Here is a 71,744-nt window from a genome sequence, read left to right as displayed (position 1 = left end):
CAACCATGGGATCGCTTGATCCCTCGGTACATCTTGTGCGCTTTGTGTGTTGATCAACTTGATTCACTCTTGACTTAGTCTTGATCAACCTTGACTCTTTCCAACTCTCTTCATTTGGATGATGTCTTGAAGGTAAACATGAATGATCACACAATCTTCTTCTTCAAGACATGCTTGCAATAAGCTCAACTCTCACATGACCAATCTTTGGATAATTCCTTAATAACACCTTGGTCACCACATAAACTCCTTGAAACCAACACATGGACTTCAAGAAATGCCTATGGACAAATCATTCAAATATAACTCAAGGCAACCATTAGTCCATAGAGATTGTCATCAATTACCAAAACCAAACATGGGGGCACCGCATGTTCTTTCAACTGGGCAATGCCAACATAGGATGATGAGTTCATTGATCAGGAACTGGAAGATGGGGAATTCATGGAGCTAGCAGATCTGTTTCAACCCCTAGATGAGCAGCATATGCAAGCAAATCTTCCTGAGATGGACCCACATAGTGATCCCACTCTTTATGTGGGGTCAAATGGTGTTGAAATAGCTATGCAAGAGGAAAATGCACAGCAGATTGAGGAGGGAAATACAGTTTTAAACTTCATGTGCCAGGCCCAAGATGCCATGCCTGCCCTCAACTTGGCCTTGGGGCCCATGCAAGCTCATCCTCAGGAGATTATTCATGCACCTGCTCCACCTGCTTTTGTTGCCCCAATTGACTTCTTCGACCTCATGCCACCAGATGAGCAAGTAAATAGGACAGGAATTGATCTCAGCCAGGATTTGCCCCAATCACCACCTCCATTTACTGCTTCCAGCAACCAAGCTCAACAAAACTCTCACTTGCTGGCTAATGAGAAGATTTTAGAGGAGGAAATTGTTGAGGAAGATGGATCTCTATTTAATTTGAATCTTGCTGAAGGAGTGGACCCTGTCATTCAGTTAGCTTCACCTTCTGGGTATTTGAATGCTATAAATAGAGAGGATGCTCAGAGCACCACTGTGGATGAGGAAATTGAGATTCTGGACTGCACTTCAGATGCATCTTCCAAGCCCTTTTCAGGCCCATAAAGTATTAATGACACCTGTAACTCATCCTCAAATAGCTCAGCTCACCAGGTTTTAATATCAAAGGAAAATATTTATCTAATCCTGCCCCTGCTGATTCTAATGTAGATTTAGTTAGTCATGGTTTGGCAAGCCACTCTTCCTGGGAGCAGCACTTCTCTCACAGCACAGAGGACACCATAGCAGTTAAGGTACCATTTGACTAGGTGGATTTCATTTGTATTGCTTTATTGACTCATGAGAAATTTGATTGGGCAAAGATGTTCTTGCAATCTCCTATGTGGCACATTATATGTGATAGATTCAAGCAGTCTCAGCAGTTAATATTCTTCATTCCTAGTTCCTGCCCTGTAACTGCAACACCTTCGTGTTCTCACTTGCAGGAAAACAGAGTGGAGGAGGTCCCACCTCCATCTGCTGCAGAGGAGATCAGCTTCTGCAGACCTACTGCTCCCAAAGGAAAAAAGGAAAGACAGAGTGCCAGTGGTTAAATATGAGGTAAGGAGAAGTGAAAGGTGTTGGGGAACGTAGTATTTCAAAAAAATTCCTATGATCACGCAAGATCTATCTAGGAGATGCATAGCAACGAGCGGGGAGAGTGTGTCCATGTACCCTCGTAGACCGAAAGCGGAAGCGTTAAGTAACGTGGTTGATGTAGTCGAACGTCTTTGCGATCCAACCAATCAAGTACCAAACGCCCGGCACCTCCGCGATCTGCACATGTTCAGCTTGGTGACGTCCCACGAACTCTAGATCCAGCTGAGGCCAAGGGAGATTTTTGTCAGCACGACGGCGTGGTGACGGTGATGATGAAGTTACCGACGCAGGGCTTCACCTAAGCACTACGACAATATGAACGAGGTGTGTTCTGTGGAGGGGGGCACCGCACACGGCTAAAAAGATTGTCAACTTGTGTGTTCTAGGGTGCCCCTGCCCCCGTATATAAAGGAGCAAGGGGGAGGCCAGCCGGACCTATAGGGCGCGCCCAAGGGGGGCAATCCTACTCCAAGTAGGAGTTGGACCCCCCTTTCCTAGTCCAGCTAGGAGAAGAAGGAAAGAGAGGGGAAAGAGAAGGAAGGAGGGGGCTCCGCCCCTCCCCCTAGTCCAATTCGGACTAGGCCCATGGGGGGCACGCGGCCAGCCAGCCCTTGCCTGCCCCTCTCTCTCTCCCCTAGGCCCAATAAGGCCCATTACTTCTCCGGTGGTTTCGATAACCCTTCTGGCACTCCGATATTTATCCGGTGACACCCCAAACTCATCCGGTGTTCGAATAACATCGTCCAATATATCGTTATTTATGTCTCGACCATTTCGAGACTCCTCGTCATGTCCGTGATCACATCCGGGACTCCGAACAACCTTCGGTACATCAAATCACAAAACTCATAATACATATATATCGTCATCAAACGTTAAGCGTGCGGACCCTACGGGTTCGAGAACTATGTAGACATGACCGAGACTCATCTCCGGTCAATAACAAATAGCGGAACCTGGATGCTCATATTGGTTCCTACATATTCTACAAGATCTTTATCGGTCAAACCGCACAACAACATACGTTGTTCCCTTTGTCATCGGTATGTTACTTGCCTGAGATTCGATCATCGGTATCATCGTACCTAGTTCAATCTCGTTACCGACAAGTCTCTTTACTCATTCCGTAGTGCATCATCCCGCAACTAACTCATTAGTTACAATGCTTGCAAGGCTTATAGTGATGTGCATTACCGAGAGGGCCTAGAGATACCTCTCCGACAATCGGAGTGACAAATCCTAATCTCGATCTATGCCAACTCAACAAACACCATTGGAGACACATGTAGAGCATCTTTATAATCACCCAGTTACGTTGTGACGTTTGATAGCACACTAAGTGTTCCTCGGTATTCAGGAGTTGCATAATCTCATATCATAGGAACATGTATAAGTCATGAAGAAAGCAATAGCAACAAACTAAACGATCATAGTGCTAAGCTAACGGATGGATCTTGTCAATCACATCATTCTCTAATGATGTGATCCGGTTCATCAAATGACAACTCATGTCTATGGCTAGGAAACTTAACCATCTTTGATTAATGGGCAAGTCAAGTAGAGGCGTACTAGTGACACTCTGTTTGCCTATGTATTCACACATGTACTAAGTTTCCGGTTAATACAATTCTAGCATGAATAATAAACATTTATCATGATATAAGGAAATATAAATAACAACTTTATTATTGCCTCTAGGGCAAATTTCCTTCAGTCTCCCACTTGCACTAGTGTCAATAATCTAGATTACATAGTAATGATTCTAACACCCATGGAGTCTTGGTGTGGATCATGTTTTGCTCGTGAGAGAGGCTTAGTCAACGGGTCTGCAACATTCAGATCCGTATGTATTTCGGATGGAATTGAAGCGTCTCTTGATGTGCTTGGTTCACTTGTGAAATCTGGATTCCTTTGCCAAGGCAATTGCACCAGTATTGTCACAAAAGATTTTCATTGGACCCGATGCACTAGGTATGACACCTAGATCGGATATGAACTCCTTCATTCAGACTCCTTCATTTGCTGCTTCCAAAGCAGCTATGTGCTCTGCTTCACACGTAGATCCCGCCACGACGCTTTGCTTAGAACTGCACCAACTGACAGCTCCACCATTCAATATAAATACGTACCCGGTTTGTGACTTAGAGTCATCCGGATCGGTGTCAAAGCTTGCATCGACGTAACCATTTACAACGAGCTCTTTGTCACCTCCATAAACGAGAAACATATCCTTAGTCCTCTTCAGGTATTTCAGGATGTTCTTGACCGCTGTCCAGTGATCCACTCCTGAATTACTTTGGTACCTCCCTACTAAACTGATTCCAAGGCACACATCAGGTCTGGTACACAGCATTGCATACATGATAGAACCTATGGCTGAAGCATAGGGAATGACTCTCATTTTCTCTCTATCTTCTGAAGTGGTCGGGCATTGAGTCTAACTCAACTTCACACCTTGTAACATAGGCAAGAACCCTTTCTTTGCTTGATCCATTGAACTTCTTCAAAACTTTATCAAGGTATGTGCTTTGTGGAAGTCCAATTAAGCGTCTTGATCTATCTCTATATATCTTGATGCCCAATATATAAGCAGCTTCATCGAGGTCTTTCATTGAAAAACTCTTATTCAAGTATCCTTTTATGCTATCCAGAAATTCTATATCATTTCCAATCAACAATATGTCATCCACATATAATATTAGAAATGCTACAGAGCTCCCACTCACTTTCTTGTAAATACAGGCTTCTCCAAAAGTCTGTATAAAACCATATGCTTTGATCACACTATCAAAACATCTATTCCAACTCCGAGATGCTTGCACCAGTCCATAAATGGATCGCTGGAGCTTGCACACTTTGTTAGCATCCTTTGGATCGACAAAACCTTCTGGTTGCATCATATACAACTCTTCTTCCAGAAATCCATTCAGGAATGCAGTTTTGACATCCATTAGCCAAATTTCATAATCATAAAATGCGGCAATTGCTAACATGATTCGGACGGACTTAAGCATCGCTACGGGTGAGAAGGTCTCATCATAGTCAACTCCTTGAACTTGTCGAAAACCTTTCGCAACAAGTCGAGCTTTGTAGACAGTAACATTACCGTCAGTGTCAGTCTTCTTCTTCAAGATCCATTTATTCTCTATGGCTTGCTGATCATCGGGCAAGTCAACCAAAGTCCATACTTTGTTCTCATACATGGATCCCATCTCAGATTTCATGGCCTCAAGCCATTTCGCGGAAGCTGGGCTCATCATCGCTTCCTCATAGTTTGTAGGTTCGTCATGGTCAAGTAACATGACCTCCAGAAAAGGATTACCATACCAGTCTGGTGCGGATCTTACTCTGGTTGACCTACGAGGTTCAGTAGTAACTTGATCGGAAGTTTCGTGATCAACATCATTAGCTTCCTCACTAATTGGTGTAGGAATCACTGGAACTGACTTCTGTGATGTACTACTTTCCAATTCGGGAGAAGGTACAATTACCTCATCAAGTTCTACTTTCCTCCCACTCACTTCTTTCGAGAGAAACTCCTTCTCTAGAAAGGATCCATTCTTAGCAACAAATATCTTGCCTTCATATCTGTGATAGAAGGTGTACCCAACAGTCTCCTTTGGGTATCCTATGAAGACACATTTCTCCGATTTGTGTTCGAGCTTATCAGGTTGAAGATTTTTCACATAAGCATCGCAGCCCCAAACTTTAAGAAACGACAACTTGGGTTTATTGCCAAACCACAGTTCATATGGTGTCGTCTCAACGGATTTAGATGGTGCCCTATTTAACGTGAATGCAGCCGTCTCTAAAGCATAACCCCAAAATGATAGTGGTAAATCAGTAAGAGACATCATAGATCGCACCATATCTAATAAAGTACGATTATGACGTTCGGACACACCATTACGCTGTGGCGTTCCGGGTGGCGTGAGTTGCGAAACTATTCCGCATTGTTTCAAATGAAGACCAAACTCGTAACTCAAATATTCTCCTCCGCGATTAGATCGTAGAAACTTTATTTTCTTGTTACGATGATTTCCACTTCACTCTAAAATTCTTTGAACTTTTCAAATGTTTCAGACTTATGTTTCATCAAGTAGATATACCCATTTTTGCTTAAATCATCTGTGAAGGTCAGAAAATAACGATACCCGTCGCGAGCATCAACACTCATCGGACCGCATACATCAATATGTATTATTTCCAACAAGTCTGTTGCTCGCTCCATTGTTCTAGAGAACAGAGTCTTAGTCATCTTGCCCATGAGGCATGGTTCGCAAGCATCAAGTGATTCATAATCAAGTGATTCCAAAAGCCCATCAGCATGGAGTTTCTTCATGTGTTTTACACCAATATGACCCAAACGGCAGTGCCACAAATAACTTGCACTATCATTATTGAACTTATATCTTTTGGCTTCAATACTATGAATATGTGTATCACTACTATCGAGATTTAGTAAAAATAAACCACTCATCAAGGGTGCATGACCATAAAATATATTACTCATATAAATAGAACAACCATTATTTTCTGATTTAAATGAATAACTGTCTCGCATCAAACAAGATCCAGATATAATGTTCGTGCTTAACGCTGGCACCAAATAACAATTATTCAGGTCTAAAACTAATCCCAAAGGTAGATGTAGAGGTAGCGTGCCGACGGCGATCGCATCGACTTTGGAACCATTTCCCACGCGCATCGTCACCTCGTCCTTAGCCAATATTCGCTTCATCCGTAGCCCCTGTTTCGAGTTGCAAATATGAGCAACAGAACCAGTATCAAATACCCAGGCGCTACTACGAGCATTAGTTAAGTACACATCAATAACATGTATATCAAATATACCTTTCACTTTGCCATCCTTCTTATCCGCCAAATACTTGGGGAAGTTCTGCTTCCAGTGACCAGTCCCTTTGCAGTAGAAGCACTCAGTCTCAGGCTTTGGTCCAGACTTGGGCTTCTTCACTTGAGCAGCAACTTGTTTGCTGTTCTTCTTGAAGTTCCCCTTCTTCCCTTTGCCCTTCTTCTTGAAACTGGTGGTCTTGTTGACCATCAACACTTGATGCTCCTTCTTGATTTCTACCTCCGCGGCCTTTAGCATTGCGAAGAGCTCGGGAATTGTCTTATCCATCCCTTGCATATTATAGTTCATCATGAAGCTTTTTAGCTTGGTGGTAGTGATTGAAGAACTCTATCAATGACACTATCATTAGGAAGATTAACTCCCAGTTGAGTCAAGTGGTTGTGGTACCCAGACATTCTAAGTATATGTTCACTGACAGAACTATTCTCCTCCATTTTGCAGCTATAGAACTTATTGGAGACTTCATATCTCTCAATCCGGGCATTTTCTTGAAATATTAACTTCAACTCCTGGAACATCTCATATGCTCCATGACGTTCAAAACATCGTTGAAGTCCCGGTTCTAAGTCGTAAAGCATGGCACATTGAACTATCGAGTAGTCATCAGCTTTACTCTGCCAGAAGTTCTTAACGTCATTAGCAGCACCTGCAGCAGGCCTGGCACCTAGCGGTGCTTCCAGGACGTAATTCTTCTGTGCAGCAATGAGGATAATCCTCAAGTTAAGGACCCAGTCCGTGTAGTTGCTACCATCATCTTTCAACTTAACTTTCTCTAGGAACGCATTAAAATTCAAAGGAACAGTAGCATGGGCCATTGATCTACAACAACATAGACATGCAAAATACTATCAGGTACTAAGTTCATGATAAATTAGAGTTCAATTAATCATATTACTTAAAAACTCCCACTTAGATAGACATCCCTCTAATCATCTAAGTGATCACGTGATCCAAATCAACTAAACCATGTCCGATCATCACGTGAGATGGAGTAGTTTTCAATGGTGAACATCACTATGTTGATCATATCTACTATATGATTCACGCTTGACCTTTCGGTCTCAGTGTTCCGAGGTCATATCTGCATATGCTAGGCTCGTCAAGTTTAACCCGAGTATTCTGCGTGTGCAAAACTGGCTTGCACCCGTTGTATGTGAACGTAGAGCTTATCACACCCGATCATCACGTGGTGTCTCGGCACGACGAACTATCGCAACAGTGCATACTCAGGGAGAACACTTATATCTGGAAATTTACTGAGAGATCATCTTATAATGCTACCGCCGAACTAAGCAAAATAAGATGCATAAAGGATAAACATCACATGCAATCAATATAAGTGATATGATATGGCCATCATCATCTTGTGCCTTTGATCTCCATCTCCAAAGCATCGTCATGATCACTGATACGTCTCTAACGTATCTATAATTTATGAAGTATTCATGCTATTATATTATCCATCTGAGATGTTTTATATGCATTTATATGCTATTTTATATGATTTTTGGGACTAACCTATTAACCTAGAGCCTAGTGCCAGTTTCTATTTTTCCCTTGTTGTTGAGTTTTACAGAAAAGGAATACCAAACGGAGTTCAATTGACGTGCCAATTTTTGACGATTTTTATGGACCAGAAGAAGCCCACGGAGCATCAGAGATGGACCAGAAGAGTCCCGAGCCGTCCACAAGGGTGGAGGGCGCGCCTTACCCCCTGGTCGCGCCCCCTATCTCGTGGACAACTCGGAGACCCCCCTGACGTGAAACCGACGCCAAAAATTCCGATAAATACAGAAACCCTCAGAAAATAACCTAGATTGGAAGTTCCGCCGTAGCAAGCCTCTGTAGCCACGAGAAATCAATCTAGGCCCTCTCTAGCACCCTGCCGGAGAGGGCTATCATCACCGGAGGCCATGGAGGAGGATCCCGGAGGGGCCATCATCGCCATGAAGGCCAAGGACCAGAGGGAGAACCTCTCCCCATCTAGGGGGAGGCCATGGAGGAGGAAGCACAAGGGGGAGAACCTCTCCTCCTCTCTCTCGGTGGCGCCGGAGTGCCATCGGGAGGGGAATCATCGCCGCGGTGATCGTCTTCATCAACATCACCATCATCATCACCATCCTCATCTTTTTACACGGTCCACTCTCCCGCACCCCGCTGTAATCCCTACTTGAACATGGTGCTTTATGCCACATATTATGATCCAATGATGTGTTTCCATCCTATGATGTTTTGAGTAGATATCCTTTGTGTTTGGGTTGATTGATGATCTAGATTGATATGAGTTGTATGTTTTATTTTGGTGCTGTCCTATTGTGCCCTCCGTGTCGCGCAAGCATGAGGGATTCTCGCTGTAGGGTGTTGCAATACGTTCATGATTCGCTTATAGTGGGTTGCTTGAGTGACAGAAGCATAAACCCGAGTAAGGGGGTTGTTGCGTATGGGATAAAGGGGACTTGATATGTTAATGCTATGGTTGGGTTTTACCTTAATGATCTTTAGTAGTTGCGGATGCTTGCTAGAGTTCCAATCATAAGTGCATATGATCCAAGAAGAGAAAGTATGTTAGCTTATGCCTCTCCCTCATATGAAATTGCAATGACGACTACCGGTCTTGTTAACAATTGCCTAGGATAATTCCACAGACCGATCCATCATTATTCCACACTCGCTATTTATAATATTTAGTAATATATTCTAACTTTATGATAACAACACCTACTATTATGTTTTAGCTCTCCGATATCATGCAAAGTTATCCTCTTCATACCCACAACGTAGTTTTATTTCTCGTTTCTAGTTGGAAGCAAACGTTCGGTGTACGTAGAGTCGTATCAGTGGCAGATAGGACTTGAGAGAATATTGATCTTACCTTTAGCTCCTTGTGTGTTCGACACTCCATACTTATCACTTCCACCATTGGGAATTGCTACGATGATTCCCTGCACTTGGGGATTATCAAGCTCTTTTCTGGCGCCGTTGCCGGGGAGCAATAGCGTGGGGTTGATATTCTTGTGTGTGCTTGTTTGCTTTCTTCACTAAGTAGATTTTGTTTTTCCTTTTTGTTTCTGTTTCGTTGTGGGTGAAACATACAAAAAAAATTAAAAGAATGAAAATACAAAAAAAATTTACTTGCCTTTCATGCCTAAAAAGTTTTTCAATAAGACAAGTGATTGGAAGATTATGCATTGAAGAAGTGAGGGTCGACCTTGAGCACTTGTGTTCATGCTCATGGAAACAATGTAAATTTTTTCATGGAAGCTTCTCTGAAAATAATTATCTCCTTGTATATATCCATTGTATTATAAAAATAATGTGCCAAGCTTTGGTTTTAGGATGATTAGATTGCTTGTTTACTATGTGCAGTACAAAAACAGAAACTTTGGCTGTAGTGCGTGAATTTACATTTTTTTACTGGAAAGTCAAATGGGTCTGAAACTTTTTGCACATTACTTATGTACAAATTTTTTAAATTTTCATATTTTGTTAGAATTTTTTTGGAGTTACAGAAGTTTACTAAACTTCCATATTACTACAGACTATCCTGTTTTTGACAGATTCTGTTTTCTATGTGTTGTTCGCTTATTTTAATGAATCTATGGGTAGTATCGGGGGGTATGAACCATGGTGAAGTTGGAATACAGTATATAAAGTGCTAATATGAAATTGGAATGAGTTTGCAACAGTACCTAAAGGTAGTGATTTGCTTTAGTATACTAACGGATCTCACAAAGTTTTTGTTAAGTTTTTGTGGATGAAGTGTTCGAAGAACGAGGAGTTACCGATGTGAGAAGAATAAACAGAGGCAAGAGTTCAAGCTTGAGGATGCCCAAGGCACCCCAAGTAAATATTCCAATGATACTCAAGCATCTAAGCTTGGGGATGCCCCGGTTGGCATCCCATCTTTTTCCTTCAACAATTATCGGTATACCTCAGTTTTTGTTTTGTTCACATGATTTGTGTCCTTTGTGTTTTTCTTTTTCTTTAAGAACCATGCTAGTATGAGATGTCACTTCATCAATATATAGAATGATTCATGTGCTTCACTTATATCTTTTGAGTATGACCTTATAGAATGCTCTTTGTGCTTCACTTAAATCTTTTGAGTATGGTTTTATAGAATGCTTCGTGTGCTTCACTTATATATTTTGAGCTTGGATATTGGTTAGTCTATATTAATTGTAGAATGCTCCATGAACTTCACTTATATCTTTTGGAGTATGAATAATACTATCATCTAAAGCGGTTTTGGAAGAGTGTCAACTTTAGGAATTAGTGATCCCACTATTCCGAATGAGAAGAATTTTGCTTATGTGGAGAGTAGAAAAGTTTCTATGCTTGTAGATCATGAAAAGAATGCTTTATGTGATGGTTATATTGTTGAATTCATTCATGATGCTACTGAAAGTTATTATGAGGGAGGAATATATGCTTGTAGGAGTTGCAATAATATCAAGTTTCCTCTCTACGTGCTTAAAGTTTTGAAGTTATACTTGTTTTGCCTTCCTATGCTAGTTGTTTCTTGTTCCTATAAACTATGTGTTCACAAAATCCCTAGGCATAGGAAGTGTGCTAGTCATATTCTTCATGATGCTCTCTTTATGTTTCAATTCTTTTCTTTTATGTGAGCATCATTGAAATCATCATGCCTAGCTAAAAGGCATTAAAGAAAAGCGCTTGTTGGGAGACAACCCAATATTTACCCTTACTGTTTTTGTGTGTTTACATGATTAAGCTACTGTAGTAATAATGTTTTATAGCTTTTTGTTTCAATAAAGTTCCAAGTAAGACCTTTGGGAAGACTTGGGTGAGAGTTAATGTGATCTTGCTGTAAAAAACAGAAACTTTACGCTCACGGGATTAGCTACCATTTTTTACAGAAGAGTGCTTTTGAGTTGATTATTTTTGCAGAAGATTAATAGACAAATTCCTCACGTCCAAAAATTTATTTCATAATTCTTGGAGTATCAGAAGTATCGTCGTTGTTCAAATCATTACAGACTGTTCTGTTTCTGACAGATTCTGTTTTCGTTGCATAGTTTGCTTGTTTTCTAGTTTCTATGGATTATATTTCTAAATATAAATTGTAGAAATGATATGGTACAGTAAGCATTGCGTGAGAACAATTATGAATCTTGTCTTTGACAGTACCAAAGTGAATGGTTTACTCTTTATCATACTAACCTATCTCACGAAGTTTCGTTAAGTTTTGTGTGATTGAAGTTTTCAAGCTTTGGGTGAGATATCGATATGAGCAGAATAAGAAGTGGAAAGACCCTAAGCTTGGGGATGCCCAAGGCACCCCAAGGTAATATTCAAGAAAGACTCAAGCGCCTAAGCTTGGGGATGCCCCGGAAGGCATCCCCTCTTTCGTCTTCAAAACTATCGGTATACCTTACTCGGAGCTATATTTTTATTCGTCACATGGTATGTGTTTTGCTTGGAGCATATTTTCAATTGTACTTGCTGTTTGAATAAAATCATTGGATCTGAAATCTTGAATGAGAAAGAATCCTCCCATGGCTAGTTAATTATTTGACTACTTAGTGTTTTTCACTTATATATTTTTGGAGTAGTTTGTCATTTACTCACGTGCTTCACGTATATCCTATGAGTAAATGGTTGAATGAATTGAATATCATAAATCTGAATTTATATACGTTTCATATGCTTATAACATGGGGAGTAATGACTTCACACATAATAAGTATAGGTAGTAAACTTGTTGAAAGTTAGCAAATGCAGAATTGGTCACTTGAACAATTCATGAAAGAATATTAAAGGAAGAGAGATTTCACATGTAAATACACTATCTTGGACATCTTTTATAATTGTGAGCACTCATTAAAAATTAAAATATGACATGCTAAAAGGTTGATGTTGGACAAGGAAGACAACTTAATGGGTTATGTTTTCCTATATCCGAAACGTTATATTGTCTTGGATCATCCAACATGTTGAGCTTGCCTTTCCCTCTCATGCTAGCCAAATTCTTTGCACCAAGTAGAAATACTACTTGTGCTTCCCAACATCCCTTAAACCAGTTTTGCCATGAGAGTCCACCATACCTACCTATGGATTGAGTAAGATCCTTCAAGTAAGTTGTCATCGGTGCATGCAACAAAAATTGCTCTCTAAATATGTATGATCTATTAGTGCGAAGAAAATAAGCTTTATACGAACTTGTGATAGGGAAGAAATAAAAGCAACGGACTGCATAATAAAGGTCTTTATCACAAGCGGCAATATAAAGTGACGTTCTTTTGCATTAAGATTTTGTGCATCCAACCATAAAAGCGCATGACAACCTCTGCTTCCCTCTGCGAAGGGCCTATCTTTTACTTTTATCTTCTACCCTTATACAAGAGTCATGGTGATCATCACCTTTCCTTTTTACACTTTTTCCTTTGGCAAGCACTTTGTGTTGGAGCGATCCGGATATATATATCCACTTGGATGTAGGTTTTCATAAATTATTATTGTTGACATTACCCTTGAGGTAAAAGGTTGGGAGGCGAAACTATAAGCCCCTATCTTTCTCTGTGTCCGATTAAAACTTTGAACCCATAAATCTCACATGAGTGTTAGCAATTGTGAAAGATTAAATGATAGTTGAGTATGTGGAGTTTGCTGAATCAAAGCTCTTACATAGACCCTTCCCGAAAATAAGATGAATTGCAATTGTTTGATGACTAAGGGCACGGTTTGTTAGTTTTCAAGAAAGTTTATGATCTATACTTTAATATGTGAATAGCTTGTTACTTGATCATGAGAAGTTTTATGAGTTGAGGAACTGTTATGATATATAATGATGCTAGAAAAAGTGATTGAAACAATCATTGATCAAATTTAGGCACTTTCTAGCATTCACACTTCATAAATTATTTCTTTTATCATTTACCTACTTGAGGACGAGCAGGAATTAAGCTTGGGGATGTTGATACGTCTCCAACGTATCTATAATTTATGAAGTATTCATGCTATTATATTATCAATCTTAGATGTTTTATATGCATTTATATGCTATTTTATATGATTTTTGGGACTAACCTATTAACCTAGAGCCCAGTGCAAGTTTCTGTTTTTTCCTTGTTTTTGAGTTTTACAGAAAAGGAATACCAAACGGAGTCCAATTGACGTGCCAATTTTTGACGATTTTTTATGGACCAGAAGAAGCCCACGGAGCATCGGAGATGGACCAGAAGAGTCCCGAGCCGTCCATGAGGGTGGAGGGCACGCCCCCCTATCTCGTGGACGACTCAGAGACCCCCCTGACGTGAAACCAACGCCAAAAATTCCTATAAATACATAAACCCCCAGAAAATAACCTATATCGGAAGTTCCGCCGTCGCAAGCCTCTGTAGCCACGAGAAATCAATCTAGGCCCTCTCTGGCACCCTGCCGGAGAGGGCCATCATCACCGGAGGCCATGGAGGAGGATCCCGGAGGGGCCATCATCGCCATGAAGGCCAAGGACCAGAGGGAGAACCTCTCCCCATCTAGGGGGAGGCCATGGAGGAGGAAGCACAAGGGGGAGAACCTCTCCTCCTCTCTCTCGGTGGCGCCGGAGTGCCGTCGGGAGGGGAATCATCGCCGCGGTGATCGTCTTCATCAACATCACCATCCTCATCTTTTTTACACGGTCCACTCTCCCACACCCCGCTGTAATCCCTACTTGAACATGGTGATTTATGCCACATATTATGATCCAATGATGTGTTGCCATCCTATGATGTTTTGAGTAGATATCCTTTGCCTTTGGGTTGATTGATGATCTAGATTGGTATGAGTTGTATGTTTTATTTTGGTGCTGTCCTATTGTGCCCTCCGTGTCGCGTATGCGTGAGGGATTCCCGCTGTAGGGTGTTGCAATACGTTCATGATTCGCTTATAGTGGGTTGCTTGAGTGACAGAAGCATAAACCTGAGTAAGGGGGTTGTTGCGTATGGGATAAAGGGGACTTGATATGTTAATGCCATGGTTGGGTTTTACCTTAATGATCTTTAGTAGTTGCGGATGCTTGCTAGAGTTCCAATCATAAGTGCATATGATCCAAGAAGAGAAAGTATGTTAGCTTATGCCTCTCCCTCATATGAAATTGCAACGACGACTACCGGTCTTGTTAACAATTGCCTAGGATAATTCCGCACACCGACCCATCATTATTCCACACTCACTATTTATAATATTTAGTAATATATTCTAACTTTATGATAACAGCACCGGTAATTGCCTTTGGTCCCTAGGTGCATATGCACCCATTATCGAAATACACATTTTGAAAAGTTAAAAAATTCGAAACAAAAACCCTGCTTGTATATCCGGACATTTTATGTGCGTGCACAAGGTTTCGGTGAAAAATGACGTTTTTTTGGCTTGTGTAAAAAAGACAATTTCTGATGCTTCATTCTAACTATTCACGAGGCATTTTTTTTATCTTTTTTACACAAGCCACAAAAAACGTCGTTTTTCACCGAAACCTTGTGCACGCACATAAAATGTCCGGATATACACGCGGGATTTTTGTTCTAAATTTTTCAACTTTTCAAAATATGTATTTCGGTCTGATATCATGCAAAGTTACCCTCTTCATACCCACAACGTAGTTTTATTTCTCGTTTCTAGTTGGAAGCAAACGTTCGGTGTATGTAGAGTCGTATCAGTGGCATATATGACTTGAGAGAATATTGATCTTACCTTTAGCTCCTTGTGGGTTCGACACTCCATACTTATCACTTCCACCATTGGGAATTGCTACGATGATTCCCTGCACTTGGGGATTATCATTCACCATTGTCACCGGCTTGACACCTTGATCTCCATCGACGCATCGTTGTCGTCTCGCCAACTATTGCTTCTACGACTATCGCTACCGCTTAGTGATAAAGTAAAGCAATTACATGGTGTTTGCATTTCATATAATAAAATGACAACCATATGGCTCCTGCCAGTTGCCGATAACTGTTACAAAACATGATCATCTCATACAACAATTTATATATCATCACGTCTTGACCATATCACATCACAGGATGCCCTGCAAAAACAAGTTAGATGTCCTCTACTTTGTTGTTGCAAGTTTTACATGGCTGCTACGGGCTTAGCAAGAACTGTTCTTACCTACGCATCAAAACCACAACGATATTTCGTTAAGTGTGCTGTTTTAACCTTCAACAAGGACCGGGCGTAGTCACACTCGATTCAACTAAAGTTGGAGAAACAGACACCCACTAGCCACCTGTGTGCGAAGCACGGCGGTAGAATCAGTCTCATGAATGCGGTCATGTAATGTCGGTCTCGGCCGCTTCATCCAACAATACCGCCGAATCAAAGTATGACATGCTGGTAAGCAGTATGACTATTATCGCCCACAACTCTTTGTGTTCTACTTGTGCGTATAACATCTACGCATTGACCTTGCTCGGATGCCACTGTTGGGGAACGCAGTATTTCAAAAAAATTCCTACGATCACGCAAGATCTATCTAGGACATGCATAGCAACGAGCGGGGAGAGTGTGTCCACGTACCCTCGTAGACCGAAAGCGGAAGCATTAAGTTACACAGTCTTCGTTGTCCAACCGATCAAGTATCGAACGCACGTCACCTCCCCGATCTGCACACGTTCAGCTCGGTGACGTCCCATGAACTCTAGATCCAGCTGAGGCCGAGGGAGAGTTTCATCAGCATGACGGCGTGGTGACGGTGATGATGAAGTTACCGACGCAGGGCTTCGCCTAAGCACTATGACAATATAACCGAGGTGTGTTTCTGTGGAGGGGGGCACCGCACACGGCTAAAAAAATTGTCAACTTGTGTGTTCTAGGGTGCCCCCTGCCCCCGTATATAAAGGAGCAAGGGGGAGGCCGGCCGGCCCTATAGGGCGCGCCCAAGGGGGGCAATCCTACTCCAAGTAGGAGTTGGACCCCCCCTTTCCTAGTCCAACTAGGAGAAGAAGGAAGGAGAGGGGAAAGAGAAGGAAAGAGGGGGCGTCGCCCCTCCCCCTAGTCCAATTCGTACTAGGCCCATGGGGGCGCACGGCCAGCCCTTGGCTGCCCCTCTCTCTCTCCCCTAGGCCCAATAAGGCCCATTACTTCTCCGGTGGTTCTGATAACCCTTCCGGAAGTCCGATATTTATCCGGTGACCCCCGGAACTCATCCGGTGTCCGAATAACATTGTACAATATATCATTCTTTATGTCTCGACCATTTCGAGACTCCTCGTCATGTCCGTGATCACATCCGGGACTCCGAACAACCTTCGGTACATCAAATCACAAAACTCATAATACATATATATCATCATCAAACGTTAAGCGTGCGGACCCTACGGGTTCGAGAACTATGTAGACATGACCGAGAGTCATCTCCGGTCAATAACCAATAGTGGAACCTGGATGCTCATATTGGTTCCTACATATTCTATGAAGATCTTTATCGGTCAAACCGCACAACAACATACGTTGTTCCCTTCGTCATCGGTACGTTACTTGCTCGAGATTCGATCATCGGTATCATCATACCTAGTTCAATCTCGTTACCGGCAAGTCTCTTTACTCGTTCTGTAGTGCATCATCCCGCAACTAACTCATTAGTTACAATGCTTGCAAGGCTTATAGTGATGTGCATTACCGAGAGGGCCTAGAGATACCTCTCCGACAATCGGAGTGACAAATCCTAATCTCGATCTATGCTAACTCAACAAACACCATTGGAGACACCTCTAGAGCATCTTTATAATCACCCAATTACGTTGTGACGTTTGATAGCACACTAAGTGTTCCTCCGGTATTCGGGAGTTGCATAATCTCATAGTCATAGGAACATGTATAAGTCATGAAGAAAGCAATAGCAACAAACTAAACGATCATAGTGCTAAGCTAACGGATGGGTCTTGTCAATCACATCATTCTCTAATGATGTGATCCCGTTCATCAAATGACAACTTATGTCTATGGCTAGGAAACTTAACCATCTTTGATTAACGGGCTAGTCAAGTAGAGGCATACTAGTGACACTCTGTTTTTCTATGTATTCACACATGTACTAAGTTTCCGGTTAATACAATTCTAGCATGAATAATAAAAATTTATCATGATATAAGGAAATATAAATAACAACTTTATTAATGCCTCTAGGGCATATTTCCTTCAAAAGGTTGCAATATTTTCATAAAGGATATAAAAAGAAAGCTTGTCACGATAGCAACTATATGGCTTGTTCTGCTAAGCCCCCTGTCTGTAACACCAAAGTCATAAAAAATTTAAATTCCTCTTATTGCAAGGTGGATCCAAAGGTGTGCACAGAAGAGAACCTTCTACAGAAGAAAGCTAAGAGGGGAGGAAAGCAACCAGCATGGAAAGACTAAAGCTTGTGAGAGAGAGGGACTTAGACCTAGTAGGAGGTCTCATTTTGGGTGTTTTAAGCAGTTTATGTAATGGAGCTTTACATCAGTTCACTTTTGTAATTGGCACACTTTCTGCTTTTCTTGCATTCCAAAGACTTTGCTTGCTATGGGTTTGTAACAGTGGTGACTGTCTGATATACTTTAAGTGCAAGAGTGCTGTTATAAATCTCTGTTGCTTTGTTTGTTTGACTTACAATGAATAAATCCTGGAACATATTGAGTTGGAATGTTAGAGGTATAAATTCAAGTGATAAGTGGCTAGCTATTTCAAAGAAAATTGATGAAGCCCAAAGCTTAGTTATCTGTTTGCAAGAAGCAAAAAGAGAATCTTTTGATAGCTCCTATATTAATAATTTTTGCCCCAAAAGGATCAATAAATTTGATTTCCTGCCTTCTGTGGGAGCTTCAGGTGGTTTGCTCATTGCCTGGAATGATAATATGTTTCAAGGAGAATGCCTATTCAAAAATTATTTTTCTATCTCTATGAGGTTCATCTCAGTTCACACTGGTGATTCTTGGGTTTTAACAAACATTTATGGGCCTTGTGATAATGATGGCCGACACAATTTTTTGTCCTGGTTCAAAAACATTCAGATGCCTTTAGAAACTGATTGGATAATCACTGGGGATTTCAACCACATAAGGTATCCTTCCAACAGGAACATAGGATCTGGAGACATAAATAATATGATGCAGTTCAATGTAGAAATCAGTCAACTTGCCCTAGTTGAAATTCCATTGAATGGTAGAAGTTACACTTGGAGCAATATGTAGCAAGCTCCTCTACTCGAAAAAATTGATTGGGTGTTCCCTTCTGAAAATTGGTCTTAAAATTATCCCAATACTATGGCAATTCCCCTTTCCAAACCTGTTTCAGATCATTTCCCTTATGTCATCTCAATTGGTACTAGCATACCAAAGGCTCAAGTTTTTAGATTTGAAAACTTTTGGCTTCAGCATCATGATTTTAAAGAGATAGTTCAAGCTAATTGGCAACAACCTCTGATGGCTAGTGATTGTGCTAAGTTAATCACTGCTAAGTTCAAAAGGCTCAGAAAATGTCTTAAAAATTTGGAGTAAGAGCATTTCAAATTTAGCTGGCAGCATGCAGGCTACCAATAATGTGATTTTGATGTGGGACTCTTTTGAGGAATATAGAGTGCTCACTGATAGTGAACACAATGGAAGGAAAATGCTCAAGGAACATTTGTTGAAGCTTCTATCTTTTCAGAGGATATATTGGAGACAAAGAGCAAGAATTAGATGGGTTAAATTTGGTGATGAAAACTCTAAGTTCTTTCAGGCAAAGGCCACTATTAAATATAGACACAACTTCATGCAATCTTTGCAAAATGATCAGGGGATTGAGCACTCAGAACATCATGCAAAGGTTGCTATTCTTTGGGCTTCTTTTAAAGAGAGACTGGGTCAGACTGGTAATATTGCAGATCCTCTAAATCTGATCAGCCTCATCACTAGAATGGAGGGTTTGCAGGATCTAGATGCTCAAAACAAGAGATTGATTCTGTCATTAAACACCTCCCTTCAGATAAAGCACCAGGACTAGATGGATTCAATGGAGATTTCATTAAAGCTTGTTGGAACATAATTGTTGAAGATTTTTACAAGCTGATTGATGACTTTTATCATGGAGCTATATCTCTTCAAAGTATTAATTCTTCCTTCATCACTTTAATACCAAAGAAGGACAATCCAGTCAGAGCATATGATTTCAGACCAATTTCTCTGCTCAACTGCACAATCAAGATTATAACTAAGCTTTTGGCAAACAAGCTACAGACAGTTATTCTAAATATTGTGCATACCAACCAATATGAGTTCATTAAGAGCAGAACAATTCATGATTGTCTTGGGTGGGCTTTTGAATACTTGCATCAATGCCAAAAAAGTCTAAGCAACGAATTGTTTTGCTAAAATTGGACTTTGAAAAGGCTTTTGATCTGCTCAATCATAAAGCAATTGTAGTAATATTGAGAGCAAGAGGTTTTGGAGATAGATGGTTAAATTGGATCACAATGCTGCTGTCCTCAGGAACATCTTCGGTTCTGCTAAATGGTGTACCAGGAAAGTTCTTTCATTGCAAAAAAGGAGTCAGGCAAGGAGACCCTGTGTCTCCTCTACTTTTTGTTCTTGTAGCTGATCTTCTTCAGTCAATTCTTAATGAGGCAATGCATCAGAATTTGATTCATGCACCTATTAACCGTCAAGCTTGCCCAGATTTTCCTGTTATCCAATATGCTGATGACACCATCTTAGTACTACCTGCTGATGCCAGACAAGTGTTTCAAGTGAAGAACCTCATTTTGCACTGTACTGCCTTTACTGGGCTCAAAGTTAACTATGAGAAATCCTTCATGGTGCCAATTAATGTGACTGAACCCTAGATCAACAACTTGCTCAATATCATGGGATGCCAACAAGGACATTTCCCCTTCACCTATTTGGGCCTCCCCCGGGCACAACAAAGCCAACAATTGAAGATTTCAACCCAATGATGCAAAGAATTGAGAGAAGGCTAACTGGTTGCTCTACCATGCTATCTTATGATGGAAGATTTTTTCTTATCAAATCTGTATTTGCAGCTTTACCAATCTTCTTTATGTGTACTTTGGCACTTCCCATGGGAGTTATTGAGCAAATCAACAAATACTTGAGGAACTTTCTATGGAGGAAATTTGGCATGGAGGACAGAGGGACAACTCTGATTGCTTGGTCCAAAGTATGTCAACCAAAAAAGCAGGGAGTTCTTGGTATACTAAATATTGCTCTTCACAATAAGGCCCTACTTATGAAAAATCTCATCAAGTTCCTCAACAAAGAAGATATACCTTGGATCAATCTTGTCTGGGAGAAATATTATCATACAGAAGCACCAAGAGGAAAAGTTGAAGAGTCATTCTAGTGGAAAGCACATATTGCACTCTTAGACAGGTTTAAGCAAATTAGCAAATGCAAAATAGGCTCTGGACAAACTGTGCTGTTCTGGAAGGACAAATGGCATGATCAGGCTCTGCAAATTACACTTCCACATCTTCACTCCTTTGCAGTTAATGAGGAGCTAACATTGCAGGATTTCTTTCATGAACATGATTGGACTGAGCACTTTCATCTGCCCTTATCCATTGAAGCCTATGAGCAATTGAACCAGTTATAAGATCTTGCTCCCATCCTTCACCCACACAAAAAAGATAACTGGGGTATTATTGGGGCTGTAGGTAAGCCCACAACAATTCATATTTACAATCAGATGATGGATTACAAAGAAGAACATCCCTTTTTTAACATCATTTGGAGTAGCTCCAGTAGGCTTAAACATATAATCTTCTTCTGGCTAGTTGCACATTGCAGAATCAACACCAGGGCTCTCTTACTCAGAAAAGGCATGCAACTTGATGGCATCTTTTGCCCAAACTGTAACCAACAGGCAGAAGAGACCACCATGTGCTTACTGTGGGACTGTAACTTTGCACAAGAATGTTGGAACACCTTGATCCCCAATAGGCAGAGAGGCACATCAGTTTATGAGGACACCACCCTGGGTATAAGCCACCTGCCAAAGCAGTTTGCATCAGAGATCATCATTCTGGGTTGCTGGAACATATGGATTCAGAGAAATGGAAAGGTATTCAGGGCAATCCAGCAGTTTGTACAATCTTGGAGATTTCACCTTAAGCAAGATATAAAGCTTCTCAGACACAAGATCAAGCAAAATTTTGAACTTAGATTCTCTCAGTAGATAGACCATAATTTGTAATCATGAACTCCATACCTAGAGCAGGCATTGGCTAATTCTTTAGCCAAACTTCTACCCCCTGGGGATTGTACTATATTTATTTTTAATTTATTTACCATAGAACAATTGTTCTACGGTGTTGGGTTCAATATAAAAACGATGAATGAATTGGAAAACAAGACAGTACTACTCCAATGGCTTAAGGTAAGTATAGTAGTAGTAGTATTGATAACAACATACACCATGTAGATTTGACTCATGCCGTTTAATAATCCCAGGCAAGTATATATGCCTAGGCATGTGGCAAGGTAGTGCGCATATGTTGATGGGGACTTTATCAGTCAAGTACAAGTCATGGTGTTGATGGAAAACCTACGCAGCATGCACAAGCACCACAAATGATCACTCCTACTACTTGGACAATGGGCAGGCAAATTTGTAACGTTACCTAAAGCGACGGAGTAAGAGAATCTACAACGGGACCCCTTAAACCCGTCTCAAACGCCCGGTCACTCACCGGTCATAAAATTTTGACCCAAGCGAGCCTATCAAACTAGACTCAAACGCCCGGACTGACCGGCACCCCATATCCAGCCCAAATATGAGGCGGATATGGGGGAATCTAGACGCGCCCGGGAATGCCCGCCATGTCGGCCTGATGGTGTGGCCCCACGCGGACTCGCCGGGAAACCCGACGGTCCGACGGGCGCCTCGACCGTCGCCGCGTGGCACCGCTCCGGCAACCCGCTCGAGGCCGTAGCCGGCTATTTAAGCCGGCCGGCCGCCCCAGCCCTAGCACATCCGCCTCTTCCCTCCCTCCGCCGCCACTCAAGCCCGTTATCCATGCCCCCACGCCGCCGCTACTACACGATCCAGCACCGTCTCTTCCTCCTTGAGCAGGTCCGGATCCGTAGGGAAGCGGGGCTACCTATGGAACTAGAGGAGGATTTCGAGGAGGTGGAGGAGGAGGTGCCGACGGAGGAGGAAGAGGAGGAGGAGCCGGAGCCGGCGGAGGAGGCGCCGCCGCTGGATGTGGGGGAGGAGGAGGCGCCGGCGATGGAGGAGGACGTGGATGTGTGGCCGGAGCAGCACGCCATCCTGAACTCCATCCGCTCGGAGTCGGCTGCGGAGCTAGGCGTCGCCGTCGGCAACAGATGGAGGCGGCGCAGGCTCCGGCGCAGGCGCCTCCGGCTCCAACACAGGCGACTCAGGCCATCTCCGACAACGACAGAATTTGAGTAGTATAGAACGTAGTACGTAGCTATATATTCTGCATGATTTTGTATGAATTTAAGGGATAAATGTGAGAAAGTTGTATGTGGAGAAGAAAATATGAGGCGTGACAGGTCAGTGTCCACGGATGCGCCTGATTGCGTCCACGTGTGTTTGAGGACCAGATTTGTCAAGTCCGACCGTAGATGCTCTAAGCAGCACAAAGTAATAAACAACCTTAGCTAGACTTGTGGCGTCAGTACAATATGCATGTGACTTCTGACTAATGTCAACTCACCAAACAAATTCGCAATACTAACAGTGGAACCTTTTTCTGTTACACGGTGAGTGAGGTGATGTACGCATGTTGGGTCTTGCTTGTCAGCTTGCTTTTCGTTTGTGCATGCCAACTGGCTGCTAAGATAACTTAATTAGATCGCATTCTTTGTAGATATTGGACGGTGTATCATCATGGCTTCATGTTTTTCTTTTTCTTTTTTGAGAGAGTGTGCTGGTTGTTAGTCAATGCCCCTGCATATTTTGCCCCTCCACTTTCTGGAGCCAGCATGCATGCGCGCACACATCTTTAGCACCTCCCTATATCCACTCCACAAAGTCAACTGCACACATCATTCCACTGCCACCTTTTTCTTTTAGTGAAAATCATTGCATTAGTTTTATCGAATGCTAGGATAATGTCCACCGTCGCTAATAGGGGACCAATACAACTGACTAGGTCGTCATTGCCGGTACCCCCCCCCCCCGCGCCCCAGACAACACCTCCTGATGGCTGCCTGGCTCTGTCGTTTGACGGCTCGTTTCAAGCTGAAGATGGCTCGACAGGAGCAGGGATGATCCTAAGGAACGACAAAGGAGAAATTGTATCCGCGGCATGTCAAGTCCTCTTCTACCGCAACGATGCCCTAGAAGCGGAAATTCAAGCAATCTTGCAAGATTTGAATCGAGCTCTCCAATGGTCATCTCTGCCTATACTTATACAGTCTAATTCTATGATAGCTCGATCATCTTTGACGGACACGTCGCTCATTAAGTCTCCTTTTGGTAATTTAGTCAAAGAAATTAAGAATTTCTTCCTGAGTAGGGAGTTTAAACCTATGATAATAGCAAGAGTTTAGAATAGGGTTGGACACTGACTGACTAGTTATGCTCGTACGGCCCAAAGCACCGCTTGTTGGTTGCATTAGGGACCAGGCTTTATTGTCGATCTTGCATTAGCCGATTGTAATCCCGTTGAAGTTTAATAAAACTTCTCTTATTCTTGCAAAAAAAAAGACTAAATTATAAAATACCGCTAAATAGAGCTATTGTACCTGTGCGGGCTTCGGTTCACGCGTGAAATTCGAGGACCGACCCTCGTCGTCGTGTGTGATTACGACACAAATTGTATGGAAGTCTACTTCTTAGATGTGATTGTTCATATACCTAAACTTGAAGGGGTGCCCAACACCAATTGACAGTGATATTGTATTTTTCCTTTTTTGTGAATGACAGCTTTCATTGATTAAGGAGTTTTAGTACAACCGTCTTGCACAACTTGCCAATCTTGTCTGGTCCATGCTGGAGCCAAACTGCAGTGCGAGTAGTAGGCCTCCTCATCTATAGAAGGGTGGGGTATTGTATTCTAATGACACTGGTCCTCCACGACATTCAACAACAATAGGCCCTCATACATTTTTTTGGCTTCGTCCGTGCACGCATGCACCAATCTCGGCATCCAGGATGCTCGAGCAGATTGACATGAAATGGCAGCATGCAAAGACGATGTTGCCCACTTGGTCTCTCAAGATCATGCCCGCACTTCCCATTTCATCCCGCTCTCTCAAGGAATCATCGATGTTGAGCTTGTTCCAACCCAATGGAGGACAGCTCCAACGCACTAGAGGTTTAGCACAGGGCGCAACCGGGGCCCTGGTCGCACGTTTGCGCGGGTCTTGCTCATGGTATAAGACAATATTCCCCTTCTTCATGTCGACTTTAGGGTGTTGCTTGATGCATGACAAGGAGTCGATGTAACATGTTCAAGAAAATTCTCGAAGCAATGATTGATGGCACTAGTTTGTCATGAGTCACCTCGTTGCGTAGGTGCCAAGTCCGCCACAACGTCATCAGGACAACTAGTCGGTAATCGTCGGTTCAATGGTGTAGTAGGTGCATGAGCCACTCATGCCTCATGTTCTTGATCTCCTCTGGCCTTGGCATTCTCAGGTGCTCGTTCAGCACATGCCAAAGCCCATGCGCCATTGTAAAACCGCAAAATACATGGAATGTGTCATTTGCATTCCTCCCAACACATTCATGAGATACCATGATGTTTCTTTTAACTTTATTTTATATCATAGCCCTTGAGTTAGTGACGAGATGCCACACAAATATACGTGCCTTGGGAGGGGCAGGACACTCCCACAATGTTTCCCAGACAACACGTGTCTCATCAGATGCCTTGCTCGTGGCGCATGTGGACGTGGGGATAAGCTCATCGTGAGCAAGCGTTAGGTGCTGCATATGTTGAAGTTCTCCTTAAGATCTAAAGCCCATGCAAGGACTTCATAGAGTTGACGTCATCACGACTTTATTATTGAATGGTTTTCATATCAATCGGGAGGAAGTGTGGTCAGGTAAGATCAATATTCCACCCCATGTGCTCTCCCAAGAGCTCTGCTAGTCACCAAAGCTAGCAGGTGCCGCACAGGCAACACCAGTGTGTAGGAGGTAGGTCGAGGTCGCCATGGATCCCTCGAGATCCTAACTTGTTTGTCATTGTTGACGTGCCATTCAAGACCTCTTTTTAGGAGGGTTGGGCCACGATGAATACTGTACCACGCCGATGAGGCGGTCCTTGCAAAATCAGTCTTCAAAAACATCGTTAGGATAGTACTTCACTTAGAGGACTATGGCAAGTCCGACCAAGTGAGGAGCTGCCAAGCTTGCCTTGTGAGCAAGGCTTGGTGAAACAGAAGGAAGTCACAGACCCTAGTCCTCCCTTGCAGTCGGGCTCAGTATCTTTTCTCAAGACATCGAGTGGGACTTCCTTTTATCTTTCTTTGAACCCCACCAAAAATTACGAACGAGCCATGACAGATCACGCACAGAGAGGGGCAACTTGAATACACCCATAGTGTAGGTTGGTATCGCCTGCGCGACTAACTTGGTTTCAACAAAAGACAAGAACATTCTTTCATGAACTTCAATGACAAAATGTAGTTGCATTTGTAATGAATACACTGGAGCGTTTGCCTCCCAACGAAGGCCAACGAGCTTATTTTCGTGTAATCTGAGGAGCAACATTATCCTTTCTTTGCCGCAGATGTATGTGTTGGAAATATGCCCTAGAGGCAATAATAAAATGGTTATTATTGTATTTCCTTCTTCATGATACTTGTCTATTGTTCATGCTATAATTGTATTAACTGGAAACCGTAATACATGTGTGAATACATAGACCACAACATGTCCCTAGTAAGCCTCTAGTTGACTAGCTCGTTGATCAATAGATGGTTATGGTTTCCTTACCATGGACATTGGATGTCATTGATAACGGGATCACATCATTAGGAGAATGATGTGATGGACAAGACCCAATCCTAAGCATAGCACAAGATCATGTAGTTCGTTTGCTAAGAGCTTTTCTAATGTCAAGTATCATTTCCTTAGACCATGAGATTGTGCAACTCCCGGATACCGTAGGAATGCTTTGGGTGTATCAAACGTCACAACGTAACTGGGTGGCTATAAAGGTGCACTACAGGTATCTCCGAAAGTGTCTGTTGGGTTGGCACAAATCGAGACTGGGATTTGTCACTCCGTATGACGGAGAGGTATCTTTGGGCCCACTCGATAATGCATCATCATAATGAGCTCAATGTGACTAATGAGTTAGCCACGGGATCATGCGTTACGGAACGAGTAAAGAGACTTGTCGGTAACAAGATTGAACGAGGTATTGGGATACCGACGATCGAATCTCGGGCAAATAACATACCGGTGGACAAAGGGAATTGTATACGGGATTGATTGAATCCCCGACATCGTGGTTCATCCGATGAGATCATCGTGGAACAAGTGGGAGCCAGCATGGGTATCCAGATCCCGCTATTGGTTATTGGCCGGAGAGGTGTCTCGGTCATGTCTGCATGGTTCCCGAGCCCGTAGGGTCTACACACTTAAGGTTCGGTGACGCTAGAGTTGTTATGGGAAATAGTATGTGGTTACCGAAGGTTGTTCGGAGTCCCGGATGAGATCCCGGACATGACGAGGAGCTCCGGAATGGTCCGGAGGTGAAGATCGGTATATTGGACGAAGGGTATTGGAGTCCGGAATTGTTCCGGGGGTACCAGGCTATGGCCAGCATGTCCGAAAGGGGTTTCGGAGGCCCCGACAAGCGTTGGGGGGCCTTATGGGCCAAGGGGAAGGGGCAAACCAGCCCACTAAGGGGCTGTGCGCCCCTCCCAACCCCTCTCACGTAACCAGGAGAGGTGGGGGCGCCACCCCTAGGGCAGCCGCCCCTCCCGGCTTGGGGGGCAAGTTTCCTAGGGGGTGGGGGCGCCCAAACCCATCTAGAGTTTCCCCTGGCCGCCGCCTCCTCCTCTAGATCCATCTAGAGGGGCCGGCCCCCTCTCCCCTTCCCCCTATATATAGTGAGGGGGTGGGAGGGCAGCCACACCCTTCCCCTGGCGCAGCCCTCTCCTCCTCCAACTCCTCATCCTCCTCCGTAGTGCTTAGCGAAGCTCTGCCGGAGCCACGAGCTCCATTGCCACCATGCCGTCGTGCTGCTAGAGTTCTCCCTCAACTTCTCCTCTCCCCTTGCTGGATCAAGAAGGAGGAGACGTCCCCGGGCTGTACGTGTGTTGAATGCGGAGGCGCCGTCCGTTCGGCGCTAGATCGGATCTTCCGCGATTTGAATCGCCGCGAGTACGACTCCATCAACCGCGTTCTTGTAACGCTTCCGCTTAGCGATCTTCAAGGGTATGAAGATGCACTCCCTCTCTCTCGTTACTAGCATCTCCTAGGTTGATCTTGGTGACACGTAGGAAAATTTTGAATTATTACTACGTTCCCCAACAGTATGAACATACAAGGTTGAACACAAACTAGATTTATCAAAACTTTTGAAATTGACGAATTTCGTTACTTAAAAAAACAGATGAAATCTGCGGGCCTTGGCTATTTGCAGCCTAGCCGCTACTAAGATGGGCTAACATTGGCAACAAAGGCCCACAACTATCACGTTCCCCTCAGTCGTTTTCTTTCCCCTTGCGCAAGGCTAGGGTTTTCTTTCCTCCGGCGATCCCTATCGCCGTGAGTTTTTTGGGTCCGATCGGATCTCCTCAGGGCGATCGCGATGGAGACAGGTGAAGGCGGCGATTCTGCCGATCCGGTGGACAGGCTCCTGGAGCGGCTCCACCTCCATGAAGAAGAAGACGAGGGTTTCGTGTGGGAGGAACTGGCGGAGCCGCCGGCGAAGGCCAAGTGGTTGGCGATTGCGAAAGTGCACACGACCAGGGGCTTTAGCCTGAGCGCCTTGTTTGCAGACATGAGATCTACTTGGAATCCTGCAAAGGATGTAATTTGGAGAAGTGTTGATGATAATCTGTTCACAGTGCAATTCGGCTGCCTGGGAGATTGGAATAAGTTGATGATGATGGGGCCGTGGTTTTTCCACGACCACGCTTTAATGATGGAGGAATATGACGGTTTCGCTAACCCTAGATCGATGGTCTTGAATAAGATCACAGTTTGGGCTCAGGTTCACAAGTTACCGGACAATTACCTCCATGAACAGGTTGTGAGGGGGATGTGCAGGCCGATGGGAGATGTCAAAGAGGTTCAGATCAAGATCCCAGCGGGCTTCGTGGGCAAATTCGTTAGAGTAAAGGTCAGTATGAGGGTGGATAAGAAGATCACACGTTTTGTGTCTATAACAAAGGATGAGAAGAAGGAGTGGTACCAAGTAAAATATGAAAAACTGCCTACGTTCTGTGGTTTCTGTGGTCTCATGGGACACTGGCATGAAGAGTGTGGCAATGGTGAGCATGACGAGGATACCCTGGAGTGGGGAGATTTTATACTGGCTGATGGAGGACGAGGTAGAGGAAGAGGAAGAGGTGGAGGCCGACGACCAGGGGGACGATCAGCTGCTGCAGACAACCCTTTTGGGAGGGGACGAGCTACTAATACAGTTAATCCTTTTGGGAGGGGGCGTGGTTCGGATGATGTAGATGCTGTAGGAGGTAGAGGAAGGGGCGAGTATGAGTACCCTGCTCCATGGCGTTTCAATGCTTTGGGAAGAGTGAACCCTGGCCAGGGTCAGACCAACCAACCAGCCTCGGGGAGCGATGGTGTGCTTGGCAAGAGAATAGCTGTAGATTCAGTATCCACTCCCGTGAGTGAGCCCACGGCGGTGGAGTCAAAGCTATCTAGAGCGATTGTGGTAGCACAAAAGGTGCGGCTAACACAGGAGAAGATGATCTGCGTGTCGGGGAAACCAGTGTGGCTGATCCAATGAGCACCCCACAGAAGAATGCCAACAGAAAGAAATCTAGGGCTGAGGATGGTACGCCAGTGAGGATTGATATGAATGCGACTGTTGATGATGCATCGGCTGCTCCCTTCGAGGGAGACCGCGGGGTGCAATGAGTATTATATGTTGGAACTGCCGCGGTTTGGGCAACCCCGCGACAGTTTGAGAGGTACGCGAGTTAGCGACCAAATTTGCCCCGGCCGTGCTGTGCCTAGTAGAAACTCAACTTCAGAGTGCACGTGCTGAAATTTTAGCTGCTTCTTTTGGTTATAATAAATCGTTCTCGGTTAGTAGTAGCGGAAGGAGTGGTGGCATTGTAATCTTTTGGAATGATGAAATAAAAATGGAGGTTTCTTGTTATTCGAAATATCATATTGATGCAAGGGTTTTGGAGCTGGGCCCTGTCCCTTGGAGGCTCTCATGTGTATATGGCGAAGCGCAGGTCCCGGAAAGGCATAAAACATGGACCACTTTGTGTAATTTGGCAGCGACAACGGGTGATCCGTGGGTGGTTACAGGCGATTTCAACGAGGTTCTCAAGCATTCTGGGTATGAAGGAGTAGGTCAGAGAAGTCAGGCCCAACTTGACAAATTCAGAGACGCACTTGATGTTTGCGGTTTGGCAGATTTGGGCTGTGTGGGGAAACAATGGACGTTCGAGAAAAAGGTCGCGGGTGGGTCGTACACCCGAGTGCGTTTGGATAGAGCGGTTGCAGATCCAAGTTGGTGCTCTCTGTTCCCAATGGCGAGTGTGACGCATGTGACAGCAGCGTGCTCGGACCACACGCCAATATGGCTGCAGTTCTCTGAGGATCTGAAGACAAAGAAGGGGGCAAAACCTTTCAAATATGAGCTGATGTGGGAAACCCACCCGGAGCTAAAAACTTTTGTCGCAACTGGGTGGAAGGATCAACCAGCAAGCATGACGATTTTTGAGCTTCAGAAGAAATTAAAACAGCTTGCCGGGAACCTATCATCCTGGGATCGTACACATTCGGCAATGTTAGAAGGGAGATCGAGCGCATGAAGCAAGAGTTGGAAATTCTACGGGATGTTCCTGGACGTTTGGGGCCAAGTGCACAAGAACTGGAAATTACAGAGCAGCTGGTAGAGTTATACCATCGTGAAGAAATACTCTGGAAACAACGGTCGAGGGTGGAATGGTTGGTAGGAGGAGACAAGAATACTAGATTCTTTCATCTGAGGGCCACGATGAGAAGGAGAAAAAACCTCATAAAATCCTTGTTAGGAGCCAATGGAGATGTGGTTACAGAGATCAATGAGCTTGAAGAGATGGCAACTCAGTTTTATACTCAATTGTATACGTCGGAAGGAGTGCATAATATGCATGAGGTGCTAGATACGGTCCCAACAAAGGTGACGCCATAGATGAATGAAACCCTAAATGCAGCTTATACGGGGGAGGAAGTCAAAAGGGCTCTATTTCAAATGTTTCCATCCAAAGCACCTGGTCCGGATGGGTACCCAGCTCATTTTTTTTAGAAGCACTGGGATGTTTGTGGTGAGGAAGTAACTAAAACTGTTATCCGAATTGTGGAAGGGGTAGAGAGTGCCGAGTGCATCAACAAAACATGTCTAGTTCTCATACCAAAGGTGAAGAGCCCAACATCTTTATCTCAATTTCGTCCGATAAGTCTTTGTAATGTTCTTTATAAGATTGCATCTAAAGTCGTTGCTAACCGCCTCAAAGAGATATTGCCAGAGATAATATCACCGGAGCAATCTGCCTTTGTCCCTGGTAGGCTCATTACGGACAATATCATCATGGCATATGAATGTTTGCATTTTATGAAAAGAAACAAGGCTCTGAAACATCGTCACTGTGCTTTGAAATTAGACATGATGAAGGCATATGATAGAGTTGAATGGGAGTATTTGGAAGCGGTAATGCTCAAATTGGGCTTCTCACCAGTGTGGGTCAACAGAATAATGGGGATGGTAAGATCGGTGTCTTTTTCAGTCCTTTTCAATGGGAGAAAGTTGGAGGAATTTAAACCTACAAGAGGTATTCGGCAGGGAGACCCAATATCACCCTACCCTTTCTTGTTAGCAGCAGAGGGCCTATCAGGCCACCTCAAATCTAGAGATCAGTCATCGCATGTTGGTGGAATTCAGGTGGCCCCCTCGGCGCCTCCAGTTAACCATCTTTTATTTGCTGATGATAGCCTGCTGTTTTTCAAGGCGAACGGTGCGGGGGCGACAGAGGTGTCAAACTTAATGAATTCATATTGTCAAGCGTCAGGGCAAAGGATCAATAATAGTAAGTCATCTGTTTTTTTAGTAAAGGGTGCCCGGAGGTGGTTAGAGAAGAGGTAAAAGGCATCCTTGGTGTACATACAAAAACTTTAAATGAGAAATACTTGGGGTTGCCGTCTGACATAGGGACATCGAAAACAGGGGCTTTCAAATATCTAAAAGATAGACTTTGGAGCAAAGTGAAAGGTTGGATTGAGAAAGCTATCTCTGCTGCGGGCAAGGAGATTTTGATCAAGTCAGTGGCTCAAGCGGTACCGGTTTTCTCTATGTCATGTTTCAAACTGCCACAGGGTTTATGTGAACACCTAAGAGCATTACTAGTAGAGCCCTCAAACCCTAAAACCCCTAAAAATAACCGCTTTTTTTACAGTTTTCGCCGAAAAAACGCCGTAGACTAGAACCTCTAAACCCTCAAACCCGTAAAAAAATTTAGAGGTCCAACCCTCAAACCACTTTGCAACCTGAAGAAGTAGGGGTTGAGAGGAAAACCTCCCCCCAACCCGCACTTCTCCTCCTCTCTCGCGCGGGAGCCAACTGCCTCCTCCTCCTGGCCTCCTCCTCCCACCGCCTCCTGCCGCGCCGGCCATGGAGGGCCCCGCCGCCGCGGCGCCCCCGCCCGCCCCGCCCGCCCCGCCCGTCCCGCCCGCCTCGCCCGCCCCGGCGCCCGCCCCCGCCCCCGCCCACCCGACCGTGGCCGACGTGGTGGCGGCGACCCACGTCGGGGCCAAGCGGCGGCGGGCGGGCCTCGCACCTCCTCCTGCCGCCTCCCCGGCTCCCGCCCCGGCCACCGTCACCGCCCCGACGCCCGCCCTCGCCGCCTCCCCGGCGCCCGCCCCGGCCACCAAGAAGAGCCGGCCGAAGGCGGCCTCTCATGGGCCGCGAGGGGCGGCCTCCAAGGTCGTCGGCTCGTCCCCGGCCGTGACCAAGCCGCGGAAGAAGCCCGCGGCCCCGCCCGCCGCCGTCGCCGAACCTCCTCCCGCCGCGCACGAGGTGTTCGAGGAAATGGCAACCCCATCCTCGTTCATGGACCTCCTCCAAAACGCGGAGGTGGACCTCGGAGCTCCGCCCCTAGACCCCTTTAGGGTTGGTGACGACTTGGAGGAAAAGGAGGAAGATGAGGAGGATGAAGGGGATGACGAGGAGGAGGTGGCCGAGATAGGGGAGGAGGCATTCACCGCCGCTTCCCGCCCACACGCGCGGTCGACAAACTACACAGAGCCGGAAGATGTCCTCTTGGTTCGTGCTTGGGCAGCTGTGGGAATGGATGCAACCACCGGCACCGATCAAACCGGTAAACGGTATTGGCAAAGGATCGAGGACGTCTATTGTAGGATGAAGCCGAAGAATAGTGGGTTCATCCATCGCACTTTCCGGTCGCTTCAAGGCCGGTGGGAGTTGATCAAGCCCGCTTGTGCTCGTTGGAGTGCGGCCATGGACCAAGTGAGGGATGCACCACCTAGTGGAACCGTGGAGAGCGACTATGTGAGTACATATTTCTTCACTATTTTGATTATGTGTGTGCACTATGCTATTGGTGGGTTCTTATGTGATTTATGTGTGGTTGATAGGAGACAATTGCCGGCATGAGGTACAAGGAGATGGCCGCTTCCAAGGGCAAGCCATTCCCATTTAAGCATGTTTGGTCAATTCTTCAAACCTTTGACAAGTGGAAGTTGAGGGATCAAGAGACCGCACCCAAGAAGTCGGCAATGCTAAGGATGGATGATAGTGAAGATGAGGAGGAGAGGAACTTGGGCAAGCCCGAGGGAACCAAGAAGGGCAAGCTAAGGGTGAAGATGGAAGAAGAGGCGTCAAGCCTAAGGGAGAAGATGGACCACATGATGAAGGCAAGAGAGGAATTGACAACGAAGACATTGGAGACGAAGCTTCTTATCACCGAGAAGAAGAAAGAGGTCAAGCTTGCACAAGTTGAAGCAAAGCGTGAAGAAGCAAAGCGCAAGGCCGAGTTGGAGGAGAGGATGATCAAGCTCAAAGAGGCAAAGGTATGGAAAGAACTCATGGTGGAAGAGAAAGAGCACATTATGATGTCCAAGAAGGACATGGATCAAGACCAATTGCAATGGTGGAAGGACACCAAGGAGGACATCGCAGAGAGGAAGAGGATGTTCCATGTTGCGTCCTCTACTTTCCGAGGTGACACTCCGATGAGTAGTTGTGGTGATGGCGGTGTGTACGACTCCACCGGTGCCGATGGAGATGCTTGATGGAGCCCGCTTGTGGTCTAGGAGATGGCGCCGAGGTGCAACTTTTTGGTGATGGTGCCGATGAGAGGAGGAAGATGATGATTTTGTGATGTAAACTATTAAACCATGCATCAATGATTGTCATTTGGTAGTTTGTTTGGAAGTTGATTGTGTTCTTGTTGTCATAAATTATGAGATGTCAAATGATAGATTTAAAGGTTGGGGTCGAGGCAAAGACTAGAACCCTCAAATCTAATCCTTAAAGCAGTTTAAGGGTTGGGTTTAAGGGTTCTAGTATTTGCCCCTGTTTTTCAACCCTTAAAAGTGTCAAAAAGTGGCACTTCTCAACCCTTAAAACTGCTTTAAGGATTTGAGGGTTTGAGGGTTCTACTAGTAATGCTCTAAACAAACTCATTAGGCAATTTTTCAGGGGCAGCAATGAAGGGCAGCGGAAACACCATTGGGTATCGTGGAAGGCCATGACACAACCGAAGAGATGCGGGGGTCTTGGTTTCAAAGACCTTGAGTTATTCAACTTAGCATTATTGGCACGTCAAGCTTGGAGGATCTTAACAGTTCCTGACCCACAGTGTGCTCAACTTCTGAAAGCTATCTATTTCCCAGAAGGTGACATCTTAAATGCCCTCTTGGGACCTCATCCATCACAAGTATGGCGATCACTGATGGAGGGAAGGGATGCTTTTTCGATGGGCTTGATTAGGAGGATTGGTGATGGCACTTCCACACATATCTGGTCGCAGAACTGGATCCCGCGAGATCATGCGATGAGGACAATAGCCTGCATAGGCCAAAACCCACCGAGAGTGGTGGCAGAGCTAATTGACCTAGTTTCAGTGTCCTGGAGAGCTGACGTTTTATCTCAATTCTTCCTCCCAGTAGATGTGCAGCAATTCAAAATATTTCTTTGTGCACACAATCAATGGCAGATTTTTGGTCTTGGTAGTTCGAAACGAGGGGAGTTTTTTCGGTAAGATCAGCATATCGGATGCTTTGGGAAACAAAGAAGAGGGGAGAAGATCTGTTGAGTGGAAGAGCATCATCATCGGATCATACTCCGGACGAGAAGGGGTGGTCCTCACAATCAATGGCAGACCAAAGTGCCATCGAAAATCAGATCGTTCTTGTGGAGGCTTGCTAGGCAATCTGTGCCAACAGAGGAAGTTCGGCAACACAGAAACATGAGTATGGTGGACAATTGCCAGTTATGTGGTAACATTGACTCGTGGAGACACTCTTTGGTTGAATGCTCTATGGCACGGTGCGTATGGGCCCTAGCAGATGAAACCATGGTTGAAACCATGATGGAAATAGTGGAACCGAATGCTAAACACTGGCTATTCCAGATGCAAAGGTTATTATCACATGCCCAGTTCATGGAAGCATCTGTGACTCTTTGGACAATTTGGACGGCGAGAAGGAAGGCCATTCACGAGGACGTTTTTCAGAGCCCGCTAGCAACGCATGTATTCGTTAAGCGTTTTATCCAGGAGCTCAAAAGTATAGAAGTCTTGTAGAAAACAGCATCGTCATCCAGTACGAGGCAAACCGCTATCCCGATTGGTGCATGGCAACCTCCGCCTAAGGGTCACGCGAAAATCCAGGTGAAGGGGAGTATCGACCAGGAACAAGGGAAAGTGGCGGCAGCTGCAGTATGCCGAGATCATCTAGGACATTTATATGGGCTCCTCCTCGCTGGTCATCTCCGGGAATGTTGATCTAAATATACTGGAAGCAGTAGCATGCCGGGAAGCGTTGGCCTTAGCTCAAGACTTACAGGTGCAGAAGGTGGTGGTGACTTCAGACTGCAAATGATTGATATCAGATATCCATGGAGGGACGGGTGGAGGTTACCTGTCGGTGATCAAAGAAATATCTCTCACAAGCTCTATTTTTAATAACTATAGCTTTATTTCTGAACGTAGATCAGCAACTAGTGAGGCGCTTTGCCTTGCCAGACACTCTCTTTCACTTGATCAGGGGCGCCACCTGTGGCTGTTATCCCCGCATGATCCATCTTGTATTCCTCTGAACTCTTTCATAGATCAATAAAGTGTCTGGTTTCCCAAAAAAAAAAGCTATCACCTTCCCCTACTCTGCTCTTCTCCGACTCGGTGCTGAACTGTTGCCTGCTGCTATCCCTAAAAAAAAAAAAAAAAAAAAAAAAAAAAAAAAAAAAAAAACTGTTGCCTGCTGCTGATGCTGCTTGGGCTGTGCTCCGCCCTGCGCTCGCGTGCCCTCCTCCTCCCTCTGACCCCGCCGCCTCGTACGGGCACGGCCACCCTTCGCCGCCGGACTTGGCCGCGGGCCACCTCCTCCTTGTCATCTCCGCCGCCGCCGGTGATGGAGGCGTCGGCGTACAAGTTCGGGCCCTACAGGATCGACGCGAGGGAGGTCTTCCATGCCACGCCCCTCTCCTACGCCATGGTCAACCTACGCCCCCTCCTCCCTGGTAAAAATCTCTATGATTGCCCCAACTTTCCCTTGCCTAATTTCTGTTCAATTTTCACTTCCACCTCAGAATCACAGTGTATTTCTAGGAATTGTTTGTGATTGTTTTTTTTTTGTCTGACGGAGATGCCAATGCGGCTGATGGTTTATTATAAATCACACTTTAGGTTTCCAGCGCTAGCACAATTTGTTTCGTTATAATTTTGTACTCTCTCCGTCCTAAATTTAAGAGCGTTTTTGACACTAGATACTTAGTGTGGTGAATAATCGCAAGTCTGACTCAGAATTATCGACGATAGCGTCGGAGTAGCATGCACATTTAAACCCTGACGATGTTGTGTTAACATTGTATGTATTAACATGTCCCAATCTTGCTCTGCAGGTCATATCCTTTGTTTTGGCATACTCATCGCCGAGGTTTACAGTTAAGCACTGCCGGCAAGCCTGGAACCTCGTTTTTTGTCGGACTGTTCATAAACTTTGTTTCACTTGCTTGTTTCTGAAGAGTGTCCAAGGTGAAGACACATACAGTAGGAAACACATATTAGAATCAAAAGAATTATTGCACTCCCTTTCGACATTGTATAGAGGCTGGGTCAACTAATTTGGATTGGAGGGAGTATATCACTCTTTCATTTTGCATTGATCTCTAAATATGCATGGCTAATGTAAATCTGAATGTCAAGGATGTCAAGCGAATTATGCTAGGGTTAGCTATTTATATAAGTGAATGGTTCACATAAAAATAGCCAAATAGTTATCTCTTGCTGGAATCTGTTTATACCTGATGGACTCGTGAGTGATGACATCGTCATCTTTTTATGAAATATGATATTTACTGTTATGTCCATCACTTCCTGCACCGACAAGTTCACCCAAAAGCTTAACCCCTTGAGGAAAGGCAGGAAATGTACTCATACTGCAACATTTACTGTGCTACATATACTGATGGTATAATACTTAACTTGAGGTAGCTATCCATTGTTGCCCCCTTTGCTGTCCCGTGGTTCGCAGCTTTCATAGTTCAAACTGTAAAACGTCTACTTACACTGTATGTCTTTTTCCTTAACAAAACATACATGTCCTTGTGTGCCCCAAGCGTGAAGTGAAACGCTTTACTGATCTAAGCACTGATGAGACAAGCGATTTATGGGTGACTGCAAAGGAAGTTGGTGTACGGCTTGAGCAGTACCACAAAGCTTCTTCGCTTACATTTGCAATTCAGGTCAACTCTCATTCTCGCTATATATGTACTGAATAGCTTATGCTTCCAAATTTTATATAATTAGTTCATCCAATTGAAAGTGCATGATGTTTGGATTCTGCTACTGGGGTTCCGAACAAAATAGATCAGGCTAATCACCTAAATTACACTTAGAATGCCATATGAGGTTCCTGTCTGTTCTTTGGACTTTTACTCCAAATCTGCTGCTGATTTGATTACCTTGTTTGCCTTTTACCTTTTAATAACCTATGAATGAAAAAGAAGCATTTCCTTATTGATAGCTTTTTGGTACAGGATGGTCCTCAAGCTGGCCAAACAGTTCCGCATGTCCACATCCATGTGATCCCCAGGAAGAAGGGAGATTTTGAAAATAATGATGAAATATATGACGCGGTTCGTTGACCACCTGTTTCGTCATCCATATAATTTTCTTATGATTTTTTCCCACTAAATCCTACTATTTTCCTTTGTAATAGATTGATGTGAAAGAAAAGGAATTGAAGGAAAAACTTGATCTGGATGTTGAAAGAAAAGATAGAACCATGGAAGAAATGAGTCATGAGGCTAACGAGTACCGTGCTCTTTTCTCCTAGATGTATTTCTTACAAACTGTTTTCAAATTTTTTTCACTTAATAAACTTCTGGACTGTTTGTTCTGCATTGTTTTTCGAGAGTGTAGCAATGAATATTTTATTTTTCACTGACCTGGTCATGTCGAGTATCAACTGATGAGTCTGAGGTAGTGGGTTACTTATGTACTCCCTCCGTCCGAAAATACTTGTCATCAAAATGGACAAAAAGGAGTAGTACGCAATAACAGTTGTTCCTCGCAATTTATGGCCTTATGGATATTGATGGCTTTAGGTTTATTGATCTCAAACATGCATGAAAAACACAGGCGTCCGAGGCTCTGAGCCTTACAATGCCTGCAATGTTTCTTAGTTTGCAAGGTTTAATACATGAAAAAAGTACTGCAGGCAAAGTATTTATTTATGAGATGCACAAGACAGTGGCTAGATTGTAGCAAAAATGATATATGGTGTTTAGACATTCCATTGCAGGGTATGTAATAGCTTCCTAGGCATGGAGCATTAGCTGTTTTACTTCTCAACCGAAAAGCATTATTTGTTTTACATTTGTGATTATGCCATGAACGATAAAATCTGCTATTATCTATAGTAACCATACTATAGGCAACAGCTCTAGCATGGACCTAACATGATCTTTTAATACGTGGAAGACACTGAACTAGGCCTCTTGCAGATTGTTCTATGGATATACCAAGAGTTGCAATTGTAAACTGGCATCACGAATTAATATCAACCAACTAGACGCATCATTTAGTTTCAGTTTACACCTTGGCTCGACATTGCCTGTACTATTCAAGTTAGCGAAAGGCAAATTTTCTTGATATTACTTTGGAAAGTGCATTAAGGGTTATACCGCACAGAGGTGATAGTTTAATTGGGTGGGAGTATTCTGCCCATTTTAAAGCCTAAGATGTTACAGCTGATACATTGCGCAACATTAGCAAAACTGAATTTGTAATACTCAGTTCAACTTATTCTTGATGGGGACTGGAGGAGCTGTATCACCTGTATGAGGTTACGTGTTTATGGGCTAAAGTTTTATTCCCTGAGCTGGCTAAGCATTTAGCTTGTGCTTTGCCGAAAGTGAACTCTTCACTGTTATAAAATCTTTATTAGCAAAACAATTAAGTCATAAATCCACTCATAACCTGTCGTAATTAAGTCGTAAATCCACTCATAACCTGTCGTAAGTTGAGCTTGCCTTGTGCATACAAGAAAACCAACTGTTTAAAGCTTTGTTTTTTGCGGGGGACTTTTCTTTTTGACAAACGATACTTTATTTATTCATATGTGAGAGCCAACGTATCCGATACAATAAACGAGACCACCTCAACCGGAGGTGACGCCATCCAGGCACCGGGGCTAGCAAATCTAGCTAACCTAGCTATTTCATGAGCAACTTGATCGCTCTCAGTATTACAATGAGCAAACAAAACATGATTAAAGCTTTGTTTTTTGCGGGGGACTTTGTTTCTCCATCTCGTAAAGCATCATAGCATCAAATTTCCTTGCGATGGACGAACGGGAAAACACGTTTCTTAGAGCATCTCTACTAGGCTCCCCAAGAGGCCCTTTTTTCTAACTTTGAGAGCGCCGGCAGTGAAAAAAGTCTCCACTCATGCCCTCAGGATCGTTTTTTTCGCCGGTTTCGTGCAATTTTAGCGCCGGCAGTATCACCCGAAACCCAGCCCCCAGGGAGGCATCTGAGAGCGCCGGCGGTTTGTTTATGCATGCAAAGGCCCACCTGCAGCCACATCTCCCCCATCCCCCGTCGCTTTCAGCCCGGCCCCCACCTTCTCTCTCCCCATCCGCTTCTCTCTCCCTGCTCCGCCCGCGGCCCCGGTGCCTCCCCACAGCGTCGCCGCCCGCGGCTGGTGCCTTCCCTGTGCGTGGCCGGGGCGGAGCTCGCGCGGCGGCCGGAGGTCAAGAAGCAGCAGCGACAGGCCCGGCCGGCGATGAGGCGGGGCGAAAGCGGCGGGGCGGGGCGCGCGTGGCCGCCAGGGGCGCGGCGGGGCGCGCGCGGCGGCCAGGGTGGGGCGGAGCTCGCGCGGCAGGTCCGGCCAGCGATGAGGCGGGGCGAGCGCGGCCATAGTATGTCGGCGACGGCGGCCATCTGGGAGGAGTCGCCTGTGCTGGTGCGTTCGTCGGTTGGGTGGGGGGTGGGAGGGGCGGCTGGAAAATTTGTCATTCCCAGAACAAAAAATCCGCCGGTGCCTCCCCACGAGGCGGAAAAAAGGCCTACTGGGAGGCACAACGGCTGGAGATGCTCTTAGCCTCGAAGGACAGGTAGATCCTTTCATGGTATTTGATTGATTGAATTTCAGCACTTGGGGTTTCTTTACGCGTCGCGGAAGAAAGCTCAGGTAACGGCTGAATTCGCTTGCGGAGTCTGGGCAACTTTTGTCCCTTTCATCCTGTGCGTATTCTGGCTGTGGAGCTTGGGTGACTTTGGTCATTTTCATCTTTTACGCTGCGTGCCTGGTATGTACGCCAAAGAGGACCTTTGTTCTTGTGGCAGCGGAAAGAAGGCTTTTGTCTCACCGGATGCCCCTGGCTGGATGCCACATGACATGATAGGATGTGCTGATGGAGAAGAATATTTCTGCCCTGTGCTTGCTCTGGATTGCAATTCGCCACATCTGCTGGTGTCTTTGCCAAGCGGTGAGTGGTCAGTGTTGGATTCGTTGCCTCCGTACTAGGTAACCTGCACCAGGTAATTTCCTCCCCGTCGTGGTCGTGTGTCCTGGAGGGCTTGGCAATGGCATGCCAACAACTAGGGCCGTCGCTTTGGCGCAGTTGCTTGCCATTTATTGTTCGCCTGTTGGGTTGCCCAACATGTTGGTTGGAACGTGGCGTAGGTCTCCTCCTCCTTCGGCAGATGCACGGCAAAGGCAACCATTTCTCAACTCCACTGGAAATGGAATTGGGTATCAACTAATCCCACTGAATTTCTCAACTCCACTGGGAATGGAATTGGCATCCTGAGGTCACAGTGTGCGTGTCAGTATATTTATTTTTTATACGCAACACAAGTTTTTTTCCCCGCCTATGCATCGGGTGACGCACTCGACCGGATTTTATCAAAGTGATTTTCAAGATATTTGATGCTCAAATCAGCTTACAAAATGACAGCAAATGCCACTTTGAGGCATGACGGTACTGCTACTATTTTACAACCCGTACAAATGACTAAAAACCACGCTAATAAAACAGATAAAGAACAGCTCTTCGACATCGCAATGTCTTCAGGAAGGGGGGCGGCGTTCATGTAACGCCGCGGTTCTCCGATTCATCCAACCAAAGGACGAAAAACTCTTGACTGACGTGGGCTCACCGTCTAGTACAGTAGCTATTGGTTACTGTGAAGAGCACGCCATTGGTGCGTAGGGCCTCCGGCAGATCCGGTCCATGACAACGACAATAGCCATGACCGTGGCGGCATCGACGCCCGGCCGAACGACCAGGCTGAACACGTCGTCGCCGAGGGCGACGGGCCTTGACGACGCCGCTGCCGCCGTAGGTCCACCGGCTTTCTTCCTCAGTATCCGTGCCGCCTCCTGGCCGTCGCTCCTTGTGATCTTGCAGCTCCTCCTGGAGAAGCAGCCCTCGACGCGGTAGCCGGGAGGAGGGGAAGGCGAAGCCCGGCAGCCGCGCCCTGACGTCGTCGCCGTCGAGGCCGACGACATGTGGACCTCTGCGTCGTCCGTGCTCTGCAGAGCGGCGCACTTCCGCATGGAGAAGAGCTGCTGCGCGGAGGAGCTCCTGTCCGTGTCCGGGCAGCCCTCTTCTCCCGGTGCAACTCTGTAGCAGTTCCATCGGTCGTGCAGGCTAAAGATCTGTCACGAGCAGAGAGAGTAAGGAGAGTTAATAACGACCAGACGCAAAGTTTGATGGCGTTACGTGAGAAGAAGCTGTTGTGATCATGCATGCATGCACGGTACCTGTGGCCTGAGGGAGAGGAGAGGGGCGCCGCGGCCGTCCATGAGCAGCAGCTCGCCGGCGAAGGCCTTGGGGCGGCGGGCGTAGTTGTCGACGCGGAAGGCGAGCCTCCCGGCGGCGTCGTAGACGGAGAAGCCGTCGGTGCCCTGGAACCCCATGCTGGACCTCTTCCACACCGTGTACACCGCCGGCTGCTGCCGCTGCCGCTCCGCCGCCGTCCGCGCCGCGCGGCGGGCGCCGTCGCCGCGGTCGGAGGGGTGGATCCTGCTCATGCTGGCTGATCCGCTGGTGCTGCCGGAGAGCAGCAGGCACATACGGGATGTGCGTGATGGATGGATGAATGGAATGAGATGGGCGGGAAGCAGCGTGGTGCTTGGCTCCTGATTTGTGGAGGGAGAAGCGAGCGCGCGCGCGCGCGCGCGAGTCGATTGCGATCGGTGTACGTGTGCGTGCGCGTGTGGAATGGTTCGAACGAGAGTAGGGGCGCGGGTGTCGTGAGGGGGCGGGCGCTCGATCGAGGATGGCTGCGGATGGATGGGTATGGAATTATGGAATGGAGACCTGGCTTGCATGCATGCTGGACAACGAGTGTGTGCCAGTATTTAAGGCCGGTGTTGCAAGCCCGTACACCAGCCCGTTAAAGCCCAAAAGTGCCGTCTCCGGCTCTCTTCAGTCGCTAGTCGCTACTCCGTCCAGTGGAGACAAAGTATAAAGCCATGATTTTTCTCAAAGAAAAAGTATAAAGCCATTATACACCTAAAAAAAGTATAAAGCCATTATTCAGCAGACAGCCAATTTTTCTCGGTTTAGTGAAGTGCCACGTATCTACTTCTACTAAGACTAGCATTTCATGCGTCGGGTTTTGGGGTTCGATGATGGACCCACTTGTAAGTGAGTAAATTGATGTATGTGTGCTACGTCTGGGTCTACTTTCAGGTAAACATGACACCCGTATGTTAGTTTCTGTGTTACGTGTGAAAGCGGGTGCTAAGAAGGTAGGGAATATAATTATAGGAGACTAATCATTCGTGTTTGTAAGGGTGTTGTTGTAGCAAAAACTCTTTTCCCCCTTAATCAATAAATGGGGCGAAAGCTTATGCCTCCGTTTCAAAAAATAAACATCACAATCAAGCACATAACATTTTAGTATACCAAGAACACTAGATACCACATCCATCGGATAAGAGCAAAGTCAAGGAAAAAAAACTAAGAGCATGTGCAATGGGTCATAAGACAGTGTTATCTTAAACATGGCACAAAATGATGAGTGGAGGAAAAAGATATCAGAGGAAAAAAAATTGCCTTCTATGAATTAAGAGATGGTCTTTTAGCAACATATCTCTCAACATATATTTAGAAATACCATAGTTATTAGAGATAAAACAAGTGATAACCCATTTTACATCATGTTTTTATTGTCATTCTAAATTTCGTGTCATGTTTAAGATAAGACTGTCTTATCACCCACTGCACATGCTCTTATTTTTTTAGGGGCACATGCCCTTAGTTTGTGTCTCTTGAACTGTGGTATGCTAAACCTATTTTATAATCTGTCATGAGGAAGTAGGCACAAGAAATAAAAAAAGTTGATTAGCCAAACAAACAAATCACAATTTTTTTTGACCATGTATGTTAATATTTCTCCTTTTTGGAAAATTAGTTATTTGAGTCACTTCCGCTGTGACGGTTGGTTAAAGGTGGCAACCTGGGTAAAGCAGAACAATCAGTTTTGGAAAGACAACTGGCTTGGTGTTTGCTCTATCTATTTCTTCTGGAATTTCTCAATTCTATCAAACTAATGATACTCACATTGTTGCAGAAATGTTTAATAAGATTTGGTTATACACAAGATGAATATTTGGAGTAATAATATGATAGTAAAACTAAAATATATACGATTTATTGTGTTTGATTATTGTATAGTTGTAATATATTTATTAAATATGAATAGCGTAATAGAATGGAAATTCTCATGAATGTTTGCATGTTTATGTGAGCTTTTTCCTGTGCATGTTGCATGTTGAGGTGAGATTTTTCTCATGCATCTTGCATGCTGAGGTGACATGCTTGCATACTGGGAGAAACAAGTTAATGGAGGCTACTATTCAGAAATAGAAGATGACAAGGATTTCTTCTGCGTATTATGCGATTCCTTCAGGCGATATTTCTCCCCTAATTATGCGATGGCAGGACGATCTTATGATGATCCTGCAATCTGTATCCTTGACTCATACCCTAATACAATGGTTTGGATGCTTCACAGTGAATGTGTCTTTACGGTGAAATCACTCTATAACATGTTTAATTTCCAGAGGATACCCACTGCGCATTCACAACATATTCTGTATATATGTGTGCCATCTTGTCTACATGTTTTGCGGTATTGATCATACACAACAAGTCGCTGTCCTTAGTAAGGGCCAGTTCTTTTGAGCAGCTCTCTGGAAATAAGCTGCTGTGGAAATAAGTCCAGGATAAGCTGCTGTGGAAATAAGCCCATGAAAATAAGCTATCCAGTTCTTTTTAGTTTCTGTCATTAAGCTTATTTTCTCATATGTCACGTGAATTGTCTATAATACCCTTGAACTATAATTTGAGATCTCAATGTGCAGAAAATGGATCAAACAAATTTGAGATCTGAATGTACAGAAAATGGATCAAACAATTTCACATTTCAATGTACAGAAAATGGATCAATCAAATTTGAGATCTCAATGTACAGCAAAATGGATCAAACAAATTCACATCTCAATGTACAGAAAACGGAGACGCAGGGGAAAGGCGTGCTCGCCGGAGGTCCTTCCGCGGTTCTGCCAGTCGTCTCACATGCCGGAGGCCACCTGCGCCGCCGCTTCGGAGCTCGCCGGCGTCCGCGCGCCAGTGGATCAAACGGGATACTCCTGCTTGGGCTCGGGCTCCCGGCCAGCTGCGACGCGGCCTCGGCATTCGGCGGCCAGCGGACGAACGGTGGGGGTGCACGAATGGCGGGGGCGCCGGAGGACCTGAGGCGGCAGGACGCCCATCCCCGTCGATGGCAGCGGCGGCGGAAGGACTGGAGGAGGACATGAGGCGGCGGGACGCCTACCCCCATCGATGGCAGCGGCGACGGAGGAACTGGGGGAGGACGTGCGGCGGCAGAACCTCCGGTGCGGATGACCGCTGCAGGCAGCTCGAGTGGCGGCGGCGGCGGAAACCCTATCGGGAGAGCTCTCCTCCTCGTCTGTGGCAGACTGGCAGGTCGCGCGGTGGCAATCTGGCAGTAATTTGCACCAACTTCAAGGGCAATGACGTATACCGCTTCGTTTGTAAGTGGCTTCTGCGCGGAGCTGGTCTACCCCCAGCTTATTTTCATTGTGAAGGAGGAGGCCGTGGAAATAAGCTAAGCCCAACACCTCAGTTCGAGTTCTTTTGGGCTTTTAGCTTAATTTGACCAGAAGCTGAAAAAAGCTACAAGAACTGGCCCTAAGTATCAGCATGTCAATGATAAAAACCTGCCCATCTTGCCCTGCTTAAGAATCTGTCTCACATTTGTATTTTGAGTGCTCGGTGTGACCATGTGTTGGGAGTTTATCCGTAACTTACAGAGTGATCGACCCTGACTTTGGATTCTTGGCACAATATTGGGCTCATCCGCTGCCGCCATCTGACCTTATTGTGCCATTGTGGAACTGAGTTACTCCTTTTAGGGGCGGTAATGCGCCAGACTTTGGGCGTTGTTGGCGCAATGCTTGCACTGCTAGAGGAAGTTGTGCCCGGTGAAAGTATCTATCAACCTTGGATTGCTGAATCATTCACTTGGAGAACAACTTTCGAGAGATCCTTTGGATAACCCGGGAGTGAATATAGACCGGGATAGCCTGAATGTTGGCATGTTGTAATTGGTTGCTCCATCATTAAGCCTGTTGGTCCATTAATGGTTCGACGTGTGTTGTTTTCCCCGTGGGTACATTCTAATGGTGCCCTTGTTTACCCTTTAGATTTGTTATTGTTGATTTCGGTGAAATGAAATCCAGGGCGTCTACCCTTTCTTCAACAAAGACCACAAATGACGGGAAAAACTAGATTATCATAAACCACCTCAATAGCAAATACAACCTACTTTCAGAGTACCACTTGTGAAAAAAGAGTAAGTACTAACTGCAATTATGAAAAAAATGGTTTATATGATTCACATAATTTGTTATGATAGTGACATGGTATCCAGAGTAACACTTAAACCACAAATGTTAAAGAAAACTATGTTGTTTCAGAAAATATTTACTATATTCTTGACAATGATTACTATATATTATGGAAATATATTTCATGTCAAATCTAGTGGTATTAATTGATGTTCAAACCAAAAGATGTTTTTTTCTCTATGAGGATCAAACCAAAAGATGTTAACCTCTCAACAACAACGAAAAATATAAAAGTTAGAGTGGCACAAATTATAAATATCCTTATATTATGAATCAGAGTGAGTATTGTAATTAGGAGGTTCTATTTACTTATATAAATACCTGATTTTTAAGGAAGCACGCAGTCAGAAACTGTATAACTCCGATACGTGAAAAATTACTTAGATTTTAAGTAAGGTAAAACAATCGATTGTATTAGCCTGAGCAATATTTTATAGTATAATGCCAACTAAAAATATATATTTTGTAGTATAATAACTTCTGAACTTACAGACACATCCAAACATTAGCAGAATGAGATGCATGGTTGTGCTGATGTATAAAACGCCAGCTATTCCCGAACAGAAGCAGTACCCTTCATCACTGCCATGTTGCATTGTGCATCCAGCTAACTTGTCAAAAGTAGTAGCTTAGATACGAAAGGACTGCGAAGACAAGAGAGCTATCCTTTACAGCTATATTCCCTCAACTTCGTCCATCTTCTTGACTCTTCTGATATTCTGTAGAAATAAAATTCCCAGCACGGAATCTCCTTTTCTGCAGTATATTTCAGTCATATTCCGAATCATCCTGACGGGGATCGCAGATGTAAGGAGATGCAAATCATGCAATAGACACTGAAAAGATGGCACAGCAGACACAGGCTTCTCTGCTGGGGTTCGACAAACTTGTCATTTTGTCTTCTGTACTGTCCTTGACACTTTCTCTGACGGTGCAACTAACACTAGGTGGCCCATTAATATGGCACCGTCATGTAGGAACAATAATCTACAGATTAATGGTACGGGCATTTCAAGTCCGAGATTCATATTGTTGGGATTTCATTTTTGATGCACCGCATTGCTGCATGTCAGAACTTTGTTCGACGTTTTACTACAAGTTAGATCAGGCTTTCAGCCAACCCACAGCTGCAACTAACTGAACAGCACTTCATCTCCACTGGCTCTTGCTTGCTTCAGGCGACAGTCACTTGAAGAACTGGAAAAAAAGCATCTACATTTCCTTGTGTAAAACGAACAGAGGTTCGTCGATCACCGCCTCAGCGCGGGCTACGAAGAACATATCAACGGCGTATACGGCCTCCAGCAGATCCGGTCCAGAACGACGACGAGGGCCATGATCATCGTGCAATCGGCGTCCCGTTGCACCACGAGGCTGAAGACGTCCTCGCCGAGTGTCAGAGGCGCCGTGTCAGGCGTCGCAGGTGTCCTCGCCTTCTTCCTCGCGATCCTCGCCACCTCTTTGCCGTCGTGAGCCCTGCGGATCTTGCAGTTTCTCCTCCGGAAGCAGCCCTCGATCCAGAAGCCGGGGGACTGGTGGCCAGTGGTGCCATGGTCTGATGCTGATGCGTCGGTGGTGGTGGTGGTGGTGGTGGTGGTGCAGGCTGAAGACATGTAAACTTCTGCTTCACGGTTGTTCTGCAGGACCGAGCATTTCCTCACCGAGAAGAGCTGCTGTGATCTTGCCCTCTTTGCTTGGCCTTCTTCTGGTGCTTTGTAGCAGTTCCATTGGTCGTGCATGCTGATGATCTGTTACGGCACAACGGAACTCTGTCAGCTGTTACTCCAACTAGTTGTCGTTGTTTTCATGAAATTCCTCCCCAAAATGAGACAGGAAATGGGGTTACCAAGTACAAACCCACATTCTTGTTTTATTAATTTAGTCTGCTAAATGTTGGTAAAATTACTGAGAAAATGACAGCGGCTCCCGTGCAGATAGGATACAAAGTTTCAGATGTGTTCTTCAGTTATATTACATACAGACTGAAGAAATTGACAGAGCACAGTGCAGATAGGAGACGAAGTTTGGCTTTTTTTTTTCTTCTACTCATTTTCAGATGTGTACGTTATGAATTCGAAATTGAAACGGCATGCGTCCCAAACAACTAGCCGGTGGATGTGTCACAGGCACCTCGTGGAGGCAATAGCACGAATATGTTGTGTGCATCCATCAGAGGTTCAGTCGATTCGATCAAACCCCTAGATTGTTTAACAAAACTAAAACCCCAGCGCTGAGATAAGAGATGAAGCCAACAATCGTCTCTTTCAAATTCGTCGAATGGGAAGAGCCTGACCTGCGGCCTGAGGGAGAGGAGCGGCGCGCCGTGGCCGTCCATGAGCGTGAGCTCGCCGGCGAAGATCTTCCGGCGGCGGGAGTAGTTGTCGACGCGGAAGGCCAGCTCGCCGCCGGCGTCGTAGACGGAGAAGCCGTCGGTGCCCTGGAAGCCCATGCTGGACCTCATCCAGACCGTGTAGCACGCCGGCGCCGCCTCGGCGGCGCCGGCGCCGGCGCCGTCCCGCAGGAGACGCCTGGAGGCCTCCGCGTTGGGGTGTATGCGGCTCATGATCGCTGTTGTCTGGTCCGTCGATGCGATCGAGGAGCGCCGTTGGTTTTATATTTCGGCAGGCCATTGGATGGAACGGAATGGAACGGGACGGAGCGGCTCGGTGTGTCCGACGTTGCGTCTGCGTTGGGTTTTCGGTGGGGCATGCGAGTGACGTGGCGGTCCGCCTTTATGAGTGTGTTGGGCGCATGCGTTGGAAGATTCTGCAACCCTAGGGCAGGATAGGGTAGGCTTTAGCTTGGGGAGGGAACCTTCTAAGAATGTACTGATGAGAATGGTTTTCGATCCACCGTGGATCGCACCTTATCCCCGGCCGGCTCAAAGCATCTCCAGCCGTTCGGCCCAGGGCGTCAAAAAAGAGCCATCTGGGGGCGAGCCGGCACTAGATTGGCGCGTGGGGCGACGTAGCTCCTAGTCGCCGGCCCACAGGTCGCCCGAGTTCGATGACGTCGCGTATAAAATATGTGCAAACTCGGCAATTTTTGCATGAACTCGGTGAAACTTTGTTAAAATTTGTAAAAAAACATCAAACCATGCAAACTACGACTGAATTACGCTTAAACTATGCCAAACTACGCCTAGCCGCCGCCGCCGCCGTCTACATGCCGAGAAGCCAGTAGAAGCGGGTGTAGTCGCCACTGTCGCTGTCATCGTCGTCGTCATCGTCGTTGTCGCGCGGCTGGCTTGGGCCGGCGCCGTCCCTGCTGCAGCCCTGGCCAGGGTCGCCGAGGCGCGGTGGCGCGCTGGACGGCCCGGCCTCGTCCTCCTCGTCGCTGTCGAGGACGATGACGTCGCCCTCCTCGCGCCCGCGGCGCCTGGCCTGGAGCTCCGCGTACGCCCGGCGCTGGCGGCGGACCTGCTCCCGGACGTAGTCCTCCTTCGCCCACCTGAGGGCGGACTCGTCGTCGGGGGCTGCCATCTCGGCGTGCTCCGGCTTCACCGGGAGCAGCCTCGGCTCGGGCTTCAGCCGGGCCAGGCGGAGGGAGCGCCTTCCCGCAGCCGGAGCAGGCGGGGAGGGCCGGGCACCCTCGTTGATGACGAGGGCGCCACTGCGGGTGCGGCACCCGAGCGGCGTCTCCTCCGGCTCGGGCTTGACGGGGCGGAGCGCGGCCGGCGAGCCGGAGCCCGACGACGAGGACGACCCCGGCTCCATCCGCCGCGGCGTCTAGGAGCTACCATGGCGGCGAGAGAAGGACGGCCGCGGCGTTTACTCGAGGCGCGGCACGTTGCCGCACTCGATGTGGTCGAGGACGGCCTCGAGGGTCCGGCCGGGCACGCCCCACCACTCGCGCCGCCCGTCGGTGTTGAGGCGGCCCCGCGGGATGACGCCGTTGGTGGAGGTGATCTGCTCCTCGCGGCGGCGCTGGAAGTACATGGTCCAGAGGGTGTGGCTGTCAGCGGCGTAGCGCGGCTCGTTCCGCTGCTCCTCCGTCAGGGACGAGCGGATGCGGGCGATCTCGGCCCGCCGCACCGCCCCTTCGGGCACCGGGACGCCGCCGGCGCTCAGCCTCCACGTCCCCGGCACCCGCATGTCCGGGAGCGCCGGGTACTCCGCCTCGTACAGCAGCCGCGCCTCCGGCTCTTGGAGGTGGTGGTGGCCGAAGCCGTGCGCCGCCGCGCCGTCGCCTGGGTACCTCTCGTCCATCTTTCTCGTCGGCGGGAAGGGGGGAGAGAGCTGCTTTCTGCGCCGGAGAGGGGGAAAATGAGAGTTGTGGCGTCCACCGGCGGGGAGGTCGCCCTTTTATAGCCGTGGCTGGGCGGCGACGGGCTGCATGCCGCGCGACGCGTGGTTGGACGCGCGTCGCGACGCGTTCACTGCACCGCCTGTGAGGCATCAATGGAGGCTGACCGGCGCGGCAGCGCGGCAGCCTTCGCATTGATTCCCGCGGGAACCGAGGCGATGAGGGCAACGAAGCGGCGTCTCGCTGACTCGGCGGGCCCATCCGCTTTCGCGCCAAAACCACTCGCCCCGGGTGCCCCCAGCGCGCCGGGTTCGGCCTGGGTCCGCCGGCGCCAGTTTCAGCCCAAACCGGCGAAAAACGGGCTCCTGGGGACGCGACTAGGCCGATTTTTCGGCGCCGGCGCGGAAAATCGCCTGGGAAGGGCATGTTGGGGGATCGGCTAGAGATGCTCTCATCAGGTGGACTCTCAAATGGGGCATATTTGCTGGCAAAAGAAGAACGAAAAATATGGGGTACTGCTGTACATGCAAGAACGGGTGTTCATGCTTCCTTTATTCACAAGTAGGAGAATCAAGGGCCCTGAGCCCTAAATCAGACACGGTATCCGTCCGCGGGCTCGTAAGGATCAATTCCCGGACAATGATGTGGAACAATGGGAGCCGGTTATCGAACTGTGTCCGCATTCATTTTAAAATAAATTTGAATACACTGGATAAATTTCATCAAACACAACAGAATCCAACATATTTCGGACATAATTTACATAAAATAGACAATATTTCACCCGTTTCGCTAAAAACTTAAGAAAAACCTACTTCACGCCTTTATGCGGCAGAGAGGCGACGCCGACTCCTGCTTCACGCGGTAGTGCGGCGAGGAGTGCGGCTCCTCCTTCACGATGCCCCGCGGCGGCAAGTGCGGAAAGGAGGCGTGGCTGTTGCGGTGTTACCTAGTCCTCCATGTCGTCGGAGGAGATGATGTTCTCCTTGTCAGAAGGAGGCGTGGCTGCTGCGACGCCTGCTGAGGAAGACAACCTCGGAGAGCAACGGTGGCGACGCAACGATTCAGAGCCGCCGCCACCACCAACGTGGAGAACCATGACTTCGGCATGGTGTGGAGATGATGGTGTCGCCGGCGCCGGAGCAGAGAGGAGCGGAGAGGGTCGAAGAGCAGTGCGGTGTGGACAGACAGGGCTGGATTCCTGGTTAAATAGGTGCGGCGGCCAGGCGAGGGACTTGATGATGGCTTCAATGCGGTGCAGCGGCCGGAGTAGGCTTCTCAATCACCACGTTTGGATTGAACCGACACCACTCGCTCGTCCGGTCATGTCGCTCTGACCGGCATCAATGCCGGTCCACCAAGTTCGCTCTCGAGTGACTCTGACCGACATGAATGCACGACAAGCGCTTCGTGTAGGAGGGTTTTCGGGTGGGACTGGGTTGTCGGATGCGCGTGTGGCAGCAGTCCGGACTCCTGCAAAGCTCCCTTGGCTTGCCTCTTTTTTGTGTGAAAACAAACATCCGGACCGGTCCACGGACTGATGTGGTACCGTGTTCGATGGCAAAACACGTCCTGACCGCTTGGTCCGGACGGTTGCGAGTGGTTTAGTGGTCCGCGTTAGAGATGCTATAATGTCATCGAGCCTCTAAATTATATCTACTAGATGACACCCATGCATTGTCGTAGAATTGGATATATATCTTTTAAATATTGTGTAGAATACTACTTCCTCCGTTCCAAATTATAAGATGTTCGAACTTTTTCTTCAATTGGATGTATGTAAACACGTTTTAGTGTGTTCATTCATTCATTTGAGTCTCTATGTAGTTCATACTAAAATATGCAAAATATCGTATAATTTGGAACGGAGGTAGTAATTCAATCCTTACGATTTCAACTACGTGAGAATTTCTGCATAAGTACAAGAAAATGTTAACATGAAAAGTGGTGCACGTTGTAATTAAATACAATGTGATTCAAAATCCACTTAAAATGCACTAATTCATGTTGCATGGTCGAAGATTTTCCTGCGTAGATCAAACGGATGCTAGTGGATCAAGCGAGTAATCTAGCAGCTACAATAATTTTGATAACGTTGAAGCACACAATATGTGATAATTAGAAGCAGGGGGAATCACTCACTTATGACGTATTTGGTAGGTTGCATCCAACCCAACCAGTCCTTGGTGATGCAACTTTGGCATGTTTGGTTATCTAGACTACATCATATTCGTGGCCCACATGAACCTCAAAGCACCCCTAGGCCTAGCCGAGGGGGAACGACCAAATCAGACATTTTTCCAGAGCCAGGCTCCAGCGAGCCACGCATGCCCCTGACCTGCGCGCCCGGGGAAGCACGGGAGACGAGCGGGACATCTCGAATCCTTCATAACCCCCACCCATCTCTCCCCTAGTTGTCCAAATCTCATTCACACATCACTATCTGACCGTCGCTTTGGTCTCACTGATGCTGCTCCACCACTGCGTCGTTCAATCCTTGCTCCGCCAATGATGAACCCCATCAACACTGGCTCGACAGTTTGATACGTGGGGGTGATGACCCACAAGTATATGGGATCAATTGTAGCCTTTTCAATAAGTAAGAGTATCGAACCCAACGAGGAGCAGAAGGAAATGACAAGTGGTTTTCAGCAAGGTAATGTCTGCAAGTGCTGAAATTGTAAGCAACAGAGTAGTTTGATAGCAAGATAATTTGTGACGAGCAAGTAACGATAATAGTAACAAAAGTGCAGCAAGGTAGCCCAATCCTTTTGAGGCAAAGGACATGCCAAAACGGTCTCTTATAATAAGCAAAGCGTTTTTGAGGGTACATGGGAATTTCATCTAGTCACTTTCATCATGTTGATTCGATTTGTGTTCACTACTTTGATAGTTTGATATGTGGGTGGACCGGTGCTTAGGTGTTATTCTTACTTGAACAAACCTCCTACTTATGATCAACCCCCTCGCAAGCATCCGCAACTACGAGAAAAGTATTAATAATAAATTCTAACCATAGCATTAAACTTTTGGATCCAATCGGTCCCTTACGGAATAGCGCCTAAACAAGGGTTTAAGCTTCTGTCACTCTCGCAACCCATCATCTAATAACTACTCCACAATGCATTCCCTTAGGCCCAAATATGGTGAAGTGTCATGTAGTCGACGTACACATGACACCACTAAGGGAATCACAACATACATACTATCAAAATATCGAACACATATCAAGTTCACATGATTACTTGCAACATGATTTCTCCCGTGACCTCAAGAACAAAAGTAACTACTCACAAGTGATAAACATGCTCAAGATCAGAGGGGTATTAAAAAGCATATTGGATCTGAACATATAATCTTCCACCAAATAAACAATATAGTAATCAACTACAAGATGTAATCAACACTACTAGTCACCCACAAGCACCAATCTATAGTTCCGGTACACAGATTGAACACAAGAGATGAACTAGGGTTTGAGAGGAGATGGTGATGTTGAAGATGTTGACGGAGATTGCCCTCCCCAAGATGGGAGAGTTCTTGGCGATGATGACGACGATGATTTCCCCCTCCGGGAGGGAAGTTCCCCCGGCGGAATCGCTCCGCCGGAGGGCAAAAGTGCTCCTGCCCAAGTTCCGCCTCGAGACAGCGGTGCTCCGTCCCGAAAGTCCTCTCCTTATTTTTTCTAGGTCAAAATGACTTATATAACAGAAGATGGGCACCAAAGGGGGGGCCACCTGGTGAGCACAACCCACCAGGGCGCGCCTGGGGGCCAGGCGCACCCTGGTGTCTTGTGCTCACCAGGTGCCCCCCTCCGATGGTTATTTGCTCCAGTATTTCTTATTTATTCCATAGAAAATCCTCGTGAAGTTTAAGCTCATGTGAAGTTGTGCAGAATAGGTGGCCTGACGTAGCTTTTCCAGGTCCAGATTTCCAGCTGCCGGAATTCTCCCTCTTTGTGTGTACCTTGCATATTATGAGAGAAAAGGCATTAGAATTACTCCAAAAAGCATTATTATGGATAAAGACATCATAAATAATAGTAGGCAAACATGATGCAAAATGGACGTATCAGGGGGGGGGGGGCATGGGCCCGTTTAGTTGCCAACGACTCTGAAGTCTCCTTTCCCGTTTCTGTATGAGGCCACCACCCGCGCTACAGACCGCCCATCGGCCTTTGTTGCTCCTCCAGCGGCTATGGGTAGTTCGTCTACTACAGCAAAGACGTGGATGGGGGTTGCATTGTGATGTCCTGCAAGTGCACAGGGAGCACATGGATCGGTGTTTGTCTCTCATAGAGTTTAAATAATAGTTCCTGTAAGTTAATTGCAATTCAAAGCAAATGGGAAAACTGTTGGAAATATTGAGCGATTGTAATGAACGAAAATGTAAACTGCAAAAGTAAAATAAAGTAGCGCGAGACATGAGTAACGATTTAGGACTAAAACGTTCGCAGGGAGTTTGGATTCCCCACCAGTATGTATCTAACACGACCGATGCCTGAGCATAATTCTAGGTCAAATTCTAAAGTCACTTTATATGTTTCTCTTTGTGGACGGAGCCAGGTACAGATGTGTGCATACATGCAACAACCCCGTATCATATACACCACTACTATTTATCCCACTCCGGTTACCGAACGGTAATTAAGGGTCTCCCCATGGCGCAGCTAAAGCGGTCTTCGTCTGGGAAGCAAGGAGGATAGGCACTGTCACTAACCTACCTCCTCAACCGACCTTCACGTTAAGAGTAATAACCTTCCATTCAAAAGAGGCATTTGTTGAATGGTCGACTTCACCCAACATCGAGAAGATTATTAACATAAACATATAAATAAGATGTCAAATCCTAGTATCAATCAAAGACATACTAGGGTTCCTTCATATCCCCTAGAACTACGGAAACTACTCGCACATCGAGAGTACAAACATCGCTGGATGGATCATGATGAACATGGTGATGGCGCAAAAGTAGTACAAAAGTGAATCCACAATGACTACTATATTAGAAGGAGATGGAGATGGTATGGAGATGATGGTGATGATACCCTCTTGATGCGGTGTTGCGGCGTGATAACCCACAAGTATAGGGGATCGCAACAGTTTTCGAGGGTAGAGTATTCAACCCAAATTTATTGATTCGACACAAGGGGAGCCAAAGAATATTCTCAAGTATTAGCAGTTGAGTTGTCAATTCAACCACACCTGGATAACTTAGTATCTGCGGCAAAGTATTTAGTAGCAAAGTAGTATGGAAGTAACGGTAACGGTAGCAAAAGTAATATTTTTGGTATTTTGTAGTGATTGTAACAATAACAACGGAAAAGTAAATAAGCGAAGAACAATATGTGAAAAGCTCGTAGGCATTGGATCGGTGATGGAGAATTATGCCGGATGCGGTTCATCATGTAACAGTCATAATATAGGGTGACATAGAACTAGCTCCAATTCATCAATATAATGTAGGCATGTATTCCGAATATAGTCATACGTGCTTATGGAAAAGAACTTGCATGACATCTTTTGTCCTACCCTCCCGTGGCAGCGGGGTCCTAATGGAAACTAAGGGATATTAAGGCCTCCTTTTAATAGAGTACCGGAACAAAGCATTAACACATAATGAATACATGAACTCCTCAAACTATGGTCATCACCGGGAGTGGTCCCGATTATTGTCACTTCGGGGTTGCCGGATCATAACACATAGTAGGTGACTATAGACTTGCAAGATAGGATCAAGAACTCACATATATTCATGAAAACATAATAGGTTCAGATTTGAAATCATGGCACTCGGGCCCTAGTGACAAGCATTAAGCATAGCAAAGTCATAGCAACATCAATCTCAGAACATAGTGAATACTAGGGATCAAACCCTAACAAAGCTAACTCGATTACATGATAGATCTACTCCAACCCATCACCGTCCAGCAAGCCTACGATGGAATTACTCACGCACGGTGGTGAGCCTCATGAAATTGGTGATGGAGGACGGTTGATGATGACGACGGCGTCGAATCCCCCTCTCCGGAGCCCCGAACGGACTCCAGATCAGCCCTCCCGAGAGGTTTTAGGGCTTGGCGGTGGATCTGTATCGTAAAACGCTATGAATCCTTCTCCTTGATTTTTTCTCCCCGAAAGTGAATATATGGAGTTGGAGTTGAGGTCGGTGGAGCATCAGGGGGCCCACGAGGTAGGGGGGCGCGCCCTAGGGGGGCAGGCGCGCCCTCCACCCTCGTGGACAGGGTGTGGGCCCCCTGATGTGGCTTTTTCTACCAGTATTTTTCTTATTTTCCAAATAGATGTTCCGTGGAGTTTCAAGTCATTCCGAGAACTTTTGTTTCTGCACATAAATAACACCATGGAAAGTCTGCTGAAAACAGCGTCAGTCCGGGTTAGTTCCATTCAAATCATGCAAGTTAGAGTCCAAAACAAGGGCAAAAGTGTTTGGAAAAGTAGATACGACGGAGACGTATCAACTCCCCCAAGCTTAAACCTTTGCTTGTTCTCAAGCAATTCAGTTGATAAACTGAAAGTGATAAAGAAAAACTTTTACAAACTCCGTTTGCTCTTGTTGTTGTAAATATGTAAAGCCAGCATTCAAGTTTTCAGCAAAGACTAGCGAGCCATAATAATAAATCTCGGATGACAACACTTTCTCAAAACAATCATGATATGATATAATAAGATGGTATCTCGCTAGCCCTTTCTGAGACCGCAAAATATAAATGCAGAGCACCTTTAAAGATCAAGGACTGACTAGACATTGTAATTCATGGTAAAAGAGATCCAGTCATAGTCATACCCAATATAAATTAATAGTAATGGATGCAAATGACAGCAACGCTCTCCAGCTAGTGCTTTTTAATAAGAGGGTGATGAGTCAACATAAAAGTAAATAGATAGGCCCTTCGCAGAGGGAAGCAAGGATTTGTACAGGTGCCAGAGCTCAGTTTTGAAATAGAGATAAATAATATTTTGAGCGGCATACTTTCATTGTCAACATAACAACCAAGAGATGGCGATATCTTCCATGCTACACACATTATAGGCGGTTCCCAAACAGAATGGTAAAGTTTATACTCCCCCTCCACCAACAAGCATCAATCCATGGCTTGCTCGAACCCTGACGTGATCTGAGACCCAGGGGCGGAGGAGTTTCCGATCTTGGAAGTTCAGGCTCCGGGATGTTGCCCAATAGGTCTGGCCCGCTGCCTGATTCTAGGTTGAAGGTTTGGGCCATGTCCTCCCATAGACGGGTATCCGGCTCGGAGAGCTCGGGAATCCGGACATAGTTTGTCCTCAAGATAGAGGAAGAATCGCCGCATTGCTCCTCCACCATCGCTATCCGATGGGTAACCGGCGGGGAGTTGATCTCCCTTTGGTCGGGTTTAAGCCCGATCTGATCATAGTCCTTAGCGACTCCCAAGGCGGCGATGCGATCCAAGAGCTCGTTCAAGGAAGTGAGCTCCGTTGGATCCAACTGCTCGGCGAATTCCGAGCCGACGTGGGGGCTGTTTTCGATGACCCGAGAAGTCATCGTCGGCGCAGCGGCCGAACAGGCGGTCATGATGAAACCGCCTAGTCGGAGAGTTTGGCCTACAGCCAGGGCTCCCCCAGAAGTGATGTTGTCCTTGACAACAAGATGGGCCATCAAGCCTTATGATGACGACACAGTGGAACTCTCAATGAAAGCACCAATGTCGGTGTCAAAACCGGCGGATCTCGGGTAGGGGGTCCCGAACTGTGCGTCTAAGGCGGATGGTAACAGGAGGCGAGGGACACGATGTTTACCCAGGTTCGGGCCCTCTCGATGGAGGTAATACCCTACTTCCTGCTTGATTGATCTTGATGATATGAGTATTACAAGAGTTGATCTACCACGAGATCGTAGAGGCTAAACCCTAGAAGCTAGCCTATGGTATGATTGTTGTTGTCCTATGGACTAAACCCTCCGGTTTATATAGACACCGGAGGGGGCTAGGGTTACACAGAGTCGGTTACAAGGGAGGAAATCTACATATCTGTATTGCCAAGCTTGCCTTCCACGTCAAGGAGAGTCCCATCCGGACACGGGACGAAGTCTTCAATCTTGTATCTTCATAGTCCAACAGTCTGGCCAAAGGATATAGTCAGGCTGTCCGAGGACCCACTAATCCAGGAGTCCCTCAAATACCGCCCATACTAGCAGTGTTATCGCAGAATAAACCATGGAACAAAATGATAATATCAGGAACACTAAGGTTTCCACAGTTTCCGCGACCAATTAAGCAACGACTAGCAAATATGGCAAAGTAGCATAAAACAGGAAAATGTATGCTAGTGATTCTTGCATCGGAAACCTTCCTAGTTTCCCCCACAGTAATAGTATCAATAAACCCGTCCACATCTTTACGATGTGGTTCCTCTAAACTACCCTCAAAAGGTATTTTGCAAACCTTGCAAAATTCATCTAGTGGCATCTTCTTAACAACATCATATAAATGAAACTCCACTGAAGGAGTTGATTCCTTAGGATAATAGTAGAAGTTTTGCACAAAAGTATTGGTGAGTAAGAGATACTGATTGCGTTGGTCACGGAGGAAGTCGGTGAGGCCTGCATTCTCAGCCAATTCATAAAAATCATCATAAATCCCGGCTTCTCTCAAGAAATCATTTAAAGGCCATTCACACGGCCGGACCTCCGCGGTGCGAGGCAAATTATATTTGGGCCTCTGTGCTTCTTCACTTTGCTTTTCCTTCGAGCTTCGGCTTGATGAGCCCCTCAAAAATCTCTTCATTATTTTCTAAAAAATTCTGAAATTTTTAGTAACTTCAAATAAAAGTGAACCAAGCTCAACAAAATTGATAGCAACTACTCCTACAAGTGCCTAGAGCCTATATCATGCATTAGAACTACTTGGAACCATATAAATTTGACATGCAAGCTCAAGAACATGGTCACCTAGGCAGCACAAGTTTGCAATGAATAAAGCACTAGAACAAAAACTAATTGGAGCAATGGAGGAGTCACATACCAAGGAACAATCCCCCAAGCAGTTTTGTGAGAGGTGCTTTGAGCAAGGAGATCGAAAATCGCAGCAAAATGAGCTAGAATTCGTGCTTGAGCTGGATGGTGATTTTTTTGGGAGGAAGGAGTGTGTGGGTCCAGGAATAAGTGGAGGGGAGCCACCATGGGCCCACGAGGCAGGGGGCGCGCCCAGGGGGGTAGGGCACACCCTCCACCCTCGTGGCCAGCTGCTTGCCCCTCCTGCTGTGTTCTCAGTGCCAGATATTCTCAAATATCCCAGAAAAAATCATATTCCATTTTCAGGGCATTTGGAGAACTTTTATTTTCGGGGTATTTTTATATTGCACGGATAAAACAGGAAACAGACAGAAAAATACTATTTTTACTCAATTTCAACTAAATAACATAAAGTAGAGAGAGGGTACAGAAGGTTGTGCCTTCTAGTTTCATCCATCTCATGCTCATCAAAAGGAATCCACTAACAAGGTTGATCAAGTCTTGTTAACAAACTCATTTCGAATATCATGGAACCGGAGAAATTTCGAATAACACTATGTTACCTCAACGGGGATATGCACATCCCCAATAATAAGAATATCATATTTCTTCTTGACAGTAGGAAGAGGAAATTCAAAACCTCCAAAAATAATTGATGGAATTTTTCCAATAGAATTGATACTATGGACTTGAGGTTGTTTCTTTGGAAGGTGTACCGTATGATCATTACCATTAACATGAAAAGTGACATTGCCTTTGTTGCAATCAATAATAGCCCCTGCAGTATTCAAAAAAGGTCTTCCAAGAATAATAGACATGCTACCGTCCTCAGGAATATCAAGAATAACAAAGTCCGTTAAAATAGTAACGTTTGCAACCACAACAGGCACATCCTTACAAATACCGACAGGTATAGCAGTTGATTTATCAGCCATTTGCAAAGATATTTCAGTAGGTGTCAACTTATACAAATCAAGTCTACGATATAAAGAGAGAGGCATAACACTAACACCGGCTCCAAGATCACATAAAGCAGTTTTCACATAGTTCCTTTTAATGGAGCATGGTATAGTAGGTACTCCTGGATCTCCAAGTTTCTTTGGTATTCCACCTTTAAAAGTATAATTAGCAAGCATGGTGGAAATTTCAGCTTCTGGTATCTTTCTTTTATTTGTAACAATATCTTTCATATACTTAGCTGATTCCTGTAGTGCTAGAAGCATGCAAAGTCCTATCATTTTTCTTTTTCTTCTTTTTAGAAGAACTAGGTGCCTCAATATTATTTCTCTGAGAATCTTGCTCAATTCTCTTAGGGTGGCCTTCAGGATACAAAGGTTCCTGAGTCATTCTACCAGTTCTAGTAGCCACTCTAACTGCATAATCATTTTTCTTACTATTCAACTCATTGAGCAAATCATTTTGAGCTTTAAGTACATGTTCTACTTGAGTGGTAACCATAGAAGCATGTTTACTAATGAGTTTAAGTTCACCTTTAACTCTAGACATATAATCGCCCAAGTGTTCAAGAGTATCGGAATTGTATTTCAATTGTCTACCAAAATAAGCATTGAAGTTTTCTTGTTTGACAATAAAATTATCAAACTCTTCTAAGCATTGTCTAGCAGACTTATAGTGAGGAATATCAGCTTCATCAAATCTATAGAGAGAATTTACCTTTACTACCTGTGTCGGGTTATCAAGACCATGTGTTTCTTCAATAGGTAATGGATTAGGATCACATATTTCTTCAACAGGCGGTAAATTAAGACCATGTATTTCTTCAATAGGAGGTAAATTCTTAACATCTTCAGCTTTAATACCCTTTTCTTTCATAGATTTCTTTGCTTCTTGCATGTCTTCAGGACTGAGAAATAGAACACCTCTTTTCTTCGGAGTTGGTTTAGGAATAGGCTCAGGAGTTGGCTCAGGAGCTGGCTCCGGAAGTGTCCAATTATTTTGATTTGTCAACATATTATTCAATAGAATTTCAGCTTCATCCGGTATTCTTTCTCTGAAAACAGAACCAGCACAACTATCCAGGTAATCTCTGGAAGCATCGGTTAGTCCATTATAAAAGATATCAAGTATTTCATTTTTCTTAAGAGGATGATTATGCAAAGCATTAAGTAACTGGAGAAGCCTCCCCCAAGCTTGTGGGAGACTCTCTTCTTCAATTTGCACAAAATTATATATATCCCTTAAAGCAGCTTGTTTCTTATGAGTAGGGAAATATTTAGCAGAGAAGTAATAAATCATATCTTGGGGACTACGCACACAACCAGGATCAAGAGAATTAAACTATATCTTAGCATCACCCTTTAATGAGAACAGAAATATTTTAAGGATATATATGTAGCGATATTTCTCATCATTAGTGAACAGGGTGGCTATATCATTTAATTTAGTAAGATGTGCCACAACAGTTTCAGATTCATAGCCATGAAAAGGATCAGATTCAACCAAAGTAATTACATCAGGATCAACAGAGAATTCATAATCCTTATCAGTAACACAGATAGGTGAAGTAGCAAAAGCAGGGCCAGGTTTCATTCTAGCATTAAGAGATTGCTGCTTCCATTTAGCTAATAACCTCTTGAGCTCATATCTATCTTTGCAAGCTAAAATAGCTAGAGCAGTTTTTTTTTCAAAAACATAACCCTCTGGAACAACAGGAGAGTGTTCATCATCACTTTCATCAAAATTATCAGTTTCAATAATTTCATTCTCTCTAGCCCTAGCAAGTTGTTCGTCAAGAAATTCACCAAGTGGCACAGTAGTATCAAGCATAGAAGTAGTTTCATCATAAGTATCATGCATAGCAGAAGTGGCATCATCAATAACATGCGACATATCAGAACGAATAGCAGAAGCAGGTTTAGGTGTCGCAAGCTTACTCAAAACAGAAGGTGAATCAAGTGCAGAGCTAGATGGCAGTTTCTTACCTCCCCTCGTAGTTGAGGGGTAAATTGTTGTCTTAGCGTCTTTCAAGTTCTTCATAGTGACCAGCAGATATAAATCCCAAGTGACTCAAAGAATAGAGCTATGCTCCCCGGCAACGGCGCCAGAAAATAGTCTTGATAACCCACAAGTATAGGGGATCACAACAATTTTCGAGGGTAGAGTATTCAACCCAAATTTATTGATTCGACACAAGGGGAGCCAAAGAATATTCTCAAGTATTAGCAGTTGAGTTGTCAATTCAACCACACCTGGATAACTTAGTATCTGCAGCAAAGTATTTAGTAGCAAAGTAGTATGGAAGTAACGGTAACGGTAGCAAAAGTAATATTTTTGGTATTTTGTAGTGATTGCAACAATAGCAACGAAAAAGTAAATAAGCGAAGAACAATATGTGAAAAGCTCGTAGGCATTGGATCGGTGATGGAGAATTATGCCGGATGCGGTTCATCATGTAACAGTCATAACATAGGGTGACATAGAACTAGCTCCAATTCATCAATATAATGTAGGCATGTATTCCAAATATAGTCATACGTGCTTATGGAAAAGAACTTGCATGACATCTTTTGTCCTACCCTCCCGTGGCAGCGGGTTCCTAATGGAAACTAAGGGATATTAAGGCCTCCTTTTAATAGAGTACCGGAACAAAGCATTAACACATAATGAATACATGAACTCCTCAAACTATGGTCATCACCGGGAGTGGTCCCGATTATTGTCACTTCGGGGTTGCCGGATCATAACACATAGTAGGTGACTATAGACTTGCAAGATAGGATCAAGAACTCACATATATTCATGAAAACATAATAGGTTCAGATTTGAAATCATGGCACTCGGGCCCTAGTGACAAGCATTAAGCATAGCAAAGTCATAGCAACATCAATCTCAGAACATAGTGAATACTAGGGATCAAACCCTAACAAAGCTAACTCGATTACATGATAGATCTACTCCAACCCATCACCGTCCAGCAAGCCTACGATGGAATTACTCACGCACGGCGGTGAGCATCATGAAATTGGTGATGGAGGATAGTTGATGATGATGACGGCGACGAATCCCCCTCTCTGGAGCCCCGAACGGACTCCAGATCGGCCCTCCCGAGAGGTTTTAGGGCTTGGCGGCGGCTCCGTATCGTAAAACACGATGATTCCTTCTCCCTGATTTTTTTCTCCCCGAAAGTGAATATATGGAGTTGGAGTTGAGGTCGGTGGAGCGTCAGGGGGCCCACGAGGTAGGGGGGTGCGCCCTAGGGGGGCAGGTGCGCCCTCCACCCTCATGGACAGGGTGTGGGCCCCCTGACGTTGATTTTTCTACCACTATTTTTCTTATTTTCCAAATAGATGTTCCGTGGAGTTTCAGGTCATTCCGAGAACTTTTGTTTCTGCACCTAAATAACACCATGGAAAGGCTGCTGAAAACATCGTCAGTCCGGGTTAGTTCCATTCAAATCATGCAAGTTAGAGTCCAAAACAAGGGCAAAAGTGTTTGGAAAAATAGATACGACGGAGACGTATCAACTCCCCCAACCTTAAACCTTTGCTTGTCCTCAAGCAATTCAGTTGATAAACTAAAAGTGATAAAGAAAAACTTTTACAAACTCTGTTTGCTCTTGTTGTTGTAATATGTAAAGCCAACATTCAAGTTTTCAGCAAAGATTATGACTAACCACATTTACAATAACTCTTAGGTCTCATGTTTACTCATATCAATGGCATAATCAACTAGCGAGCCATAATAATAAATCTCGGATGACAACACTTTCTCAAAACAATCATGATATGATATAATAAGATGGTATCTCGCTAGCACTTTCTGAGACCGCAAAACATAAATGCAGAGCACCTTTAAAGATCAAGGACTGACTAGACATTGTAATTCATGGTAAAAGAGATCCATTCATAGTCATACCCAATATAAATTAATAGTAATGGATGCAAATGACAGCAGCGCTCTCCAGCTAGTGCTTTTTAATAAGAGGGTGATGACTCAACATAAAAGTAAATAGATAGGCCCTTCGCAGAGGGAAGCAGGGATTTGTAGAGGTGCCAGAGCTCGGTTTTGAAATAGAGATAAATAATATTTTGAGCGGCATACTTTCATTGTCAACATAACAACCAAGAGATGTCGATATCTTCCATGCTACACACATTATAGGCGGTTCCCAAACAGAATGGTAAAGTTCATACTCCCCCTCCACCAACAAGCATCAATCCATGGCTTGCTCGAAACAACGAGTGCCTCCAACTAACAACAGTCCCAGGGGGAGTTTTGTTTGCAATTATTTTGATTTAGTTTGCATAAAGCATGGGACTGGGCATCCCGGTGACCAGCCATTTTCTCGTGAGTGAGGAGCGGAGTCCACTCCTCTTGAGAATAACCTGCCTAGCATGGAAGATACGGACATCCCTAGTTGATACATGAGCTATTCGAGCATACAAAACAGAATTTCATTTGAAGGTTTAGAGTTTGGCACATACAAATTTACTTGGAACGGCAGGTAAATACCGCATATAGGAAGGTATAGTGGACTCATATGGAATAACTTTGGGGTTTAAGGGATTGGATGCACAAGCAGTATTCCCGCTTAGTACAAGTGAAGGCTAGCAAAAGACTGGGAAGCGACCAACTAGAGAGCGACAACAGTCATGAACATGCATTAAAATTAATAAACATTGAGTACAAGCATGAGTAGGATATAATCCACCATGAACATGAATATCGTGAAGGCTATGTTGATTTGTTTCAACTACATGTGTGAACATGTGCCAAGTCGAGTCACTTAAATCATTCAAAGGAGGATACCACCCCACTATACCACATCACAACCATTTTAATAGCATGTTGGCACGCAAGGTAAACCATTATAACTCATAGCTAATCAAGCATGGCATAAGCAACTATGATCTCTAATTGTCATTGCAAACATGTTTATTCATAATAGGCTGAATCAGGAACGATGAACTAATCATATTTACAAAAACAAGAGAGGTCGAGTTCATACCAGCTTCTCTCATCTCAGTCAGTCCATCATATATCGTCATAATTGCCTTTCACTTGCATGACCGAACGATGTGAAAATAATAAGAGTGCACGTGCATTGGACTAAGCTGGAATCTGCGAGCATTCAATAAGCAGGAGAAGACAAGGCAATATGGGCTCTTGGTTAAATCAACAATAATGCATATAAGAGCCACTTCAACAATTTAATCATGGTCTTTTCCTATTGACCCCCAAAGAAAAGAAATAAAACTATTTACACGGGAAAGCTCCCAACAAGCAAAAGAAGAACGGGAAATATTTTTTGGGTTTTCTTTTTAATTATTACTACTACAGCAAGAAAAGTAAACTACCTTAAAGCTACACTAATTTTTTTTTGTTTTTCTTAAGGTTTAACAAACACACAAGAAGAAAGCAAGAAAAGAAAATCAACTAGCATGGATATTACAATGAAAAAGTATGAGCACCGACATCTAGCAATGAGTGTGTGAACATAAATGTAATGTCAGTGAGAGATACGCACTCCCCCAAGCTTAGGCTTTTGGCCTAAGTTGGTTTATTGCCACGGATGGCCTGGCGGATATCCATAGTTGTAGCTGGGGTCGTACTGAGATGAAGAAGACTCTGACTGCCACTGGTTGGCAATCATATTCGGATCCCACTGGTAGTTAGACTATCGTGGAGGTTCAAATTGTGGTTCCGGCTCCGTGGCTGGTGTAGGGTTCCGGTAGGCGTGAATGGCCGCCAACGGAACGAGATACGGACCTTTAGATAAATTAAACAAGGAGGGAGCAGGCGAGGTAATAGTCTCAGGGTGATGTTTATCAAAGAAAAAATTGTATTTAAGCGCTCCTTCCCTATTCTTAACAATAAAGTCATGCGCTACCATACTCTTATAATCTAAATAAGCATTGGGCAGCAATTTTTCTCCTTTTTCATAGTGCCTAATAGGTATGTTATAATGTGCAGCAAGGCGTGAAGCATAAATACCTCCAAAGATGGGGCCCTTTGTATGGTTCAAACTTAACCGTTTAGCAATAATACTGTCGGTGTCAAAACCGGCGGATCTCGGGTAGGGGGTCCCGAACTGTGCGTCTAAGGCGGATGGTAACAGGAGGCGGGGGACACGATGTTTACCCAGGTTCGGGCCCTCTCGATGGAGGTAATACCCTACTTCCTGCTTGATTGATCTTGATGATATGAGTATTACAAGAGTTGATCTACCACGAGATCGTAGAGGCTAAACCCTAGAAGCTAGCCTATGGTATGATTGTTGTTGTCCTACGGACTAAACCCTCTGGTTTATATAGACACCGGAGGGGGCTAGGGTTACACAGAGTCGGTTACAAGGGAGGAAATCTACATATCCGTATTGCCAAGCTTGCCTTCCATGTCAAGGAGAGTCCCATCCAGACACGGGACGAAGTCTTCAATCTTGTATCTTCATAGTCCAACAGTCCGGCCAAAGGATATAGTCTGGCTATCCGAGGACCCCCTAATCCAGGACTCCCTCAGTAGCCCCCGAACCAGGCTTCAATGGCGATGAGTCCGGCGCGCAGATTGTCTTCGGCATTGCAAGGCGGGTTCTTCTCCAAATTCCGAATACCTGTTGAGTAGTGTCCGGCTTCCCATAAATGTTGCACTCCTTGGCTTCCACGCCTAATAATGGCTATCTTCCACGCGTCGAGCGAATGCGAGAAGCCAGGGCATTTTTACATTTGCCACCCTAGACATGCGAATAAATTGTCTATTAAAGAGACGGGGATTCTCAGATCCAGATCACATCATCCTCCCACAGCGAGTATCCATTGGAGCGCGCCCGGAAAAAATCCATTCCAACATGGCCGGCCATTGCAGCTCCTCCTCTCGCTCCCGTAGCCCTAAGCCCGGTAATTGGAAGAAGTGTTCTGTCCCCCATAGCCAATTAGTAGAGTTGCAGACCCAGGGATTTCTCCCTCCAGCGTATATGGTCCCCGTTCGAGTCGGGCACGCCACCTACAACGGCGGGGAGCAAGCGGAGAGCTTTCCCAACCCATCCATGGGGGATCGGGTATGCCTTGTCCCTTACTTATTAAGAGGGCTTGGATTTCCAATTCATCTGTTCCTCCGCGGGCTCCTGGAGTTCTACGGCCTCCAGCTGCATAATCTTACTCCTGCCTCTATATTACACATCGCCGGCTATGTCGCCCTTTGCGAGTTGTTTTTGGGCTGCGAAGCTCATTTCGAGCTATGGAAGAGGCTATTTTGCCTCGTACCCCGCACACAGGAGGGGTCAATATACCAAGTGGGCGGAGCCGAAATATGGCGCATCGCCGGGACCGGATACCTGTCCGGTACTCCGAAGAAGACACCCGACGACTGGCCTTCGGAGTGGTTTTATATGGAGGACGTCCCCCTTCCGGACCCTATTCGGATGGGCCTTCCTGAGTTCGACAATGCTCCCTTGAAGAAACGCCGCAGCTGGCGCCCTCGGAGCCCCCAGGAGGAAGATAACGGAGAAGTCCTTTACCTAATGGGCCGGATAAAAACGCTGGCTCAATCAGGACTGACAATGATCGAGGTTATGTCAATCTGTATAATGCGGGGGGTGCAGCCACTTCAATATCGGGGACAACCCATGTGGCACTTCAACGGAGAAGACGATGCCACCCGCTGCAGTCGTAAGTGACCGGACTCAGTCGCTGCTCTAGCAAAAATCCTGTCCGATTTGTACAAAGGAGAGGAAGAGGAGTTCACCCGCATTAAGCCACGGGATGGATTCTCCATGTACAACCCTCCAAGCTGGGTGAGCTGCCAATTTTAACTCCAGACCTTTCCACTTTCTTTGTCATAAATATTTACCTTGCTGTTTCATAGTAGGAGTTGCGAAAAGCTGTGAGGGAGGTCCACAGCGTGCATCCACAACCAGAGGACCCTGACCGGGCCCTCGATCCCGGACTCGAAGAGGATCCGGACATATTTGTGGAACTGATTGACATGACGTTCTATCAATTGAGCTGCGATGATGCCATGGTGGCCATCATAGCTGATTATCCTGGACTACTCCCTGCATCGCATGTAAGTAAAACCGGAGTCCCAACTTCCGAGAAGGATCCCCTTTTCTGCACTTCACCTACCGCACACATATGGTGTTTTACAGGGAAGGCCCTCGGGACGCCATGCCGAACCCGCAGTGATTCACCAACAAGGGGCACCGAAGCCGGATAGGCTTAAAAGGAAGGCGGTCAGGACTGAGACGCCGTCGCAGAGGTATGATACAGAACCCCGCTCCATGGTTGTCGTCTTTTAAAATATAATAACGTCCATGTTTCCTAGTAGGAAAAAAGCTCGCTGGACTATATCCGAAGAGGCTGCCGGTCACGCCTCCACCAGTCGGGCTCTAGAGCCGGACATAGAGGCGGACGCTAACATGGGGCGAACGCCGTATGTTCCTCCTACAGAGGATGCGGATAGGCTATCCACTACACATTCCGAAGTGGAGAGCACTATGAATCACAGGCGTCGCCGGGCCGTACTCCGTGACGCTTGTTTCTCCCAAGAGGCGTTCGATGCCTTCAACTCAGGAGACGCGTACATCTGTGCTGCTCAAAATGGTCTTGCCAGAGCCACAGACCAGTATGTAAAGGATATACGGGTAAGAAAATCTGATGATTATGTATATCAGTAGCCCCTGAGATTTGAAACAGTTGACACAACTGATTTAAGGATCATTATATGTGCAGGTTCTTATGGAGAAGAATACCCAATTGTCTCAAGAGCTGGAAGAGCGCAAGCCCAGCTACGGGCCGCAGTTGCCGCAATGAAGGAGTCCGAGAAGGTCCCCTCTGGTAACACTTGTCTCCAGCAAAAAGAATGACATGTACCGGTTAGTATGCGGCATTCATGCAAATCTAACAATAGATTCTGCAGATGATCCCGGGGTTAATCCGGAGGTAGTGCAAGGGGATGAGCAACATGCTCAACGACAGTTAAAGGCTGGCGAGCGCGTGCTTAAGCAGGTTAGGTAGGAGAAAAACGATCTCCAAGATGCCAATATCCGGCTGAATGTTGAACTGAAAGATGTTCGGGCCCAACTTGCTGACTCCGTAAAGGAGAATAAGAGGCTTCGACGCGGCATTTTTAGTAAGTGCATGAACGAACTTTGTATGGAGTTCGGCAAAGAAACCGGCTAACAGAGTTATATCTGTAGGTATGTTGATGGGTCGCCCCGCAGAGGAAATGCCCGGGTCTGCAGGTGATCTTCTGCCAGAGCTCTCACAACTGCACGAACAAGTTTGGCAGGTGATGCAGGGCATTGCCCAAGCCTTGTGGCCATCCGCCTCCCTGCCAGGAGGCATGGGGGAGCTCGTAGAGAAGCTCAAGGGAGCACGGCGGCGCTTCCGATTATGGAAGATATCAGCCTGCCAACAAGGTGCAAGGGAAGCCTGGGCCATGGTGAAGACGCGATATACCAAGGCTGACCCGAACCACATGGCCAAGGTCGGACCTGTGGGGCCTGATGGGAAAGAGATCCCCGTCAGTTTGGTGTATGACCGAGTAGAATTAGCCGCAAAGTATTCCCAACAGGATTGTAGGCTAGACAGCCTGTTGGATGGTATAGAAGAAGAATTTAGTCAGTCTAAGTGACTGTGTACTTCAAGTGACATGTATTGTCCCTAGCCGGATTGTAAATCATTTGTCATGGCGGAGCTTTTCGCTTCAACCTCTGGAGCCGACAGTCCGGAGTGTATCCGAATACCCGCTCAGTTATGTAAAAACCGGGGTACGCGTGGAAACCAGGCGTAGGGGTCATAAGTGCTTGAACAGACAAGTACCCAACTAGCTATGTTATATTACATGGTTAGTAAGAAACATCTTCCAGGGAGAATAGTTCCGTTAAGGGTTCTTTTCCCTGGGTACGCATGCCCTAATGTGCATGTCCGAACTGCGAAAAGAGACGCAGGATATAAACATCTGGGGGCATGTATTAAAATAAATAAAAGTCATCTTTTGTTCACCGACCGAGTATTCCCTTAAGAACGCTAGCTTTCGGCTTCACCCAGTCTGAGGTATACATCCGGCTGACCCGGCAGTAACAATCGCAGAGGTGCTCCCCTTATGCCCTAGCCGAATTAACGAGAACGTAGGGCATAAACACAAGAGCCAGGCAACCCAGCTTGGCCAAAACTTAAGTCATATCAATGCATATAATGGCGAAAAAAGGTACGTGTGGAAGAATAACACATGTGTGGGGCATAGAGCCCGAAAAATAGTTATATTAAGCTTCTGTATAAGAAGCCCCCAGGTATAATGAGCGCGGTTAGCGCGTCAAGATTGTGTAGTCAAGACACAATTTAGCCTTTTAAGGCCTTGAAGAAAAAGGAAAAAAGAAAGAGATAAAAGACAGGTAACGGATATGTAAAAAATTGACGGAGGTATGGAGACGAACATACAGTCCGGCACTAGGCGTAGAACGTTCGGAGTCTAGCTGCGTTCCATGGGTTTGGCTCGAGTCGATTGTCCGATGCATCCCGCAGACGGTACGCTCCACCGGTCAGAACTTGGTCAATAATGAAGGGACCTTCCCATTTGGGCTTGAGCTTGTTCTTTTTCTTCTCCGGTAGGCGTAGAACGAGTTCGCCAACGTTATAAGTTTTGGCCTGTACTTCTCTGCTTTGATACCTTCGAGCCTGTTGCTGATAGAATGCGGAACGGGCTTTTGCCACGTCACGCTCCTCCTCCAGGGCGTCCAAACTGTCCTGCCGATCAATCTCGGCTTCTTTCTCTTCATACATGCGCACTCGAGGTGAGTCATGAATTATGTCGCAGGGCAGTACCGCCTCTGAGCCGTACACCATAAAAAACGGTGTGTATCCGGTAGTGCGATTCGGCGTGGTCCGCAGCCCCCATAGTACGGAGTCGAGCTCCTCTACCCAGTGCGTGTTTGATTCCTTTAAGGACCGCACTAATCTGGGCTTAATGCCACTCATGATAAGACCATTTGCTCACTTGACTTGACTGTTAGTTTGCGGGTGATAGACAGAAGCATAATCGAGCTTGATGCCCATGTTGCTGCACCAAAGTTTTACCTCATCAGCTGTAAAGTTTGAGCCGTTATCGGTGATGATGCTATGGGGGACGCCATAAGGTGTACAACCCCGGATATGAAGTCTATCACTAGTCCGGATTCGGCCGTTTTAACTGGTTTGGCTTCTATCCATTTGGTGAATTTATCCACCATGACCAATAAGTATTTTTTTCTT

At 45.6% G+C, this 71,744-nt stretch overlaps 4 protein-coding genes across 4 annotated transcripts; 2 read left to right on the top strand and 2 right to left on the bottom strand.

The window, feature by feature from the left end:
- Positions 1–32,264: 32,264 nt before the first annotated feature.
- Positions 32,265–33,904, top strand: LOC120964715 (uncharacterized). The gene is made up of 2 exons (XM_040389564.2): positions 32,265–33,161; positions 33,248–33,904. The coding sequence occupies exons 1-2, from the start codon at positions 32,265–32,267 to the stop codon at positions 33,902–33,904; spliced, it is 1,554 nt and encodes a 517-aa protein (XP_040245498.2).
- Positions 33,905–36,045: 2,141 nt separating this feature from the next.
- On the top strand, positions 36,046–38,277 carry LOC109735590 (bifunctional bis(5'-adenosyl)-triphosphatase/adenylylsulfatase FHIT). The gene is made up of 4 exons (XM_020294807.4): positions 36,046–36,355; positions 37,431–37,577; positions 37,872–37,970; positions 38,054–38,277. The coding sequence occupies exons 1-4, from the start codon at positions 36,101–36,103 to the stop codon at positions 38,168–38,170; spliced, it is 618 nt and encodes a 205-aa protein (XP_020150396.1). The 5' UTR covers positions 36,046–36,100; the 3' UTR covers positions 38,171–38,277.
- A 2,965-nt stretch (positions 38,278–41,242) lies between these two features.
- Positions 41,243–42,665, bottom strand: LOC109735596 (protein LURP-one-related 8). The gene is made up of 2 exons (XM_020294812.4): positions 42,109–42,665; positions 41,243–42,003 (listed from the first exon to the last, which is right to left on the bottom strand). Exons 1-2 carry the CDS (start codon positions 42,418–42,420, stop codon positions 41,524–41,526), a joined length of 792 nt encoding a protein of 263 aa, XP_020150401.1. The 5' UTR covers positions 42,421–42,665; the 3' UTR covers positions 41,243–41,523.
- Positions 42,666–47,296: 4,631 nt separating this feature from the next.
- Positions 47,297–48,943, bottom strand: LOC109735595 (protein LURP-one-related 8). Its single transcript, XM_020294811.4, has 2 exons — positions 48,581–48,943; positions 47,297–48,035 (listed from the first exon to the last, which is right to left on the bottom strand). Exons 1-2 carry the CDS (start codon positions 48,848–48,850, stop codon positions 47,556–47,558), a joined length of 750 nt encoding a protein of 249 aa, XP_020150400.1. The 5' UTR covers positions 48,851–48,943; the 3' UTR covers positions 47,297–47,555.
- Between the last annotated feature and the right edge of the window lie 22,801 nt (positions 48,944–71,744).

This window comes from Aegilops tauschii, chromosome 5 (genome assembly GCF_002575655.3).
Source record: "Aegilops tauschii subsp. strangulata cultivar AL8/78 chromosome 5, Aet v6.0, whole genome shotgun sequence".
Lineage (NCBI taxonomy): Eukaryota > Viridiplantae > Streptophyta > Magnoliopsida > Poales > Poaceae > Aegilops > Aegilops tauschii.
Note: the sequence above shows the minus strand (reverse complement) of the source record. Positions and strands in the feature narration are given on the sequence as shown.

Excerpts from the sequence above, each read along its gene's own strand:
- LOC120964715 (XM_040389564.2), top strand. The coding sequence starts at position 32,265 with ATGGAGGGCCCCGCCGCCGCGGCGCCCCCGCCCGCCCCGCCCGCCCCG. Across the intron at positions 33,162-33,247 it reads GAACCGTGGAGAGCGACTAT|GAGACAATTGCCGGCATGAG; the intron begins GTGAGTACATAT and ends TGTGGTTGATAG.
- LOC109735590 (XM_020294807.4), top strand. The coding sequence starts at position 36,101 with ATGCTGCTTGGGCTGTGCTCCGCCCTGCGCTCGCGTGCCCTCCTCCTC. Across the intron at positions 36,356-37,430 it reads TACGCCCCCTCCTCCCTGGT|CATGTCCTTGTGTGCCCCAA; the intron begins AAAAATCTCTAT and ends TAACAAAACATA. Across the intron at positions 37,578-37,871 it reads CGCTTACATTTGCAATTCAG|GATGGTCCTCAAGCTGGCCA; the intron begins GTCAACTCTCAT and ends TTTTTGGTACAG.
- LOC109735596 (XM_020294812.4), bottom strand. The coding sequence starts at position 42,420 with ATGTGCCTGCTGCTCTCCGGCAGCACCAGCGGATCAGCCAGCATGAGC. Across the intron at positions 42,004-42,108 it reads TCCTCTCCCTCAGGCCACAG|ATCTTTAGCCTGCACGACCG; the intron begins GTACCGTGCATG and ends TGCTCGTGACAG.
- LOC109735595 (XM_020294811.4), bottom strand. The coding sequence starts at position 48,850 with ATGAGCCGCATACACCCCAACGCGGAGGCCTCCAGGCGTCTCCTGCGG. Across the intron at positions 48,036-48,580 it reads TCCTCTCCCTCAGGCCGCAG|ATCATCAGCATGCACGACCA; the intron begins GTCAGGCTCTTC and ends GTGCCGTAACAG.